Source organism: Microtus oregoni, unplaced genomic scaffold (genome assembly GCF_018167655.1).
Source record: "Microtus oregoni isolate MIOR12 unplaced genomic scaffold, Mior012 000006F_ref0000085, whole genome shotgun sequence".
Lineage (NCBI taxonomy): Eukaryota > Metazoa > Chordata > Mammalia > Rodentia > Cricetidae > Microtus > Microtus oregoni.
Genome location: NW_024543065.1, coordinates 51,058,188 through 51,128,984, shown reverse-complemented (window position 1 = coordinate 51,128,984; position 70,797 = coordinate 51,058,188). Strand labels below are relative to the sequence as shown.

Sequence of the window (70,797 nt, the reverse complement as noted above, 5' to 3'; positions counted from 1 at the left end):
GGCTTCCCTCCGCAGCTCGAGGAGGTGAAGGCCTCGGAGCGCAGCCTGAGAGCTCGGCTGAAGACGCTCAACACTGAGCTGGCCATGTACAGAAGAGGGTGAGAGGTGGAGCTGATGGCGTGTGTGTGTGGGAAGCTCGGAAATGGGGGGAGTCAGGTAACGTGATTTTGGGGGAGATGGGCGGGGCCTGGAGGTAGGTTTGGGTGTGGGGTGGAGCCTGAGGGCCTGTTGATCCCAGAGGGAGGAAACAGGGAGGTGTCTGCTGTCCTCGCTTGGCGTGGGAGACTTAGAAAGAAGACCTCAGGGTGTAGCGAGGTATTAGGATGTAAGGAAGTGGCAGGTCCTGGAAAAGGACTGGGAGAAGGTAGGGTGTATGAAGGTGTGGTGATCCCGGGTGGGAATGTTTGCAGAGATAAGATAGAAGGTGGGCCTCAGGTGCAGAGGAGGTGTGTGTGGCCCCAGGGTGGGAGTGGGCTGGCGGGTGCAAAGCTGACAGACAGCTGGACTTGGTGCTCCCAGGAGACACACTCTGCCTGCGCCAGCTCCAGCCCGGGGAGATCGAGTTTCGTCGTCCCGGGAGCGCTCCACGTCTCGCGGCCGCGCGGCCACTCGGTCCTCATCGCGGGAGAGCAGCCGTGGGGCCAGGGGTCGCGGCCGGCCAGCACGCCCCTCGCCTTCGCCCACAGGTCTGTGGCTGCCCCTCCCCCTGTGGTGAGGAGGCGGGATGGGCTACCGCCCACAGAAGCCGGTATGCGAGCCAGCCTCCTCCCCACACTGTCTAGGTGGTCGTGCGCCCCGTTTTGACCCCACAGCCTTTGTGAAAGCCAAGGAGAAGAAGCAGAGAGAGATTAGGATGAAGTAAGTCTGTGTCTGTTTCCCACCCCGGCTCTGTGCTTGGTCAGTACTTCATCTCCCACCTGTCACCAACTGACAGTTAACCCTTACCTCCCTTTAACGCCACTGTGCTCCCACTTCTCTTGGTGTTCCATCCTGTATCCTCCAGTCCTGGTACTGTTCTAACCTGTAGGATCTCTTAACTCTGGTTTGCTTGGATCTCCTCCCTTGGTCTGTCTCCCCTTGGTGTCCCTGTTCCCCCTGCACACTCAGCCCCCTCTCTTGGCCCCCTCCTGACCTCGTTCTGCTCTCTTATCCCCTCGGGTGCACTGTTTGTTTTTCCACTCTCACTTGTCCTCACATGACCTCTGGCGGGCCTTGGGTTCTTTGGCTCCCTTCCCGGCACACCTCTAGTCTCTGGATTTCTAGGCAGCAACAGCAGCGGAACCGAATGGGCAGTGGAGGAAGCGGGGACGGTCCGTCCGTCTCCTGGTCTCACCAGGCTCGGCCCGCTACTTCTGTGACTGGCCGAGGGGACGCCGCCAACCGCTCACGGAACCGCAGCTCTTCGGGTAACCTGCTGGAAGAGGCACTGCGGGCGGGCGGTAGGCGGGCCGGGTGACCCGCCAGGCCTAACGACCTCCGTCTCCCTCTAGTGGACAGTTTCCGCAGCCGCTGCTCGTCGGTTAGCTCCTGCAGCGAGCTGGAGGATTTCTCCGAGTCGGTTTCCAGGAGGTAAAACTTGTACTCTGGGGAAGGACTCTCTGGAAAGGGCGCCTGGAGGGGGGGGGGGATTGGGGTGGGGGTGGAAGCAGCCTTTTACACGGCCATTAGGTGACAGAGGCTGGAGGTCTTAAAACCGCGAAGATGGGTCAGGAGGGAGATACCAAAGATGCTCAGTGGTCCTTGATCGCCTTCTTTTCTCAGTCGTGGCTGCCGTGGCCATGGGAAACCACCCAGCCCCACACCCTGGAGCGGGTCCAAGACGGTGAGGATCATTCCTGGCTGGGAGAAGGGAAGGGCAGTATTAAGCCATAGGTGACCAACCTTCATCTATGATTGTGTTGTCCTGGGGGGGACCAGATTGTAGAGGGAACTGTAAAATGACTCTGGAAGCAGGGTGCTTGGGGCCCTGAGACTGGCGGGCAGAAATCTTAGTGGCCACAGTATGTTTCGAGATTCGGATGTAGGATGAGGCTTGGCTGGTAGAATGCCCATCTAGCACAAGGACCCAGGTTCCATATATACTGTGTGTGATGGCACTGGCGGGCCTGTAACCCGGCATTTGGGTGGAGGCAGGAGGATCCAAAGTTTAAAGCCAACCTTAGCTACAGAGTGAGTTTGGGCTATATGAGATCTTGTGTCTGAAAGAGAGAAAGGAAAAGGGTCTTTTCCTCAAATTCTGCCACTCTCTCCTCACGTGTGACCGGGGTGCTTGGCAAATCTCTCCTGCTTGTGTGTGACCGGGGTGCTTTTGGAGCCTCTCCTGCTTGTGGGTGACTGGGGATGTTTGACAAGCTTCTCTGTGCCTCAGGCTTTACCAGTTCACCCCTTGGAGGGCTCTTGTGTCAGGAGCTCTTGCTACAATGGTGACTTGCAGATCCCTGGGTTCAGAACCCCCATGGGACTTGGGGGATATGAACGGAAGGGCTTGCCTGACCCCTTTCCTGCCTCTCGTCTTCAGAAGTCTACCACCCGAGAGCGCAGCAATCACCAGAGACACCTGACCAGTTCTGGGGGCTGGGTCCCCATCAAAGGTGAGCCTGGGGTTCCATATTTATCCCTTCTTTCCCCCTCTCCATCATCCCAGAACCCTCTGGGGTGGTAATAAGGGCAGTTAATTGGCTCCTTGATGGTCCCCTACACCCATTCCAGCACACCTACCCTCCTCTGCTTTTCCAGAGTACAGCTCTGACTACCAGGGAGCTGACATGGCTGAAATAGATGCCCGCCTGAAGGCTTTGCAAGAATACATGAACAGACTGGACACGCGGTCATGACCCTGGAGAGGTGGTATCCCGATTTCCCATTCTACCTTCAGGGGGTCTGGTGTGGAGGTGGCGCCCCTCCCATGCTCCACACCTCTCGGTGCTCCTGGAGTCTCAGGTGTGTGAAGACCTGACTCCCCCTCTCTTCCAATAATGCATTCTAGGAGAAGAGGCTCTGTGTATTTTGTAAATAAATGTGGTTGTTTTCAGCCCTTAGCTTATGATTCAAGGGTAGGAAAGGAGTGGGAAGAAATGAGGATGAGCTGATAATGGGGACCTGAAAGTGTGTCTGGCCGGTCTGTGACCTGGAGGCAGGTGGGCACTAGAACTCTCCAGAGGAGTTCAAACAAAGTCGGTATGGCTGGCCATATGGCAGGGTAGCGGTGTCTTGCAGCGTGGTCCACATTGTCTGGTTCTTTTGAACTGCTGTGGGTGATCTGGGGCCTGCTTGGTGTTGATTCCTGGGCTCTTACTTGAGATCTCTAGGTTCTAAGCTGTGATGTTGCCTCTGAGCCAGGGTCTCTGGGGTCTTGATTCATTCAGCATTGGGTCATGTGACACAGGAGCATGGCTGATGCTATTTCTTTATTGGTGGGGTCACTGTGAGGACAGAGGGGCGGGGAGGGAGCAGGTGGCAGGAGGGATTCCAGAGTGGCGGCTCCACCATCTTACTCGCTTACTCGCGGTAGTTCTTCCAGTGTTGGATGACTTCATAGAGCTGGTCGCCTGGGGAGAGTGTGCTCTGCACATCTCGGTGTCCTTTGACCTCATAGTTGGATCTCAGGAAGCCCTGAGCCACCCCACATTCCAGAAGATTCAAGGCGGCACGGAGGGCCCGCTTTGGGGGTACCCGCTCTGCAAGGGGAAGGCAAGATACAGGGAGTTAGACTGGGGCATCTCTGAAGGGCAGAGAGGTAAGTAAGGGATGGTTGTGAACTGCCCTCTGCCTCAGTTTCCTCATTCCCATAGGGCTGTGGTGGGTAAAATAGTTAACTTTTGATCAACCACCATAGGGAGCCAGCCCAGCCTGGAGGAGACCATATCAAGCATCGCCTGCTGTGTTGCTGCTTGGCCCCTACCGTCTCTGCTCATAGGCCCAGGGTCCGGCCCACACAAAAAGCTGTCATCTATTAAACATATCTTTGGTGCCTCAGGAATTAACTGGTTGATTGGAGACAGTCCCTATCCCAGGCTGGCCTGGGACTCCCTGTGTAGCTGAGAAGGATCAGCTTGAACTGATTTTCTACTGCCCCTAGTGTTGGGATGAATGTGTGCGTCCCATGCGGTCAGTGCGGTACTTGAAGTTGAGCCCAGGGCCGTGTGCATGGCAGGCAGGGACTCTTTTTCTGAGACAGGATCTTATTCTATAGTCTAGGCTGACATCACACTCACGATCTTCTGTTTCCAGCTGAGGAGGGTTGGGATTATAGCCGTTTACTACTACGCTTGCGTCTTCCCACCCGTAATTTATTATTGATCAGCTACTCCCAGTGTAGGGTCCCAATGGCCCCATTATCCAAAGAGAAAAACGAGGTCATGAGCATATAGGTGGCAGAGCCTGTGATTCCCTTCTCCCCACACCACCCCCAGCCCAGGGTGCTGGCTGCTTACCCATGTAATTGCCCATGAAGGTGATGCCGATAGAAATGGGGTTCCAGGTGGGCCCTGTGTGGTCACCCTTGATGTTCCAGCCTCGGCCTTCATACACGTGACCATCCTCTCCAATGAGGAAGCTGTGGAGGAGGGGCAGAGCTTGATAAGGGTAGGGGGGCTTCCCCCAACATCCTTCAGTCATCTTCTCCAATACTCAGGCAGCTGCACCCATTTATGGTACCCCGTTTCTTGCCAAGCACAGCTGTGTAAATACTTAACACTTTTTCCTCATCTTTGTAGCAGCTGGTGAGTTGCCACCCCTGTTTTACATAGACTCAAAGAGGTAGGTAGGGCCAGCGTCTAAGGTGACACAAATCTTATTGTTTTCCACACTACAAACCCAATTGTGTGGGTAAGGTTGGAAGGTTGGAATTCATTGTTTCCCCAAGCCTCTGAATTCACCTCGTCCCCCATCAAGCCCCTGGGGTTGGCACTACTGCCTTCCCACAGCCCAAATTGATAACCAGGGAGCCACTTTGTGCCACTTACTCGCACAAAGTCACAGCCTCAGCGGCCCTGCCCCTCAGAAGTCTGCCGTTGGGCCAGTGGCATGGCTTATCCAGTACAGGCCCTTTGCCAAGCTCAGCAACCAAGTTATGTCTCTGAGACCAGTGTCAGACAGGAGCGAACTGACCGACACCTGCAGGTTGCCCTCTGACCTCCATACCGAGTTGTGCCATGTGCCCACCTCAGCTAAGTAAATAAGTGTGAATAAAAGAGTTTTCAAATTAGTTTGTTCTTGTTCCAGCCTGCCTTGGTTCTCAGGGTTCTCAGGTATCAGGATTGTGGACTCAAGGGCAGAGGCTGCTTCTGTGTCTTTGGAGGTTGACAGTTCTAGCACAGTAGATCTGTGAGCTTCACTCACTGACCAAGTCTCAATGGAGGACACCCCCAATCCCCAGGACACCTTGGAGTTGGGGCAGCCGCCTGGAGTTGGTTGGATGCTGGAGGATTCAGCCTCTGAGGTGCTGATGAAGCCCAGGATGATGGAACTAGGAGTCCCAGCCTGTCTGCCACCTAGGAAGCCAGCTCACAGCCTGCCTCGGAGGAGATGGGATCCAGAGGGGACATGGGGATCCAGGGATAGGCTCAGTCAGCCTAGTGCCTTGGCAAGGTGCCAACCTTGGTGAAGGATTCTCTTACGGAAGAGTAGGGGACACTTTGTGTGTGTGAGGCAGAGCCTGTCTCCTGCGCAGGGACAAAAGCCCTGTCTCACTTTTGGAAGACACCAGACTACCAGCAGCAGGGTAGAGGTGAGCCATCGGCTGACTCCTGCATCCCCTTTGCACTGTGATGCCCTAGCCACATTGGTAGCACCGCACTGGGGTAGAGGTGCTGTGGTTTTACAGGGATGCCTGCGAACCTCAGCCACCGTCATGATGGGCACAGTCAAGAGCTGGCTCAGTGGTTAAGGGTGCTTGCTGTGCTTATAGAAGACCCGGTTTGATTCCCAGCACCCATATGGTGGCTCACAACCTGTATTCCAACTTCCGGGGGATCCAGTATCCTTTTCTGACCTATGAGGGCTTGTGTACACACTGGTACACAGACTTACACTCAGGCACATACAGAGACACCCCCCCCCCCAAACAACCCAAACCTCCATTTACAGGCAAAGAAAGTAAAGTTCATATAATGTGATTTTGTTTTTCTGTAAGACTGTGGCCCTAGGTCAGTCTTCCCTAGTTCTCACTTCAATTCCCAGCAGCAGCTTTGATGTTGGAGCCTTAGAATGATTAAAATCTCAGGTGGAAAGTCCTAGGGACACCCCCAGGCATCTCACCCTTTGGTTTTGGCAGAACAGTCGGGTATGCTAGGAACCAGCATTTCTAGTAAATTCTGCAGGCAGTTTGACTCTTAGCGTATAGGAGTCACAGGATTCAAATGCTCCTGTTGGAAACAGACTTGGGTGTAATATAGTCTGTGACACTGAAAAGAAGCCCGTGTGACTGATGAGTGTGTCCCCCAGGGCCCGTTCGCGCAGCCCCAGCTCTCTGGTGGTCAGCCAGAGGGAGCCTACTAACACTTGGGCTAGTCTATGCCTCTCCCCCACCCAGAACCTTCTGTGGGTATTGTCTGACCTCTGTCTTCACCATGACCTTTGGGGTCCCTGCCTCAGGCCTGATCTTTGATAGAATCTTCTAGCTCTTGCCTCTGTGCTGCACCCCCATTCCCAGCTTCCCTCTGTCTCTCCTAGAGCCATATCAAAGCCACAGGAAGCCATCCCTCACCTGGGGATCTGGATTCTGTTACCCTTGCCTACCCTGCCCCCACCCCTTTTTGGAGATAGTATCTTGTTATGAAGCCTGGGCTGTCCTTCAACTCGTAGTAATCCTAGCCTCCCGAGTGCTGGGATTACAGGCATCTCCATGATTAGCACAGGCCAGCCTATTTCCTCTCTGTTAAAACGTGTGTGTGTGTGTGTGTGTGTGTGTGTGTGTGCGTGTGTGTGTGTGTCAGAGCAACCATTGGTCCATCAGTAGTCTGTTCTCTCCTACCCAGGTTAGAACTCAGGATGTTAGGCTCGCTGACAAGTACCTTTACTTGCTGAGCCATCTAGAAGTCCTTTTTCTGTGCATCTGTTTTCATCCTGAACGCATCTTTTTCTGTCTTTATGCACACAGGACTATAGTGCTATGTCCCTAGCAATGGTCCCATCTGGAACTCTGTCACATGGAAGACATTTGCTCATAGATTTGGGACCATATGTTTGCCAGTTTCCCGGCTGTTTGGTATTAGGGGCCCCAATCCCATTGGCCTTTGCAGAAAAGGAAGTTGAGCCCAGGGCAACAATTTCCCTATGTAGTCCCCTGCCCTGGGTCTTTGGCAGCAGATATGCCCACTGATGCCAGGGCTTGGTGTGAGGCTCAGTTAGCCTGGCATTGTCCTGGCAAGGTCTGGGCTTTTAGGAAACTGTTTCCTTATGAGCCTATAGGGGTGACACCTTGGTGTGTGTGTGAGGCAAAGCCTGCCTCTTCCCACAGGGAGACACAGATCCAGCATCAGGAGTTGGAACAGTGAGGTCGGCCTCCTCCCACCCACCCTGTACTCACTTGTAGGCCACGTCGCACCAGTTCAGGTTGCTCATGTGGTAATTCTGCACGTTGCGGGCCTGCTGCTCACAGGAGGCCGGGCTGCTGCAGGTGCTGCCTGCCGTGTGCGAGATCACCACATAGCGAACCGGGTGCTGCAGGCGCTGGTAGCACTCAGATGGCCGGGCCTTCCACTCGCTGCGGGGCACCACGAAATTGCAGGAGGTGCCCAGGCCCAGGAGGCTAAGGAGTGTCCAGGCAAACAACATGTTAGACATAGCGAACAGCTTCTGGGCTGTGTATGAGTCAGGCCCTGGACCGGTGGAGTTTTATCATCTGGGGCAGGGTGGTGGCATGAAGGGCTTGCTTCACACCTGGGCGGGACTTTCTGGACTTGTCATAGAGGACCTCAGTCTCAGCTTCCTCTTTGGGCAAGGGTGGGACAGCGATGTGGCCTTTGCTCAGATTGTGAGATGGGGGGCGGGGCAGAAGACAGAAACTTCCTTATTGGGAAGGGCACAGAAGACCAGGTCATCTGTCTTTGTGGTTTTCTGGGATTGCCAAGACTTGGATCTTGGCCCAGCTTTGTGTCTTCTCAGGGAGGACATTGTGTAACCTTTCAGGAAGTTGCTTAGGTGAGGGACCCAAGGCTTCGGCATAGACTTCCTTTCTGTAGGTAGAGCATAACAAAGGAACCTTTTAAAAATATATGTATATATGTATTTATGTATTTATATTTGATGGATCTTGTGTAACTTGAATTCACTCTTTAGACAAAGATAAACTTGAACTGAAATGGCATGAGTTCGCAGCCACTGTGCCTGGCTGCAGATTCCCTTGGGTCCAAGTCTGAAGATGCTCAACCCTACAGGCCAAGAGGCTAAGATGTGGAAGCTTTCAGTGGACTCGGAGACTGGATGTTGCTGCCTGAGAAACAGCAGGCAGTAGTGCCTCTTGTCCTGAGTCAGAATCAGACCCAAGCTGCCTGTGCCTGAACCCCAGCCCTCGCCAGTGCCTCAACCACTCTGTGCCTGTTTCTCCAGTATGGAGATGGTAGCAAGGTTTCTGACTCCCAGAGTTGATCAGGAATTGTATGAATGGACTGGGTTTTGACCCCTGAATGTCTGGCACATAGTGTCATCACCACTACTCCCTCAGGTTAGCTCCTGTCTGTGATGTGGTTTGCATGAGTGACCATAGCTGTTCCATTCTGGAGAGAAGGGACTCTGAATGCTGAGGGTCACAGTCACTTCAGGTCACACGGAATGCTTTCCTAGAGCTTCTGTCATGCTCGGCTCCTATTCCCATACCTCTCCATAACACATGGGGAAATCAGGGCAGACCACCTGTCTTCCTGTCTTCTTTGCTTACACTCTAAATGATTTTGGGTAGTCCTCCCATGGAGCCTTTCATTCTTCTTCAGGAAGCTTTCTTGCTTTTCTTCGATAAATCTATGTTTACTCTGCTCAAAAGTAAATGATACTTTTTGTCATGCTACAGGTGGTACTCAGGACCTGTGCATGGAAGGTAAGCACTTTACCGCTTAGCCACACCCCCAGCCCCTCACTGGGGGATTCTAGGCAGGGGCTCTACTGCTGAGCAACACCCTAGGCCCTCACTGGAGACTCTAGGCAGGGGCTCTACCACTGAGCCACACCCCAGGCCCTCACTGGAGACTCTAGGCAGGGGCTCTACCACTGAGCCACACCCCAGGCCCTCACTGGGGACTCTAGGCAGGGGCTCTACCACTGAGCCACACCCCAGCCCCTCATTGGGGGATTCTAGGCAGGGGCTCTACCACTGAGCCACGCCCCAGCCCCTCACTGGGGGATTCTAGGCAGGGGCTCTACCACTGAGCCATGCTCTGTAAACTTAATGTTAAGTTTCTAAGCTCCTGATTTCTTGAGATTCTTCTCTTTGGCATTTCTACAGGGTCCCCATGGGAACAGAGTCAGCCAAGCATGTTCAGTGTGTTCAGGTGTAGCAAGAAAGGAAGGGTTTTGTGGGTGATCGGGCACAGCCGGAGTAAGGGAAGCACATGCTGTTGGGAATGGTGAGGTATTTGGATTCACTGTAAGGGTCTGAGAAGAGACTAAAGAATAGTATTCATGTTGGGGATGACCCTCAGAAAAGGCCTGGTCAGATCTGAGATGTGGTCTCCCAGGGCCAGAGTACATGCTCGGAGACCATCGAAGAGTGTACACAGTTCAGGCGGAAAGAGGTAGTGCGAGGTGGAGGGATTAGAAAGAATGGAAGTGGCTCAGTGAGTGAGGTTATGCTAAGTGGGGAATGGAGAGATGGCTCAGTGAGGAAGAGTACATATGGCTGTCCAGAGGGCCTGAGTTCTCACGCACCCACATCAGGGTCTTGTAACCACCTGTCATTCCATTTCCAGGGAATCAGGTTTTTTAATCAGTTGCGCACACGTGCGTGCGCGCGCACACACACGCACGCACGCACGCATACACACACACACACAGAAAAGCTAGTGGGGAGAGCCATATGACTTGGTGGTAGACCATACATCATTTCAATCATCCAGTAACTGCTGAGTACTTGTGCCGTCCCTGGTGTGATGAAGAAAATCTGCTTTTTTTTTTCCTTTGGTGTTTTGAGACAGGGTTTCTCTGTAGTTTTGGAGCCTGTCCTGAAACTAGCTCTTGTAGATCAGGCTGGCCTCGAACTCACAGAGATCTGCCTGTCTCAGAAAATCTGCTTTTGTTGGGCTTGCTGGTGTATGTACTAGGGCATACTAGGGTGTGTACTTGGGAGTGTTAAGGAGGCAGCAGGATGCACAGAGCCTGGACTCAGGCGAGGGAGAGAAGAGAAGCAGAGGGAGCTGGAGCCCTGGGTCTGTGGGGACCTGCTTGGTGGAGCTGTGTACTGGCACCTGTGCCAAGCCCTGGTGAGCTGTGCCTGTTTCAGGGGCTGGCAGAGGGAAGGAAAGGGCACCAGAAAGGCCCTTCTGTTAGCCAGGACACTGACCATCTTTTGAGTAACACCTTGAGCCTAGAAATGGAGAGAATCTGAACTGAGTCTCCTGGGGTCTGGAGACAATATGGTACCAGGTTCACAGAATGCACTTTGTGAGAGACTGCTCCTCCTGCGAGGGGACCGAGGACTTGACTCCAAGTGTGTTCTGAGGAGCTTCGTGCCTGCTGTTCTCTGTTTGAGGCAGAGCATTCCTGTGGAGCATGCTCCTCTCACTGCATCAACCTAGTGGCTTTGAACTCATAGTGATCCTCCTGCCTCTGCCTCCCAAGGGCTCCTTGTTCTCTTGTTTGTTTTTGAGGCAGAATCTCAGGCAGCCTAGCCTGAATGTACCGGCTGAGGTTGACCCTGAGCTCCTGATCTTTCTGCCTCTGTCTCTGAGAGGTGGAAGGGGGAGAGAAAGAGGGAGAAGGAGGGGTGGGGAGCAGAAGCAGAAGGACATCCAGGACAGTGTCCAGTGACAGAAGGTAAGGGAAGTAGACATTTCAGGAAGGAAGTAGTCACGCCATCTATGTCACCAAGTTCCAGGGTCACCCTGATGACAAGTGGAAGGGCAGGAAGTTAAAACCAGATCAAAGTGTATTATAAATGATGCCTAGGCCAAGGGCCAGAGGGTTTGTTTAGTGACCCAAGCCTTTTGTCTGTATATATTGGTGGTCAAGGTACAAAGAGCTAATTTCCTAGGCAGCCATTCGGAAACAGTCATAGTCGAACCCCGGTCTCACTCCATGCACAACTGATAATTTGTGATGCTGGCTGCAAGTCGGGCGCGAATAAGGAGCCACCACACAGGGCTCACGACATTCAAAGAAATTTAATTAACAATCATGGTTTTTTTTTTTTTTTTTGAGAAAGGGTCTCATTATGTAGCCCTGAATAGATTGGGACTGGCTATGTAGGCAAGGCTGGTTTCATAATAACTGATCAATCAATTAAACCTTTTTTTTTTTTTAAAAGGATTCTTCCTATAGCCCTGGCTGTCCTGAAACTCCATATGTAGACAACCTACTTCAAACTCAGAGATCTGCCTGCCCCTGCCTTCCAAGTGCCTCTGCACCATGACTGTTGGTAATTAAAAAATAGTTTTTGATTTTGTGTATGTGCCTGTTTGTGTGGATTCCTGTTTGTGGGTATGGGCATGTGAGTGAGGATGTCCACCACGGTTAGAGCACTGATCACTCGAGCTGGAGTTACAGATGGTTGTGAGCCACTGACTGTAGGTGTTGGGACTGAAACCCAGAGCCTCTTCAAGAGAAGTGTATAATCTTGACATCTCTTCAGGCCACACAATAGAAAAAATTTAATTTTTGTTCTGTTTTTATGGTCCTAGGTATTGAACTAAGAGCCTTAACCATAATAACCTCAACTTCAGAACTCAGGAGGTAGAGGCAGGCAGGCAGATCTCCGAGTTTGAGGCCAGTCTGGTCTACAGAGTTAGTTCCAGTACAAAGAAACCCTGTCTTGAAAAACCAAACCAAACCAAACCAAAACTCCAAACAACAACAACAACAAAACAAACAACCCACCCACCCAAACAAAGAAAAACTAACTTAGCCCAAAGTGGTAGTGAATGTGTCTGTCTGTAATTCTAGTACATGGGAGATGGGGAGAGGAGGGTCATGGATGGAAGGGCATCCTCACCGAGTACTACACGAGACCTCCTCTCTTCCTTTTTTTTTTTAAAAAAAAAAGAAGAGAGAAAGGTACAAAAAGATACTGTTTACCTCTTTATATTTATTTAAGAATTGGTGACACCCTCATTCTCATCTGTGTTGGGGTGAAGAGACTCCAACACATTCCTAGTGAAGGAAAAATTGTTAGCAGCCTTTTGGAGAAAGCAGTGCAATGGATGACATGTATGTCCTGGCAGTGACACCTGTAACCCCAGGTCCCGACAGTGACACCTGTAACCCCAGGTCCCGACAGTGACACCTGTAACCCCAGGTCCCGACAGTGACATGATGTGGGAGTGTCATATATCAATCTGTTGATTTCGTTGGTTAAGCAATAAAGAAACTGCTTGGCCCTCATAGGTTAAAACATAGGTGGAAGGAGTAAACAGAACGGAAGGCTGGGAGAAAGAAGCTGAGTCAAGGAGTCGCCATGATTCTCCCACTCCAGGCAGACGCAGGTTAAGATCATTCCTGGTAAGCCAGCTCGTGGGCTACACAGATTAATAGAAATGGGTTAGATTGATATGTAAGAGCTAGCAAATAAGAAACTGAAACTAATGGGTCAGGCAGTGTTTAAAAGAATACAGTTTCCGTGTAGTTATTTTGGGGCATAAGCTAGAGCTAGCCATGTGGGCGGCTGGGTGCCGGGGACACAGCCCCACCGCTCATATTACAACAGTGACACCTGTAACCCCAGGTCCCAGCAGTGACACCTGTAACCCCAGGTCCCGGCAGTGACACCTGTAACCCCAGGTCCCGGCAGTGACACCTGTAACCCCAGGTCCCGACAGTGCACACCTGTAACCCCAGGTATGTGAGACTGAGTGTGGGGGATCTTGAGTTCAAGGATAACCTGGGAAAAATGGGAAGACCTGCTTCAAATAGGAAAGGAGAGAGGATTGGAGCTCAGTCTTCATGCTTGCACGGCAACCCTCCTACCAGCTGCGCTGTTTCTCCAGTTCCCATTTTTTTCTTTTCTTCTTCCCCTTTTTCCCTTCCCGTATCCCTCTACATTTCTTCCTTCTCCTGCTTCTGGGGCATGACTCAGTAGTATAGTACAGTCATGTCTAGAATCCCCTAGTGAGAGGCTGGGGTGTGGCTCAATGGCAGAGCCCCTGCCTAGACTCCCCCAGTGAGGGGCTGGGAGTGTGGCTCAGTGGTAGAGCCCCTGCCTAGACTCCCCCAGTGAGGGGCTGGGGGTGTGGCTCAGTGGTAGAGCAGCTGCCTATCATGTCCAAGGCCCTGGGTTTCATGTCCACAGTGTCAGCCTTTTGCAAAAAGCACGAGAACATTAGGTCCAGAGCCATATAAACCAAGCAATGTAGTGCAAGCCTGCAATCACAACTCCAGGGAGGCTCACAAATTCAAGGTCATCTGGCTGTGTAGGGAGTTTAAGGCTAGTCTGGGCTATAAGAGACCCTGTCTCCAACAAAAACACAATGGATTTCCTCTGCCATAAACCACAGCTCTTGCTCAGGAGTTGGCACAGGATGATGGGAGGGGAAAAGCTCATCTTGGCATCAGACTTCTTGCCTAACACCTGGGAAACTTAGATGATAATCAGTAAGTTTTCCTTCCTCTGTGGAGAGAAGGAACTCTCTCCCGGCTCCACCCCCATGCCATGCAGGTCGTTCCCAGGGTGTTTGTACTCATCACCATCAATAACTCAGGCAATCTCTGTTTAAAAGATCTTTTTAATGATGACTCATGCTACAAAGATGAAAGCTCCAGTGGGGGTTTAAATAAAATGCTGCCGATCCCCAAGTGGCTGCAGCGGGCAGTGGGCCATGAGACCATGCTGCAGGTCCCTGAAGTGGTGCCAGGCAGCAGGCTGCGGGTCCTGAGAGCATCCAGTCCCAGCAAAGTTCCCCAAGTGGCTGCAATGGACCACGAGGGGCAGTGAGTCCCAGGCAAGGTGCCGCATGGTAGGTGAGAGACCTTGAAGGGGAAGCCAGTCCCACGAGGAGAGGCAGATGGAAGGGCATGGATGGGCATGCCATGAGACCATGCTGCAGGTCTCTGAAGGTGGCTGGTCCCGGGAAGGGAGCCATGTGGCAGGTGAGAGACAGGGATAGGCACATCATGCAGAGTGAGGTTGGATATTTATTTAGTGGGTTATGGAGGGGGAAGGGAAGAAGAGGAGAGAGAGAGGAAGAGAGGAGCCACAGCAGCAGCTACCTCTTTCTCTTAAAGGGACAGGACAGATCATAAGCATTCTTAGACATGCTAAAAATTGTGCCCATTGGGAGATGGCTCAGTAGTTGTTGCAGAGGACCCAGGTTTGGTTCCCAGCACCCACAGCCATCTGTAACCCCAGTTTCAGGGCATCCAATGTTCTCAACTTGGTGGGCACCAGACATACACCTATGTGGTATCTACACTCTTGCAGGCAAAACCATCCATACACATTAATTAAAACCAACCAACCAACCAACCAACCAACCGTAGGAATTTTCAGTTGAGGAATACGGAGTCATTGGATGAACCTGCCAGCAGTTCCTAATTCACACCTACATATCTCCTGTTCAAATCCCCATTCCTCCTATCCCACCATGGGGGGCTCCTGGATACTCGGCCAGTTGTCACCCTGCTCTCTTCATACCCAGAGACCACAGAGCTTTTGGGCTTCACTGTACTCCCCCACCCCCTACTACTTCAGAAATGTGGCTTGTGCTGGAGGCTAGCTGCTGCCTGTTGTGGGGAGGCCGTTAGTTTGTTTCCTGGCCATGCAGCAACTCAGACCCCAAATAATCATATAGAAGCCATATTATTTAAATCACTGCTTGGCCCATTAGCTCTAGCTTTTTATTGGCTAACTCTTACATCTTAATTTAACCCATCTCCATTAATCTGTGCATCACCACTAGGTCGTGGCCTACCAGCAAAATTTTGGCGTGTCTGTTTCCTGTGGCTCCATGACTTCTCCCTGACTCCACCTTCTTCCTCCCAGCATTCAGTTTAGTTTTCTCCCCCTAGCTAAGTTCTGCCCTGCTATAGGTCCAAAGCAGTTTCTTTATTCATTAATGGCAATCACAGCATACAGAGGGGAATCCCACATCAGCTGTCAGAACAAGGAACTTGTCCACGCAGGGTCTTAGGGTCCTGGGTCTGACTCAGAAGCGGGGGTAAACATAGCTCCTGGTTCTTAAGATAATCTTTACCTTTTGGGGGAGACTCAGGCTTGGGCTGAGGGCAGTGTTGATGTGAATAACATCCTGTATTTTTTACTGAGCACCTACCGTGGGCTCCACCCTCCTGTTGGAGGAGCAAGGACTCCCAACAAGAGAGGTTTCTGTCTTCACAGATCCTAGTGGGTGTGAAAAGAAGTAAATAAAAAGCAGTAACTGTTTTAAGAAGAAATAAATTTCACACAATTACTCTGGTTGTTGGGAAGTTTCAGGCTTTCGTTAAGCACCATTGACTTTGACTTCTGTTTGGGTGAAGGGTGGGGATGGTGTGGGTGAGCCTTTGATGGGCTGGGTTCCCACAGTTCCCTCCTTTGTCCACCAGATGGCGCCATTACCCCATTCTCCGGGCAAAAGCAGCGGCTGAACTCGGAAGGGTTTCTGTTGAGATTCTACCCCATAACCACCCTCAGAGCACTTCGCTCCTGCTAATAGCAGTGGCAATCATAATAGGAACTACCAGCTGTGTAAACTTCCTGGGTTTTATGCTGATGTCCCAAAGTCACACATTTCAGGCTCTCCTGCTTGACTTAATCAGCTCGAGAAGCCAGGAAGAGAGAAAGGCTAACAACCACCAGAAAGGGGACCGACGCCATGGAGGGCTCCTAATACTGGTTAGGAACGCCTCTCCCAGATAGACTAATAGCAAGCTCGGGAGGGCGGGTTCTCCTTTGGGGGCGGGACAGAGTGACGGGCGTCATTTTTGACTTATGGAAACGTGACTGCCGGTAAGGTCAGACCAATCATAAGTGAGAAGGCCGGATCTGGGGCGGAGCTGAAACTTGGGCAGTTGAACGTGAGGGAAGGGCGGAGAGACCTTTAGGTGTGGACTTTTGACGACTGGAGGAGTTGTTTGGGTGGGAAGGACTGGGGTGTGTGGGTAGTGGAGCTTCCGTTTCATCCCTAGGGTTCTAGGAAGCCACAGAGGAGTACTTCGGGATGAGAGCCATTGAGTGATTTTGCCATCTGAGAAATCAGCATGGCTGTTGTTGGGAGACAGTGGAAAGCATTGAAGCTACTGATGTTTTTGGAGGACGCTCACAACCGTGGGAACTTCTGGAAGCCAGTTTGCATTCTTAAAGGAAGCCAAAATTAGTGTGACCAGCACGTGAGAAGACAGGGAAGATGCCGAAAGTGACCAAGTTTGTGATGGTCCTAGTGACCACTGGCGCTAGCCTCACCCCAGTGCTATGTCGTGCCCCCAACACACACACACACACACACACACACACACACACACACACACACACACACACACTTACCAAAGCTGCGTGCTCTGTAGCTGGAGATCCAGGCCAGAGGAACGTGCCTTTGCAGATCTCTGCACGTCTGGGTGGGGCCTGACTGGGGGAACTTCGAGAGAGTCAGGCTGCTCCTCCCAGCATAAGGACCCTGGAAACATACAAGCAGGGGCAGATATTTAATGCACCACACGTAAGTGTGATATGATTATCAGTGTAAGATTTCTGAGCCGGCTTAAAAAAAAAAAAACAAAAACAAAAACGGAAGACAGAAAGAGGCACCTGACCCTGCATAAACCGGACCCCGTTGGTTGGTGGCAACGGCACCTAGTCCCATCCACGTGGGTGGATGGGAGAACGCCTGCAGGAAAAAGAAGTCTGTGAGCCCGTATAGGAGTGGAAATGACTACAAGGCGTGTGTGTACGTGTGTGTGCGCACTCTCCATTCCAGAGTCACTTTGCCTGGCTGCAAGGGAAGCTGGGAAATGTAGTCTTTTTTTTTCCAGGAAACTATCAATCAGGGAAACTCTACGACATCAAGCCTCAGAACTTCAAGGGTCATAGATGTAAAGTGAAAAAAAAAAAAGCCACATTTGCTCACTCCTCTCCGACCTTGGGGGAAAACTGAGGTCAGCCTGACCGTCAGATATGCACAACGCTCTACGGGAACCAGAACTCACCAGTCGTTGCTCAGCCTGGTGACACAGCACAGCTCTACAGGAACCAGAACTCACGCGCCTCGCTCTGCATGGTGACACAGCTGTGCCGTAATCTTATTAAAGTACACGTCCTGTCACGCTTGCTAGCAGCCATCACAGCCATGTAAGGGATGGCTTTACCTTTACAACGCCCTCCTCACTCAGCTCAGGGTCTCTTAGACTTGTGATCACAGGAGTGTGTGCTCCCAGCCGGAACTCTGGGGCTCAGTGAAAAACGTCACAAGACATTTGTCCTGCGCTCCTTCTCTTGGGTGAAAACAACAGGACTACAATGGATGATATAACCAGAAAACAAGATTTTTATGCCAGGTGTGATGCATGCCTTTAATCCCAGCACACGGGAAGTGGAGGTGGAAGGATCAGGAGTTCAAAGCCAGCCTCTGCTACATAGTGTGTTTGAGTCTAGGGTGAGCTCTGTGAGAGTTTGTTTAAAACCAACAAAAAACAAACCAAAAAAAGTTAAACACTCCTCAAAAATAAAAATACAACCATTACACACGTCAGTTAAAGTATATCAAAATGCGTTGTAAAAAAATACTCCCAGTTCCTTAATAAATGAGCTAGTGGGCAGGGAGGAAGCCTCCAGCTTAGTTCTGACCTGAGTACCGTGTCTGGCAACCAGGGCATGTAGTCTTTTCAGCCACAGGGTCTTACCTTCTGCCTCTTTCCTTTTTCTCTTCAAGCAGATGAATTTTTTTTTAGAAGAAAAAATTTTAATCAAAGGGAACGATTGTTGTAGAAAGACAGTTTTATGATTTTTAAAAAATGTTGGCGGGTCCCCGGCTGCAGTAGGCAGGCAGCGGGCTCTGGGAGTAGCCAGTCCCAGACAGAGACAGCTGCGGGTCCCTAAAAGATCCCCGGCGGGGCATGTGGCAGCAGGCAGGAGACAGAGACATGGATAGACACAACATGTAGAGTGAGGTTGAATATTTATTCAGGGGGCTATGGAGGGGGAAGGGAGAAGGGGGGCAGAGAGAGAGAAGAGGAGAAAGAGACAGAGAAGGGGGGAAGTGGAGAGACATGCACACACCAAGAGGGGACAGAGAGATCTAAGATGGCGGGAGGAGGGCAGGGGTTGCTGGGGGTGAGCGTGGCTTGCTTTTTAAAGAGACAAAAACCATAACAGACAGGAGACTTCATACATAGTAATGTTTGGGGGGGGCGGGAAGGGAGCAGGATCTCACTGTGTAGCTCTGGCTGGCCCGGAACTCACAGAGATCCCCCTGCCTCTGCCTCCTGAGTGCTGGGATTAAAGGCGTGCACCAGCATGTCAGGCTTGAGCTTTCATTTGGAATATAGTTATTTTATAACCAATGCTTTTTACATTTTGTGATAATGAGAAAGGAACCATCAACCAAGAACAAGCCATAAAAATTAAAAACACAAGTTTAAAAAGGGAAAGGAAATAATGTTCAGAGGTCAAATGAGTTTGTCCTAAGGTAAGGGATTGTTCTAGAATGGAAATAGATTGATGAGGCAAAAATGGCAGTCTAAACTGGAACTAATTGGCTATAATTAAAGGTTACTAAAAATTCCCTGGGTCAAATTTCAGTGCCCCAAGATAAAACTGGGTGATGGAGTGACATTTACAAAAACTGCCATACAGAACAGGACTTGGTCTTTGTCTTTGTATTGAATGAGCCGTTAAAGAGCTGTAGTTTCGGTGCTGGCAAGATGTCTCAGTGGTTAGAAGCGCCACTTGCAACAGGTGCACATAGTCAAACTCTTATCTCAAGCTTTGATGAGATAGATATAGCACCCTCTTCTGGCCACCGAGGGGACTGCACTCATGTTCACATACCCCTCCCCTCACATAGAGCATTAAAAGTATAAAGATACATCTTTTAAAGTAAATCTAAAAGGCCTGAACTTTGTGTTTTAGTCAGACGTTAAGTTTATGTTTTTCCACTAGGCACTGCTCTCACGTGTCAGAGAGTCACAATTGGAAAAATTCCGTTAATGTGGTTTCTCCTGCCTGGGGCATGTCTGTCACATTGCATAATATTTATGAAATACTGCTTTTTGTGCATGTGTGTGTGTGCGTGCATGTGTGTGCGTGCCTATATGTGTGTGCGTGCCTATGTGTGTGTATGTGTGCGGTGTGTGTGTGTGCCTATGTGTGTGTGTGCATGTGTGTGTGCCTATGTGTGTGTGTGCGTGTGTGTGTGCCTATGTGTGTGTGTGTGTGTGCCTATGTGTGTGTGTATGTGTGCGTGCCTATGTGTGTGTGTGCGTGCCTATGTGTATGTGTGTGTGCATACATATGTGTGTGTGCTTATGTGTGTGTGCGTGCATGTGTGTGTATGTGTGCGTGCATGTGTGTGTGCCTATGTGTGCGTGCATACATATGTGTGGGCTGGTGCTCATGAAACTGTGTGGCAAATGAGTATGGAGAACAGAGGTCAACCTTGGCCTTCCAAGGCCTCGATTCAAAGTGCTTGGTGTTTTCAGCCACAGAGACTCTTACAACGTTCTCAAAGAACTAATTAAAAAAAAAGGAGGGGGAACATATACATTTCTATGAAAAAAATAGGAAGCAGGTGTTAATCAATTAAGTGAGTTGTATTTTCTGTCAGACAAGGCTATCTCCCTAAAGCAGGGGTTTGAACAAAATACAGGCCAGAGACAGAAGTTAAAGAACATAAAGGAAACGTTTACCTTTGGAGTTTACTGGTTTATAATCCTGGTAGTTGTGGGAGAGGAGGAGTCTCAAGACTGGAGTGGGAGGGTGGGGGAGCGAGAGAGATCGCACCCTCTGGGACAGGCAGTGTGGGGAACAGGCTGTTTATTGACAGGAATGCTTATCTGGGCTTCTTTTGATCCATGAGAGGTGGAGCCAAGTCTTCTGACCTCCTTGACTTCCTGAAGCTTACAGGAATTACTTTTAGTTAACAGTTAACTAAAGTTAACTATAAGTTAACAGTTATATTAGCATCACCACTGTTTGCCATCTGTGCTAAAATCCTCATTGTAGAAAAAGCAGCTAATGGGTGACTGTGAACAGCTGGAGTAGACTTACCGCAAAAACTATGGCTTTGGGTTAAAAGGCAAGGACATAAGGACATTCTTTGTGTGTGTGTGTGTGTGTGTGTGTGTGTGTGTGTCCTTATGTCCAGAGGGCTGGATATAGATTGGGGAGAGATATTTTTAGCATTATGAGAAGCATTTTCAAGTCTCTATTTGGAAGACATCCAAAGGAAATTTAAAACCTTGATAATAATAGCTCAGTGCTTTACCAGGGTATCAGAACTTACAGACTTACAGTTACCTGGACAGTTACCCTAGGCTCTGCTGGTAGTTTTGCTGGGCACAGAGGTCAGTCTTTGGCTGTCATATAGGACATTATTGACCTCCAGCTACCAGATCCAGAAAATCTGAGAGATTTACCTGTGGAGAAGACACCTGGGAGAAATGACCTCACTTTGAGGAGCCAGAGTCAACCCTACAGTGTCCACAGTTTGGGCAGGACCATGGCAGTAGGCAAGGCATGGTCAGCTCTTCCCAGTGGTTAGCGTGACCACAATCACGCGTATGCTCCATTTGTCTTCTTTGGAGGGCTTAGGGTCATCTCTAGGAGCTGGCATTTCTGCCAATCATTGGAAACTTTTCCATTAAACATTTTAAATGTCATATCCAGCAGAGCTCTGAAAAGTGTTGAGGGCCATCTATTAAGAATACCTGATTTAAATAAACTTTATTTGTGTTTTTAGTTATTTGTTTAAGGCTTAGCCCTGAAAATACACATAGGGAGTAATTCATGTAAAGAAATTACATTTGTAGCCAGTGTAAGCATAGTTCTGAACAGATTAGTCATTTATTAGGAGCCTATCAACCCTTATGTTATAATTTTTAAAAATGTTTTAATTTATTCTACTCTTATGCAGTACATCCCGACCCCAGCTTTCCCTCCCTCCCCCTCCCAGTTCCCCCTTAATTATTTTTTTTATAGTTATTTATTTATTATGCATACAATATTCTGTCTGTGTGTATGTCTGCAGGCCAGAAGAGGGCACCAGACCTCATTCCAGATGGTTGTGAGCCACCATGTGGTTGCCGGGAATTGAACTCAGGACCTTTGGAAGAGCAGGCAATGCTCTTAACCACTGAGCCATCTCTCCAGCCCCCCCTTAATTATTTTTTAAAGAGTCTTGAACAAGTTATTAGCTTCTATAAGACCAAGATTCAAACTTAATTTTAAATTGATTAGCATTTTCATTTTAATATTAGCCCTTAGAATCACTGAACTTGCTGCAGGGGTTTAGACTGGGTGTGCTGTTGGCCCAGCAGGATTTAACAGGGAACACGGTAGCCATTGGTGCCCCAGCTACATCCAGCAGTAAGAGCCAGTCCTCGGCTTTTGCATAGTTTGCTACAAATAACCTGTATCTGCGTATCATAGTACTGGGCTTTCATCCTATCATACAGTCCTTGTCTTAGTTAGGGTTTCTATTGCTGTGCAGAGACACCATGGTCAGGGCAACACTTATCAAGCATTTGATTGAGATGGCGGCTTACAGTTCAGAGGTTCAGTCTCTGGTCATCACGATGGGCAGATGGCAGTATGCAGGCAGACATGGTGTTGATTTCCTTTCGATCAGAAGGCATCAGGAAGTGGACTGTGACTCTGGGTGGTATCTTGAGCATATGTAAGACCTGATAGTCCACCTCCACTGTGACACACTTCCTTCAGCAGGGCCACATCTCCTAATAGTGCCACTCCCTTTGGGGATCATTTTCTTTCAAAACAGCACATCCTACTGAAAAGCTTGTAGCTGTATCATATTGCAAAAACGCACTCAGTCCAATCAGTCTCTAACAGTACCAAATTTGTCTCAAAATCTCTTCTGAGACTCATGTAATTTCTTAATTGTAATCCCCTGTAAAATTACAATAAAAAAAGCAGATCACATACTTCCAACATATAATGGCACAGGATATACATTACCATTCCAAAACATAAGGAAGGGAGCACAGTGAGGAAATACTGGACCACAACAAGACCAAATACCAGCTGGACAAACTCCAAACTCTGTATCTCCATATCTGATGTCAAAATGCTCTTCAGATCTCCAGTCCCATTCAGCTTTGTTGACTACAGCATACTTCCTTTTCTTGGGTGATTCCACTCCCTTTTAGCAGATTTCCTCAGTAGATATCCCACAACCCTGGCATCTCTAACATTTTGGGTTTCCCAAGGCAATCCAGGCTTCACCTTCACAGCATCCCACAGTGGCCTCTCTAGGTCTCCATTTGTGGACTTCCCTGACACAGGCTTGGCCTCAGTGACCAAAGTTGCCAAGTCCTGCTGTTTACTGTGGCCAGAACAATTGCATCTTCACCAGCTTTTTCTTTCTTTCTTTCCTTTCTTTCTTTCTTTCTTTCTTTCTCTTTCTTTCTTCCTCCCTCCCTCCTTTCCTTCCTTCCTTCCTTCCTTCCTTCCTTCTTTCATTTTTTTTCTTTTTGGGGTTTTTTGAGACAAGGTTTCTCTGTAGCTTTGGTGCCTGTCCTGGAACTAGATCTTCTAGACCAGGCTGGCCTTGAACTCACAGAGATCCGCCTACCTCTGCCTCCTGAGTGCTGGGATTAAAGGTGTGCACCACCACCTCCTGGCTTCATCTTCATCAGCTTTCTGTTTTCAATAGTTAGACTAGACTGGCTTCAAACTCAGAGATCCGCCAGCCTCTGCCAGTGCTGGAATTAAAGGCATGCACTACCACACCCAGTTCTAAGCTTTTCTTTAATTTCTTTTCACAAGTTGGAAATTTAACTAGTTGGGATCTTGTCTTGAAGTTACCACTTCCTTTATTCTATTTCTTAATCTGTTTATCTCCTTGAACAAAGGACTTAGTTCCATTCCATTTTTTGGTGTTTCTTTTCTCTTTAAAATTTTACATTTTGTAGTTTCCTCTGCTCAGCTTGCTCCTTTTCATTATAAATCTTCATTAGAGTTACCACTAATAACCACATGACAGGGTCTATACTGGGCTGTTTTGAGATTTCCTTGGTCAATGAAATTAATCCAAAGCTCTTCAGAGAGACTCTTTGGACAAGGGCAAAAAGCAACCACTTTCTTCACCAAAATATCACAAGAACAATCTCTAGGTCACATACTAAAGCGCTTCTCCTCTGAAGCCTCTTGAGCCAGCCCTCCCACCCCCCACAGCTTAAATCATACTCAGCACCACTGTCTCCCATGCACCTACTAGTATGCCCCATTAAGTAGCACTTAAAACATTCCAGTGCTTTTCTATTCCATAGACACAAGGTCTATATTCTTTCAAACAAAAGTCTGATCAGGTCTATTACAGCAATACCCCAATCCTTGGTACCAGCCTCTATCTTAGTGAGGGTTTCTATTGTTGTGAAGAGGCACCATGACCGTTGCTTATAAAGGAAAACATTCACTGAGGTGGCTGCTGTAGTTCACAATCCTGTAGACTCAGCTAGAGGCTGTGCACATTACCAAAGTCAGTGCCTTTGTTTGGAGGCAAGACAAACTTTAAGATGCTCTCTTTGCTCTAGAGTTCCCTGCGGGACATCATTTTTGAAATCCTCATTTCCCTCCGAATTTCTTTTTATTTTTGTTCTTTTTTTGGTACCCTGAACTCTTGTCTGTAGACCAGGCTGGCCTTTAACTCAGAGATCTACCTGTCTCTGCCTTCTGAGAGCTGGGATTGAAGATGTTAGCCACCACTGCCCTGCTTTTTGGGGGCTGTTTTGTTCTATTTTTTTTGTCATAAAATCAGGTGTCTCATAGAAGGATTATAGAGCAGATAGAATAATTTTAAATAAATGTGCTTGGGTCTAGAGAAGCAGGAGCGATAGCCGAACTTCACAACCAGCTTTCCCGTAAAGCAGAGCAGTGTAAAATGATATTTCAATAGTATCTGTATCTAAAAAAACACCCCTGAATCCTTGCTGAATTCAATTCACTAACCAGTAGGAGGGGCCAGAGAAACCCAAGAGCAGAAACAGCAGTCAAGGCAAACAACCAAAGTGATCACTGCCCCATCTTCCCCTGCGGGTGTACCTCTCCCTCCCCGCTTTGTCGGCTGTGGTTTTCCTGGGGTGAGGAGGCAGGAAGGATCCATTAGGATTCACCCTTGGGGAGTTTGTGGGGTAACCACAAGTGCTGGAGCAGATTCCAGATCCTGGCTTCCAATACCTGCTCATCCAGCTTCTCACCTTGCCCTTCTCGTCCTTGCCGTCCATCTGCCTGCCCTGGCTATGCATGTGGGTCCAAAGCCTGCACCTAGCAGCCTACCCAGGAAAGGAAAACAAAGTTTTCTCTGGGCTTCATTGGCTGCTGCTGTAGCAGGTGGAGGGGGGCAAGGCGGGGCAGAAGAGTTAAAGACACAGATAGGGCAAAAATGAAACCATAGAACACATAATGTTCAAGGGACAGAGTCAGCAAAAATCAAAACCATTAAACAGTACAGAGAACATTCATGTAGCCAAAAGAGACTGGTCAGAAACAAAGCGTGTGATGCCCACCTTCATTCATACATTTAACTTGGCTTTTCAGATATCCTCTTTGGTCCCCAGAAGCCAGAACTAGGTGGGCAGAGTCACTTTTCACTAGTGCCCTGGGCAGGAGAGAAACAGCATACAGAACAAAACACAGGTGACCAAGAATAATACACTAACACCCCCAAACGCCTTGCTATTGCTCGAGACAGGAGTTCTTATGCCTCATCAGGTACCTCTCTGTCCCTAGACAGGATCCCATCAGAAACAGTACATCTATGCCATAGAACAGGGGTTTTCAACCTGTGGTTCATGACCATCAGGAAGCATAGATTTATGAGGGTCTTAGGAACTCCTAACCATAAATTTATTTTCGTAGCTACTTCATAACTATAATTTTGCTGCTGGGTGGGCTGTCAGCTCCTAAGATTATTGGAAATATGTGTTTTTCAGTGGTCAAGACCCTCAGGTTGAGAAATGCTGACATAGAAGGAGCTGCCTTCTATGACTCACCAATGGAGCGCTCCTGGTTTCTTTTTAGTGCCACAGCTCACTACAACAATCTACCAAACCTAAAGTATGCATTGGAGTCTTGGAAGATCTTCAAGGTGTGCACCTTCCAAGGCAGGATTTGGGTCCTCGAGTCCTGGAGTTGAAGGTCTGGCTTCGGAATGTGGGTTGGGGGTCTTGATCTCACTGGGATCTCCAATAGTTTATCCTGCTGAACAAGAGTAGAGACAATTAGTCAAATTCTTTGGTCAAGGGGCTGGAGAGATGGCTCAGAGGTTAAGAGCATTGCCTGCTCTTCCAAAGGTCCTGAGTTCAATTTGCAGCAACCACATGGTGGCTCACAACCATCTGTATTGGGGTCTGGTGCCTTATTCTGGCCTGCAGGCATACACACAGACAGAATATTGTATACATAATAAATAAATATTAAAAAAAATTCTTTGGTCAAATTAAGAGAGCTGTATTTTCTATCAGACAGGGCTCTCTCTCTAAAGCAGAGGTTTGAAAAAAAAGCATCAAACACTGGAGGAGGTGGGCTGTATATGAGCCCCAAACTGCAAGACTAGGCTTTTTTCAAGGGTTGAGGGATTTCCAGAGAAATTTTGATTACCTGGGAACTTGACTGAGCATTTAGAAATGATTTGGCAGAATATTTTATTCATACCAGGTCTGAGTCAAATCTATAGGGTGGGGAGCATGTCAAATTCAAGGAACAGGTTAAAGCACAGTCAACAGGTATTTAGGGTATCCAATAAGATTAGAATTAAATAATAGTCACGTTTTTGAGACAGCATGGAAGTTATTACAAGCAACTCCTCCAAAGATTGCATTTCTTCTTCTGACTGTGAAGTAGGATTTGGTCAGGCCCCTCCAAGGCCCATGAAACCTTAATTCCTCACAAGTGTGACCTAGTTTTTTCTATCCTGTCATTAATAATTCCTCTGCTTTTAAAAAGAGTATTTGAAGTAGTACAGGCTGAGGGGGATAACTGAATGGGTAAAGGTGCTTGTGGCTCAGGCCATGATTTGAGTGGGATTCCCAGGTCCCCCATAAAGTTTGGTGAAAAGAACAGGTTCTACCAAGTTATCCTCTTGCCTCTGCATGTGCATCTTGGCATGTGCTCCCTCTCACACCACATACACAGATACACCACAAACATATACACATACACTACACACACCACACATACCACAAACACACATACACCACACACATACTGCATATACGTATACATATACCACACACACATGTCATACACCTACATTCACATATACACACCATAGACACACCAAACACACACATGACAAACCACACACACAAACTGCATATACACACACAACACACGCATATATACCACAACATACATCCTCACACAATACATCACACATATATATGGTGTGGGAGAATTGTCTGTATTCTGTCAATCATGTTTTAAATAAATGCTGATTGGCCAGGCAGAAAATATAGGAGGGAAACCAGACAGGAAGTAAAAATGATGCAATGAGAACAGGAGAATTCTGGGAAGGAGGAAGTTGATTCCCACTCCTGCCCAGACCACCGAAGCAGCAGGATGTGACCTGCCCTACTGAAAAAAGGTACTGAGCCACATGGCTAACATAGATCAGAAAAATGGGTTAATCAAGATGTGAGAGTCAGCCAGTGAGAGGCTAGAGCTAATGGCCAATCAGCTTATAATTTATGGAGACCTATATGTGTGATTTTCTTTGGGGCTAAACAGTTTTGGGGTACCAGGCAGGACAGAAACCCCAACAAGCAGGCCCCGTTCATGTTACATATATACACATATATACACCACACTGACACACCACACGGACACACAACACACCACACACACAAACTGCATACACACACATATATACCACACATCCACACATTGCACATACCCATACAGTGCACATACACATACACACAAACACACACATATATACTATACACACAAACATACACATACACCACATACACACAAAACATGTTTCACATACACATATACACACACAAAGACACAGCAATATTAGAGCCCAAGGGACTGATGAGAACTCCCTGACAGTAAAGATTTAGAATATTGCTTGTTATCCTAGGGCTATCTTTAGTGGACCTCTGAGTCTGACCTGCTATCCTTTTGACAAATGGGTGAAGCCTTTGAAATGTATCAAGGGATCAGTAGCTTCTACCAACTAGAATGTCATGAGATACTTGCCTCTCCTTGCTGGACCCCATCTACCTGATGTTTCCACTAATGTATTTGAAAAATATCTTGACTGAAGATTTCATCAGGTGATAAATGCATTGGAACATGGTTTTTGGGGAGACAGATCTGTGTTCCTAGGCCTTAGTCAGTCCTATCTGACTGCAGAATAACCATGTTCTTTCTCTTTATTGTGAGAGAGGGTTGTTTGGTTTTTGATCGACACTGCCCTTTTTCTGCTTGGCCTGGCTCCTCAGTAGTCTCCAGGATGTAACGGATGCAAGAAAAGGCTTACCCACTTCCCTCCTAATTCAGCAGCAAAGGAGAGAAGAAAAAATAGTTCTGTCTCTAGTGAAAAGCAAGAGGAGAAAGCCCAACATGGGCTCCTTACCTGGCAGTTTTCTGTCCTTGGTGTTCTAGCTTCAGTAGTCCTTAGCCAGCACCACCACCAACACAATGGGGAGTGCAGATACAGCTGAGGCAGAAGCCGGGCTAGCAGTATCACTGGTTATTGTGTGACCTATGGATCCTTCCCGCCCCTGCCTCCTTCCCCCTGAGGCGGATTGTTGCCTCATTTTCTTACTAGGGGCAGCAGGGACCTTCATATCATAGTGCCTCAGGTAGCAGGTGAACTCTGATTCCTGTCCAGGAAGAATCCAAATAGACGCCCAGGTCTGGTAGGTCCCATCCCCACTGGGCAAGATGGTCCTAGGCCCAAAGATCTGCTGCTGTACCGGCTTCCCATCCTGAAGCCAGGTCAGGGTGTCCACAGGAGGACATAGATTAAAAGCCCGGCAAGTCAGGGTGATCCTGCCCACTGGATATGTCCTGTTGGTCACCTTCACTTCTGGGGAGCCTAGGGGAAAATGAGGAAGAGCTGGTGAGTGGTGAGATGAGTCAGGGACCCCCAAAGGAGCAGGCCTGAGCCAGAGAACTCTGTGGGACCAGTCCTAAGCCACGGGCCTCCTCAAGGGCCAGGCCCATGTCAGGGACATCTACAGAAACAGGCCTGAGCCAGTGACCTCCACTGGGGCAGGCCTGAGCCAGCTACCACAGCCAGAGCAAGTCTGAGGCAGCAACCTCCCCTGGAGCAGGCCTGAACCAGCAACCTCTGCCAGAGCAGACCCAAGGAAACAACTTCAGTGGAACCAGCCCCAAGCAAACAACCTCTATGGGAGCAGGCCTGAACAACCCCTTGTACTGTAGAGTGACCCCAGGGTGCTCTGAGTGACCTCCAGGAACACCGTGTGACCTCCAGGGTTACTGAAACCATGGCCCTGACTGCACCATGAGGAGCAACCATCTGAGCCTTGGATCCACTGGCACCTGGAAGATTGATCACCAGAGACACAGACATCACCAACTACACCAATCAGAGGAAAAGGTGGGTAGACAAGGTAAGAACACACTCAACACCACAAAGAACAACAACACCAGTAAAAACTAGTGGCCCTATAACAGCAAGACTTGAACACCCAAATATAGATGAAGCAGAAAAAAATGACCTAAAAAATAACTTTAGGAGAATGTTTGAGGCCCTTAAAGAGGAAATGAAAAATTCTCTCAAAGAAATGGAAGAAAAGACAAAGAAAAAATTGGAAGAAATCAATAAATCCATTAAGGAAAACAAAAAAGCAATCAAAAAGATAAAAGAAATGATTAAAGACTTGAAAACCGAAACAGAGACAATAAAGAAAACACAAACAGAGGGAATTATAGAAACGTAAATTATGAGAAAACAATCAGGCACCACAAACACAAGCATGAACTGCAGAACACAAGAGATGGAAAAGACAATCTCAAACACTGAAGATGCAATAGAGGAAATAGACTCATTGGTCAATGAAAGCATTACATCTAACAAAAGCTTAACACAAAATATCCAGGAAATATAGGACATTATGAAAATAGCAAACCTAAGATTAATAGGTATAGAGGAAGGAGAAGAACTCCAGCTCAAAGGCACAGAAAACATATTCAATAAAATCATAGAAGAAAACTTTCCCATCTAAAGAAAGATATGTATATGAAGATACAAGAAGCTTACAGAACAACCAATAGACTGGATCCAAAAAAAGACCCCTTGCCACACAATAATTAAAACCCTAAACATACAGAATACAGCTGCAAAAGAAAAAAGTCAAGTAACATATAAAGGCAGACTTATAGGAATTACACCTGACTTCTCAATGGAAACAATGAAAGCCAGAAAGTCCTGGTGAAGGGTTATGCAGACATTAAGAAACCACAGATGCCAGCCCAGACTACTATACCCAACAAAACTTTCAATCACCATAGACAGACAAAACAAGATATTCCCTGAAAGAACCAGATTTAACCAATACCTAGCCACAAGCCCAGCCCAACACAAAGTTCTAGAATGAAAACTCCAACCCAAGGAAAATGGATGGATGGCTACATCCATAAAAACACAGACAATAGATGATCTCACAGCAGCAAATCCCAAAGAAGGGGAAAACACATACAATAACATGACCAACAACAAAACCTAAAATAACAGGATCTAGCAATCAGTGGCCATTAATATCCCTTAATATAAATGAACTCAACTCACCTATAAAAAGACACAGGCTAACAGATTGGATACAAAAACAGAATCCATCCTTCTGCTGTATTCAAGAAACACACCTTAACCTCAAAGACAGACATCACCTCAGAGTAAAGGGTCTGGAAAAAAATTTTCCAATCAAATGGACCTAAGAAACAAGCTGGTGTAGATATCCTACTATCTAACAAAATAGGCTTCAAACTAAAATCAATCAAAAGAGACAAAGAAGGACATTTCTTATTAGTCACAGAAAAAAATCCATCAAAAGGAAATCTTAATACTGAACATTGATGCCCCAAATACAAGGACACCCTCATATGTAAAAGAAAAAATTCTAAAGCTTAAATCACACATTAAACTCCACACACTAATAGAGACTTCAATATCCCACTCTTACCGCTGGACAGGTCTGTCAGATATAAACTTAACAGAGAAATAAGGGAACTAACAGATGTGATGACCCAAATGGACTTAACAGACATCTATAGAACATTCCATCCATACATAAAAGAATATACCTTCTTCTCAGCACCTCATGGAATCTTCTCAAAAATTGACCACAGACAAGGTAACAAAACAAACCTCCACAGATACAAAAAAATTGGAATAACCTCATGTATCTTATTGGATCACCATGGTTTAAAATTAGAATTCAACAGCAAAACTAATTCCAGAAAGCCCATAAATGCATGGAAATTAAACAATGCTCACCTGGGTCAAGAAAGAAATAAAGGAAGAAATTAAAGACTTCCTAAAATTTAACAAAAACGATCTCACAGCATACCCAAATTTATGGGACACAATGAAAGCAGTATTAAGAGGAAAGTTCATAGCACTAAATGCCTACATAAAGAAGTTGGAAAAAAAATCTCACACTAGTGAGTTAACTGGACATTTGAAAGCACTAGAACAAAAAGAAGCAAACTCACCCAGGAGGACTAGACAGCAGGAAATAATGGAATTGAGAGCTGAAATCAACAAAATAGAAATGAAGAAAACAATACAAAGAATCAATGAGACAGAGTTGGTTCTTTGAGAAAATCAACAAAATAGGCAAACATTTATCCAAACTAACCAAAAGGCAGAGAGAGAATATCCAAATTAATAAAATCAGAAATGAAAAGGGGGATATAACCATAGACACCAGGGAAATCCAGAGATTCATTAGGTCATATTTCAAAAACCTGTACTCCATAAAATTGGAAATCTTAAAGGAAATGGACACCTTTCTGGATAAATATCACTTACCAAAATTAAATCAAGACCAGATAAGCAAATTTAAACAGACCTATAACTGCTAAAGAAATAGAAACAGTCATAAAAAGTCTCCCAATCAAGAAAAGCCAAGGACCAGATGGTTTCAGCACAGAATTCTACAATATTTTCAAAGAAAAATTAATACCAATACTCCTCAAATTGTTCCACACAATAGAAGCAGAAGGAATATTGCCAAACTCTCTTTATGAGGCTACAATTACCTTGATACCCAAACCACAGAAAGACATTACTAAGAAAGAGAATTACAGACTAATTTCATTCATAAACATTGATGCAAAAAAACATTCAATAAAACCCTGGCAAACAGAATCCAAGAACACATCAGAAAAATTATCCACCATGATCAAGTTGGCTTTATCCCATAGATGCAGGAATGGTTCAACACAAAAAAATCTGTCAATGCAATCCACCATATAAAAAACTGAAAAATAACAACCACATGATCATTTCATTAGTTGCTGAAAAAGCCTTTGACAAAATATAACATCCCTTCATGATAAAGGTCTTAGAGAGAGCAGACATACAAGGAACATACCTAAACATAATAAAGGTAATATACAGCAAGTCAACAGTCAACATCAAACTAAATGGAGAGAAACTGAAAGCGATCCCACTGAAATCAGGAACAAGACAAGGTTGTCTACTCTCTCCATATCTAGTCAATATAGTTCTTGAGGTTCTAGCTAGAGCAATAAGACAACAAAAGGAGATCAAGGGGATACAAATCAGAAAAGAAGTCAAACTCTCACTGTTTGCTGATGATGTGATAGTTTATATAAGTGACCCCAAAAATTCTACCAAGGAACTTCAACAACTCATAAATACTTTCAGTAACGTAGCAGGATACAAGATTAACTCAAAAAAAATCAGTAGCCCTCTTTTGCATAGATGATAAATGGGATGAGGAAGAAAACAGAGAAACATCACCCACAATAGCCACTAAGAGCATAAAATATGTCAGAGTAATTCTGACCAACAAGCAGAAGACATGTATGACAAGAACTTTAAATATTTGAAGAAAGAAACTGGGGGCTGGAGAGATGGCTCAGAGGTTAAGAGCAAAGACTGCTCAATTCCCAGCTCACAACCATCTGTAATGAGATCTCGCCCTCTTCTGGCGAGTAGGCATATATGCAGACAGAACACTGTATACATAATAAATAAAAATTTTTAAAAGAAAAAAAAAGAGAGACCTTAACTCATTAAAAAAAAAAAGAAAGAAACTGAAGACATCAGAAAATGGAAAGATCTCCCATGCTCTTTGGTAGGTAGAATTAACATAGTAAAAATGGAAATCTTACCATAAGCAATCTACAGATTCAATGCAATGCCCATCAAAATCCCAGCAAATATCTTCACAGGCCTCCAAAGAACGGTACTCAATTTCACATGGAAAAGCAAGAAAACCCAGGATAGTTGAAACAACCCTGTACAATAAAGGAATTTCTGGAAGCATCACAATCTGTGACTTCAAACTCTATTACAGAGCTACTGTACTGAAAATGCCTGGTATTGGCATAAAAACAGACAGGAGAAACAATGGAACTGAATTGAAGATCCAGATATCAATCCACACACCTATGAACATCTGATTTCTGACAAAGAAACAAAAAAAAATAAAATGGAAAAAAGAAAGCACATATAACAAGTGGTGCTGGCAAAACTGGATATCAACATATAGAAGAATAAAAATAGACCCATATCTATCACCATGCACAAAACTCAAGTCCAAATGGATCAAAGACCTCAACATAAAACTAACCACACTGAACATCATAGAAGAGAAAATGTGAAGTACACTTGAACACATTGGCACAGGAGACCACTTCCTAAATATAGCCACAGAAGAACAGACACTGAGAGAAATAGTTATAAGTGGGACCTCCTGAAACTGAGAAGCTTCTGTAAAGCAAAGGACATGGTCATCAAGACAAAACAACAGCCTACAGAATGGGAAAAGATCTTCACCAACCCCACATCGGACTGAGGGCTGATGTCCAAAATATATTAAGAACGGATGAAATTGGTCGTCAAAAACAAAACAAAAAACAAACAAACAAATAAAAAACCCCCAAACCCCCCCAAAACAAAATATCCAATAAAAAATGGGGTACAGGTCTAAACAGAGAACTCTCAACAGAGGAATCTAAAATGATGGAAAGACACTAAAGGAAATGCTCAACATCCTTAGCCATCAGAAAAATGCAAATCAAAACAACTCTGAGATTCCATCTTACACCTGTAAGAATGTCCAAGATCAAAAACACTGATGAGGGCTGGAGAGATGGCTCAGTGGTTAAGAGCATTGCCTGCTCTTCCAAAGGTCCTGAGTTCAATTCCCAGCAACCACATGGTGGCTCACAACCATCTGTAATGAGGTCTGGTGCCCTCTTCTGGCCTGCAGGCATACACACAGGCAGAATATTGTATACATAATAAATAAATATTAAAAAAAACACTGATGACAACTTATGCTGCAGAGGTTGTGGGATAAAGGGAACACTCATCCATTGCTGGTGGGAGTGTAAACTGGTACAGTCCCTTTGGATATCAGTATGGTGATATCTCAGAAAATTAGGAAACAACCTACTTCAAAACCTAGCAATACCACTTTGGGTATATGTCCAAAGGATGCTCAATCATACGACAAGGACATATGCTCAACTATGTTCATAGCAGCATTGTTTGTCATAGCCAGAACATGGAAACCTAAATGCCCCTTGACTGAAGAATGGGTAAGGAAAATATGGTACATTTACACAATGGAGTACACACAGAAGAAAAAAAAAAAGCAATGACATCTTGAAATTTGCAGGCAAATGGATGGATCTAGAAAACATCATATTGAATGAGTTAATCCAGATCCAGAAAGACAAATATTATATATACTCACTTATAAGTGGCTTTTAGGCATAAAGCAAAGAAAAACCAGCCTACAATTCACAATCCCAGAGAAGCTAGACAATAATTAGAACCCTAAGAGAGACATACATAGTTCTAAACTACATGGGAAGTAAAAAAAAGACAACATCTCCTGAGTAAATTGGGAGCATGGGGCCATGGGAGATAGTAGAAGGGGAGGGGAGAGAGAGGGAGGGGAGCTGAGAAAAATATATAGCTTAATAAAAACAATAAAAAAACTTAAAGAAAAAAGAAAGCCAGCCTGGGTTATGTAGTGAAGCCTTGTCTCAAGAAAAAGAAAATTAAACCCTTTCAAACAAAAGCAGAACACCGGGCAATGGACCCTGGTCTCGGGTCTGTAGTTCAGCTCCACAGTTGGATCCTTCTGACCAAACAAGCATAACTCCATCTTACCACCTAAGCCCAATTGTTCTTATCTAGCTTTCTTATCTGGTTCTGGTGTGAGATCCAGGCAATATCTGGGAACCCCATCCTTTCCAATAGGGACCCAGAAGTGACCCTGGAGTAGACCCTACACCCAAACTTACAGGCACCACCTTAGACTGTGCCACAATTCTACACACCAATGAGAACACAGACTCCCAGAAGAACCATGGGAAGGATCCTCTTGGCTACAGGAATGTCCCCTGGGTGCTGGAAACTAACCCTGGTGACAGTCAGTACCTTTATCCATCTGACAGTTCCTCATGGAAGCCAGGTATCCTTGGAGCTGAGCAGGACATATGTCATCCAAGAAAGTCTTAACTTCATCAGCTCTGGGTGCATGTGTCTCCCAGAAGGTCTTGGTCTTCTGAGTGAAAGGTATAGCCATTGTCCATGTGAGCGTCTTCTGGTCAAAGGTGAGGAAATCCTGTCCATCGTAGCCAATGCGCCAGAAGCCTCCAGTGCTCCGATTTCCCTGAAGCTCACAGCCCAAGGTTTCCTGGAGGATGTGAAGGCCTGGCCCGCCCCAGGCAGGGACCTGTCACTGTGCTGTCCTTTGACCTAAGCTCCCCTGATACTTCAGTCTAAAAGAGACTATCCAGTGCTCTGGCCCATGGAAGCATTTTGCATTACTCCATTAAGTTCCGCCCTGCCCTGCCCAGAATCAGGTCTCGGGGTTATAGATGGAACTGTGTACTTCTGGCTCTGCACACTCACCCTTGTTCTGACCCTGCCCTGCCCAGAATCAGGCCTCAGGGGTCATAGATGGAACCCGTGTAACTCTGGCTCAGCACACTCACCCTTTTTCTGGCCCTGCTGGTTCATGACTTCAGCCAGCATCCTCCTGAGTTGCTCCTCCTTCTTCCGAAAGTCCTCAGTCTCTCGTGTCCAGGTTTCAGCTCCTGCATGTCCCTTGATCCTGGGCCCCCAGGCCTCTGCTCTTCTGCTGTCCCCATTGTAGCGCAGGAAGAGCTCATCATCAATGTATATCAGGATTGGGAATGGGGGCTGCCAAGCATCTTCTGGAGACAAGACTGTGAGTTGATAGCACAGTGTATGGGTTTCTGAGGGACGGAGACAGGGGTGACACAGGTCACAACATAGGCTGGAGGTTTCTACAGTCGGCTCTGCCTTGAGGGGTTGAACTCAGACTGTGTTTTGCTGCTGTGTGAGTGTGAGGAACCAGAGAAAAGGAGGGAGGTGCTAGGCCCCTCGCCAAAGGGGTTGAGACTGAACGTGGAGAGTGGAAATAAACATGGGTTCTAATCAGGCCCTTTGAGACAGAGTGTTTCAAACAATTACTGAGATGTTTGTTAGGCCCAGAGGTGCAAAAATATTCAGAGAAACAACTACAACTGATTCCTAAACAATGAACCATGTTGATAATTTTAAACTTACAGAAACTAATAGAAACAGAGCCAGTGCTAAAGGTGTTGGACCCTAGCGTCCAATTACTGAGGAGGAGGAGTCGCCCCAAGAGACCATCTCTCATATCACAGCTGATGTAAAAGCATGAGGATTTTTATTAATTCTGCCATGCCAGGGTCTTCCAGCAGTCAGGAGGCTAGAAGCCCCTGAATGTCTGGTACAGGCTATTTTGAAAGGGAAAAACCACAGAAGGAAGGGGTGTCTGGGGGCTGTTCTTTAACTATTATGATTGGCTTATTCAAAAAGGCTATTACCAATAATTGGCTGGAGAGTGGTTGCCAGATCAGATGAGGTAAAGGCAAACTTCTGAGGGTCACTTTGCCAGGGACTAAGTCAAAACATCAGTAACTGAGTCAACACCTAAGGGTTATTTTGTCCCTATTCATGGAGATGGAAAGTTCCCAACATCTTAGTATGGGCATGCATAGCTCTTATGTCCTTGGTTCCCAGGGGAGAAGGGGAAGTACTGAGAGTTGTCAGAAATGGCTTCAGAATTGTCTTAAAGTTCTACATTTCCCCCTCTTATTTGGTCAAATATCCCAATTCTGGGATATTAGTAAATTAAGGGGACTAATTGGATCAGTACATGGAAATTAGCAGTATCATCAGAGATACAAGGGGTTAAACCAATGTTACTGGCCCATCATAGATCAATAATGGGCACTAGGTACCAGTTTCCTGTCGTCTTGGGATTTGGGAGAGTTAGGTTACACAGGTACTGAGGGGTTGGAGTCCCTAAACATGCTTTTATGTTAAGGCTAACTTTTTCTGTTGCCCTTATCTACAGTACGTATGAGAGGTAATATTGTTGAAAGTGCCAGACGAGGCTTTTCCCTCATAATAGGGAGATCCTGCTGTCAGGCATAACCAGCAAGATTGTGTCAAGCTGGGCTCAGTACTATTTAGCAAGGAAAAGGCTCCCTGCACAAGGTTGAATAGTCCTTGGCTGGTGGTGGGAGGTGCCGGCAGAGAAGCGGGGAGAGTAGCTTAGTCCAGCTGGCAGCAGCAGGCCCTGGTCAGATAGAACTTGGTTCTCTACCTTAGCATAATGGTGAAGGTGGCACCTAAATCTTGCTGCTGTATCCTGTTTGGGAAATACCATCGCATGCCCCAAGTCCTTCCCAGGACTGACACCCATGGAGACAGTCCAGCTGCTTGCCCCTGGGAGACAAGTGTGGGAGATGTCACAGGTCCCTGTGCTCCACATGGAGCATTGCTTTGGAAGTATAATTTTTACAAACAGTTATCCAGTTCCAGGAAGAACTAGGTTTTCAATAAGCATCCCTAGTAGTTTTACATTTTCAGGCACCACAGTATACAAATCTAGCTTTCCCAAGTGGCATCTGTGTTCTGGAACCCCGCACCCGAATATTTCCTACAGGGGAAAATCTTCTGCCAGCCTCCAGGGGCAGCTGTGGGGGATATGCATCTCGGATATCCCAGGAGGCTAGTCCTGCTACTAGTTGACAGAAATCAGGGACTGTTTTGGAGTTGGTCTATACCACCTCTCCGGTTTGTGAGGAAACCTGCCAAGTCAGTTTTTGGGTTACAAAAGCGTTGGAGTAACAAAGCAAGGGCTTGAGGAGGCGTGGATTGCGGCGCAAACAGGTGTGAGCTGGCGGTTGCTGCTCTGGCTATGGAGATTTTGCTGTGCTTTTCTCACGTCCCTCCAGATATATCCCAGGAGTCACAATTCTGGAACGGATGGGAGATTTCCGGGTGCCCGGGCTGGTTTAGATGGATAGATAACAGTCTGGGAAGGACAGCATTAGGATTATATACTGTTTTACATAGGATCCTGAAAGGGGGTTTCAGACCCAGAACAGGACAAAGGAAAAGGGGGGGGGGCTGCCCAGTCATTACCCGCTGGTCTTTTTTTTTTTTTTTTTTTTTGACCTGTCCTGAACTCTGAGGTCAGTAATTTTTCCCAATCTTGTTCACATCCTGACTTATCTGGGCAACAAGGCAGTTTTACCAACAATCCCGATTACCTTGGGCAGGCCAAACCTCAGAAAGATTTCTTCTTTATTTTCTTTACCACCAATTGAGCTATTTCTTGTTTGGTGGGAAAAACTTCTGTCCAACTGGAGAAGGTGTCTATAAAAACTAGGAGATATTTATTACCATATTTTCAGGGTTTTATCTCAGTGAAGTCTTTCCAATGTGTACCAGGTCAGTCTCCCCTATTCTTATGCCCTCCGAGGCATTCTGACGCCCTGCATTTACCTTGGTGCAGGGGATGCAAGTCGATATTACCTGCTATATGAGGGAGTTAAGGCCTGGAATATAAAAAAAATCTGTCTTTTTCGTTAGAGATTTAATCTTTTTTTTCCTTCCCTAAATGAGTTCATTGATGCATTTGGGCGACCAGCTCAGAGGCATCCTTATTGGGTAACATGATTTTGTTCTGATACTTTCAAGCTTTTTGTTGTTCATGAAAGTCTGCATTAAGTTTCTGGATAGTCTCTAGATCCTGGGCAGAGTATTGGGAATAATCCTCTGACTCTGGGGAATCTGGTATCTCTACCAGAGACAATATTCTCGAGCCCAGTGCAGCATGCTTGACTACCTTATCGCCATACGATTTTCTTCAATAGCGCCAAGATTTCAGTCTTGTTTTTAATCTCCTTTCCCGCAGACGTTAACAATCCCTGCCTCTTATGTATCTCCCCGTGCATGTGGGCAAACGCATAACGGCTATCCATGTAGATGTTTACTTTTTGTCTTTTTGATAGCTCTAGTGCCTTGCTCAGGGCTATTAATTCTGCATTTGGGCTGAGGTCCCTGGCAGCAGTGCTGTTGCCCATATGATGTCTTGTCCATCTCCACCGCTGCCCCCGCTTTGCGCTCACCTTCTTTGAGGAAACTGCTGCCATCTGTAAGTCTGCTCAGCTCGGACCACCATAACAGGCTCTGTTTGGGCAGATTTGCTTGAAGCTGCGGTCTGAGAGCTGGGAGCAGTTGTTCTCTGTGACACTTGCAAGCAGCTTGGGAAGGCTGTTTGGAATTGGACTCCGGCACCTACAGGACCCCTCCTCACTTCAGTCAGTCCCTGCCTTCGGGGGCGGGCTACTGTAAGCAGAGTTCCTGGGCTTGGGCTGTGTCCAAGGCAGCTTCCTCAGCGAGGTGGGCATGGCGAAGGCTGAGAGCAGCCTACTTTTCCCTGCAACACTCGGGAACAGCAGGGAGTGAAAACAAAAAGGCTAATCTGGTGTGGGTCTCTGTCTCTATCTCTATCCATCACCAGATGAAGGTTCTATGATGATATGCAAGATATTCGTCAGTATTGCTCTAAGATAGGGTCATTTCAGGTTCCCTATCCTCAGCTGCCCAAGGAACTAACTGGGAACCTCATCTTGGGCACCTGGGAGCCCCTCTAGGGTCAAGTCTCTTGCCCACCCTAAAGTGGCTCCCTTAACTAAGAATTGTGGTTCCGTGCTCCCCTATCCACCCTTCCTTTATCCCAATCCTCCTGTTTCCCCAAGTCCTCCCTCCTTCCCTTCTACCTTTTCTCTCCCCATCTCCCCTTACCCCCATCCCACCCCACCCCCAAGATCCCAATTTTCTCCCCGGCAATTTGGTCTACTTCCCTTAGCCAAGAGGATAACAATATGTTTTTCCTTGGGTTCACCTTCTTACTTAGCTTCTTTAGGTTCACCTATTGTAGACTCCGTGACCCTTATTTATGGTGAGAAACCAATTATGAGCGAGTACATCCCATGTTCCTCTTTTTGGGTCTGGGACACCTCACTCAGGATAGTGTTTTCTATTTCCATCCATTTGCATGCAAAATTCGAGAAGTCATTGTTTTTTACCGCAGCGTAGTACTCTAGCGTGTATATATTCCATACTTTCTTCATCCATTCTTCCATTGAAGGGCATCTAGGTTGTTTCCAGGTTCTGGCTATTACAAATATTACTGCTATGAACATAGTTGAACAAATGCTTTTGTCATATGATAGAGCTGAGCTCCCAAGGTCCCAATGAGGAGCAGAAGGAGGGAGAACATGAGCAAAGAAGTCGGGACCACGAGGGGTGCACCCACCCACTGAGACAGTGGAGCTGATCTACTGGGAGCTCACCAAGGCCAGCTGGACTGTGACCGAAAAAGCATGGGATAAAACCGGACTCTCTGAACATGGTGAACAATGAGGACTGATGAGACGCAAAGGACAATGGCACGGGGTTTTGATCCTACTTAATGTGCTGGCTTTGTGGGAGCCTAGCCAGTTTGGATGTTCACCTTCCTAGATATGGACGGAGGGGGAAGGACCTAGGACTTACCACAGGGCAGGGAACCTGGACTGCTCTGTGGACTGGAGAGGGAGGGGGAGAGTAGTGGGGGGAGGGGGAGAAGGGTGGGAGGAGGGGGAGAAGGGTGGGAGGAGGGGGAGGGAAATGGGAGGCTGGGAGGAGGTGGAAACTTGTTTTTTGTTTATGTTTTTTTTCTCCTTTTCTCAATAAAAAAAAGACAAAAAAAAAGGCTAATCTGGGCCTTTGTCTTTGTCAGTAAATCTCTTTCTAATAAAGGCTTGAGACACTCAAAGTCACTGGTCCTTTTCCTCAGCCTTACAGTTCACAGTTTGTAAAGTGGTTCACTGATAATGGTTATTTTAACATATAGTGCTCAGCCCTTGTGTCCACAATCAAATGTTTTAGACACAACGAGGGGGAACCCCTCCCCTCTTTCCCCGTACACCCAGCCTGGGTGCACAGCGTAAGCAAGGGAGGGTGTCAGGCTGCTGTGCTCCAGCATGGTCACCGTGGCCGCTGCATAGGCCTTTCAGGTGGGCAGAGCAACGCTTCAGTAGTAGGCTGTGCTCGGTGCCGATCTCCACCCCTCTCTTTCTCAGCAGCTGCTTTAGGAAGGGTCTCTTTCTGCGGCTGCAGAGCCGCTCCTCTTTATGGTTTGTTTTCTTGTCGCTGGGCCCAGGTGGTGGTTGCACAAGTCTGCATTTGGCCAGGTCAGGGGCTGAGGCGCGCAGTCTTTGAAGCTGCTGTCTTCTTTCGCCTCCCTATCAGACTAATTTTTTCTCTTCTTTTTCTACTACCACTGATGCCAAAATTCTTTACAGATTTCTTTCTTGCTTATGATCCCTCTGGTTCTCTTTCTTTTGCTTCCTGCCTCCCTCACTTTCTTTTCACTTTCTCTGCCTCCTGCTTCTGAAACACTTACTCCCTTCATTTAAATCTAACCACTGTAACTTTCCCCTTATCTCTGGTGCTGACTGCTCTATGAGGGGCATAGCTCCCGCTGCCTGCTGCCTATAGAGGCTGGGTCAAAGGGAGTAAAACGCCTGTAAATCTTAAGAAACACAACTGTTGGTCTAACTGGCCCCTGAAGAACCTCTCTTACCATGGCCAAATGAGTGGGATGCCTTACAACCAACCCCCTGAGATAGAGAGACTGGTGGTGTTTGACTGTCAGCCACCCCCTACCTGCTGCCATATTGAGATTCCAAGTGGGCTGGTGGGTAGTCAGAACAGATTCTACAGTCCAGGCATAGCCTGAGGGTCTGAGTGAACGGGGAATGTTTGGGAGATCCCTCCCCTTTTTCTTCTCCCTCCTCCACACCCATTCCTGAGGAGCCCCGCTGGTTGGGCCCTAGCCCTGAAAACTTCAGCACTCAGTGTCTGGGGAGGGAGAAGTCTGTCATTCTGGAGGAGCTTGGCTGGGTATCAGGAAGAATCAGAGGTGCCTGGATTCTGGGCTTTGTTGTTGCTGTACAGGAAAGAGAAGACAAAAGGCTTGGAGGAGGGGCAGCTGCCTTGCTGCCATCTCCAATTTCACAATCAGGAGAGCTGATGATGGCCTTGCTGCCGTTACCAGGTTCTGAGTTCCTACAGGTGGGACAAATGGCTTGACCCACGGTGGGGGTCTCTGGATAAACTCTCCCAGGTAATGATGTAGGGAACCTGGTCTGGGTGGCCATGAGGGCAGGTTTGGAAGGTTTTTTCCTTGACCTGTAAGATAGTATCCAAGTTAAATGTCCCGTCCCGTGGCCAGCCCACCTCAAAAGTGGGCCATTGTGAGGAACATAACACCTGCCAGCATTTCTTTTGGATTTCCACAGATTGATTACGAGCTCGATCTTTAACCTCCTTCCAATGATCTAAAGAAGGGTCAAAGGGGTAGTTAATTGTTGTCCCATTTTATCAAAGACAAACTGATACACAAGAACAAAAATACAAAGAGACAGACACAAATTCAAAACCAGAAGTTGGCGCTCTCACCACCACTCTGGTGCAGAACTGAAAATACACAAGAGCAAAAAGACAGACATAGACTTAAAATCAGAAGCCATGCGGCAACAGATCCAAAATACAGATGGAGGATCACGCCTCCCACAAATGCCCATGAAACGTCTTTCAGGGCTCAGGGCCAGAGGTCTGGGACACATCTGCCCCTCTCTTGGTCCTGTTTCAATACAGACCCTGTGCAGGTACAATTTTCAAATTACTGATTCACAATTACACAGAAACAGAAACACAATACACAAACAGACAGACATAAAAATGAGCTCATTCATATCTCCAACTGGATCTAGAGTGGGTCTGGGAGAGACTCATTTTCCTAGTCAGAGAACCAAATGTTGGACCCTAGAGTCCAATCACCAAGGAGGAGGAGTCGCCCCAAGAGACCATCTCTCATATCACAGCTGATGTAAAAGCATGAGGATTTTATTAATTCTGCCATGACAGGGTCTTCCAGCAGTCGGGAGGCTAGAAGCCCCTGAATGTCTGGTACAGGCTATTTTGAAAGGGAAAAACCACAGGAGGAAGGGGTGTCTGGGGGTTGTTCTTTAATTATTATGATTGGCTTATTCAAAAAGGCTATTACCAATAATTGAGTGGAGAGTGGTTGCCAGATCAGGTGAGGTCAAGGGAAACTTCTGAGGGTCACTTTGCCCCTTCCCAGGGACTAAGTCAAAACATCAGTAACTGAGTCAACACCTAAGGGTTCTCACGCCCCTATTCAGGGAGATGGAAAGTTCCCAACATCTTAGTATGTGCATGCATGGCTGTTATGTCCTTGGTTCCCAGGGGAGGAGGTGAAGTACTGAGAGTTGTCAGAAATGGCTTCAGAATTGTCTTAAAAGTTCTACAAAGGGGGATAATAAAATCCCTGTCAGTTATTTTGTAAGCTGGAATACAGTAATGTATTGCTTGGGTTGTGGGGGAAATGTGGCATGCACCTTTCATCCCAGCACTTGGGAGGCAGAGGTAGAGGATCTCAGAGTTCAAGGCCAGCCTGGTCTACAACGTGAGTTCCAGGACAGCCAGGGCTACACAGAGAAACCTTGTCTCAAAACCTCCAATCACAAAAAAGAAAAAAGAAGAGAGAAAGAGAGAGAGAGAGAGAGAGAGAGAGAGAGAGAACTTTCTGTTGAACATATTTCTGCAGGTCTTGGAAGGGTAGGTAGAATGGACCCCAAAGCTGCTGGATGGCACTTTAGAGCCCTCTGGCTGCAAATGTCCCCAAGGCCATCTCAGCTGCCTGGAGTCAGCTGACTGTAGAGAGCGCCCTCTGCTGGAGCATTTGAGTTCTATGGAATGGCGCCTGGGGCTAAGCTGCTGGAGCCAGAGCTAGGGCTTGGCTGCCCTAGAGCTTAGTTTTTTTTTTCCTGTTTATTTCTCCTCAAAGCAGGAATAACTCAATATAGATTGATCAGTGGTCCCTTCATATGGGGGAAATTTAAAGTAGGAACTAACTATTGCAAGTAGGACATAGCACCTGAGCTGGTGTTGATTAAATTTCCTGAGGTATTTCAGTGTGTAGATGACATTCTCTCCTGCTCATTTAGTCAATACTTAAACGGATGTTTAACTTTCATAGTAATTAAACTAAAAGAGAAAAATTTGAAATTTTGGGCCATATCAATTGGGTACTTTTTTTTTTTTTTTTTTTTTTTTTTTTTTTTTTTTTAAATAACCCAACCAAGTCAGGGTTTCTCTGTGTAGTCTTGGCTGTCCTGGAACTCACTCTGTAGAATAGGCTGGCCTCGAACTCAGAGACTGCCTGCTTCTATCTCCCTAGTGCTAGGGTTTCAGGTGTGTGCCACCACACCTGGCTGGGTATACTCTTATCTGCCTGTCACTGTTGAGGATGTGATTCTGCTCTTTAAATTGCTTTCTGGAGACTCTCCCTTAAATTCTATAAAAAAAAAAAAAACACCCGAAGCAGAGCAGGTTATGAGATGTTCACAAAACACTGCTAAAGCTGTAGCTCATAGAATTAACCCCTTACTCCTTGTTTCAATCACGTTTCCCTCCATTCTCCTTATCACCTGCTGGAACAGGTAATGGTATTCTAGAACAACAAAGTCATGATATTCTAGAACTTTATGGAGGTCATAATTCTACACAATACTCCACAACTCCTTATCTACAAGAAATTATAGACTTAATAATAATGAGAAGGACATATTTTAATTTATGGACAAAGAACCTTCAGAAATGATTTGTATCATTAAATAATATGCAGGTTGATTATTTGTTCCATGAATTTAAAAAAAAAATAAGATGGAGGACATGACTGCTCCTAGATGGTGGAGAAGATATTGAGGATGTGAAGGAGGGCATAGCCAGAGGCAGGGACATCTGGGAGAGGCTAGAGTGGACAGGACCCTGAGACAGGCCATGTGAGGAGAGGGTGGAGGGGAGCAGGGAGAACCAGGAGACCAAGAGGCCAAAAGGGTACAAAAAAAGGTACTAAAAAGGGCCACATAGCCAAAGTGACTGGATTATATAGGGAAGGGCAGTTTGGGGAAGGGTAGCCCAGCCCTTGGGTTGGAGAACTTTAGGGTTGAGGATGGATATGCCAGCCATATTCTGTAACAGGTAGGGACTAAGATGTTGGGAAGACTTGGTAGCCAGGTCCACTTTGATATGATACATGGGCATGGGACAGGAGAATATTGGGGTTCCACTGAACCCCTCCACCTCCCATGTAGGGATCCCACAAAACAAAATCAGACTATAACTCACCAGGAGACCTGCTTTTCTCAATGTGAAAGTTCACTTCTACAGTCTACTAACTGAAGGCAGCCCCAAAGTCTTGGAGAATCTTAAAGCATGTGCCTCCTGAGGCAAACCCCCAGCACCCCCGGAGTCCTAGAGTGAAGGTCTGGGTTTAGAATTCAATTGGGTGGTCTGAATCTCACTGGGGCCTCCAGAAAATGGGACACATGGCTGAGGTGCCCACAGTGTCCTGTTGGTCTTGTCTTTGGTTTCATTTTTTACTGTCCTCTTTCTGCCTTTTGTACTTTCTGTGTTAATTAGTTTATCTTGGACTTTAGGTGACTGAACTGATGGACAGTGTGGGTAATAAGACTAACAAGCCCAATGGCCCTCTAACCAGTGTTCTAAAGAATTTTGATAAACTTTACCCCACTATAGTTAAGGATTATGATTATCCTATCACCAAGAATTGCCTCTGAACATTCAGTAAAACTGAGTCCCATGCTCGGGGTTGGCTGGCCCTGCCAGGGCACTTTTGATTCTCAGTAGCCTGGTTTCTTTGTTAGGGTTTACTATTGCGGTGAAGAGACACCATGGCCATGGCAAGTCTTATAAAGAAAACATTTAATTGAGGGGGCTCTCTCACAATTCAGAAGTTCAGTCTATCATGGTGGGGATCATGGCTGCATGAAGGCAGGCATGGTGCTGGAGAAATAGGCCACTGTCCTACATCTTGCAGGCAACAGGAAGTTGATTGACATACTGGGTGGTGTCCTGAGTATATAAAACCTCAAAAGCCCACCCCCACAGTGACACACTTCCTCCAACAAGTCCATACCCACTCCAACAAAGCCACACCTTCTAATAGTGCCACTCTCTATGAGATTATCAGATTATGGGATTATGGGGGCCAATTACATTCAAACGACCACACCTGGGCAAGTGGTTAATGTCATCCTTTGTAAGCCTGCCACCCAGGTCAGACTGGATACATCTTACCTTGGGCTGGAACAATTTGAATGAAGGCCAGTATGGTCCAAAATGGTCCAAGGTGGCTAAGCACAGTTATCACCAGATGGACATTTTCAGGGCCTGTAGCAGAGACAACAAACTCCCTCTGAAGACAATTCTGCAGGACTCACAGGAGGAAGAATTCCTTCTCCTACAAAAAACCACCTTCACCTTCTTTTCCCTTTCTCACCGCTACCTCCACCTTAGCCACCTAGTCCCCACCACCAAGGCCTCACTTTGCCCCTGTCTGCACCTACCCCTCCCCCACCATCTAGTTTTTCCCTACCTCTGCCTATCTTCTCTCCTGCAGCCGTTCCCTGCCACCTCAGCTCTTTCTCTTCCCCGCACCCACCAGGGAGTCCCATATTGCCCTCCTGACTTCTCTGATTCTGGTTCTGGGGTGGCACCTCCTTCAGTCCTTGCTCTCCTATGGCCATTCCTGACAATCATTGTCTGTATGTCCCTTTCTCCACCACAGATCTCTACAACTGGAAGAACCAGAACCAGCCCCTCTTTCAGCACTAGCCCTGATTTGTTAATTTCTCTAATCTATCTTTTCCAATTATCTCCCCACGTGGAATGACCGTCAGCAGATTCTCCATACTGTCTTCATCACCGAAAAAAGGGAAGTGCTTCTCCAGAAAACAACTGAAGCACTTCCTAGGTTTGTTGGAATGGCCAAACCCCTGTACTCTGCTATGGCTGGGGGCAACATCCCTTTGACGGGACTGAGGAATATGAATGGGTCTTTAAGAACTTAATAGAGGTCCTGGGCCAGATCCCCACATCACTTTCCTTGATATCTCCAAGCCCTTTATGTTTATGAAAGAATGGGCATTGCCAAAGGAATCTTGATTCAGACCCTGGGTCCCTGGCAAAGGCCGATAGCTTACATCTCAAAGAGACCGAATTATGTAGTCTCCGGATGACCCCGCCCCCCGGTGCTTAAGAGTCCTCACAGCCACAGCTGTGATTCTTGTAAAAGAAGCAGACACGTTCACATTGGCCCAGGTTCTAACTGTAATAGCTCCACATGCTGTGGCAGTCCTGCTGAGAGATGCCACCAAATGCTCGATGTCTAACGCCCACCTGACCCAGGACCAAGCCTTTCTTCTACATAAGAATATACTGACTTTTTAAAATAAATACTTGGCCATTAATCCCACCACCCTACTGCTAGATGAGGACCCCGAAAAGCCCATCCATGACTGCCTGGAGATGCTGGACATCAACCAGGGCAGGTGACCTGACCTGACAGCTATTCCTTTCACTATCAGAGATGCAGATCTCTTTATGGATGGCAACAGCTTCGATCAAGAAGGAGCCAGGTATGTGGGGGCAGTGGTGGTTCCAGACCAGAAGGGGATCATTTGGACACCAGCCTTGCCTAGGGGCCCATCTCACCAGGGAGTAGAAATAATTGTTCTGACACAGGCTTTAAGATGGGCTGAAGAAAAAAGGGATCACCTACACAGACAGCCAATATGCTTTTGCCATGGGTCACGTTCATGGACAGATCTATAAACAGAGGGAAAGACTATTAAAAATAAATATGGGGGCTGGAGAGATGGCTCAGTGGTTAAGAGCACCGACTGCTTTTCCAGAGGTCCTGAGTTCAGTTCCCAGCAACCACATGGTGGCTCATAGTCATCTATAATAAGATTTGGTGCCCTCTTTTGGCATGCAGGCATATATGAGAGGAATGTTGTATACATAATAAATAAATCTTTAAAAAACAAAACGAAAAATAAATATGAAGTTGTCTAGTTGCTAGTGGCCATCCGGCTACCAACTGAACTGGCCGTTATTCGCTGTCCAGGACACCAAAAAGACAAAAGCTCCCAAACTCAAGGTAACAACCATGCAGATCAAATTGCCAAAGAGGCTGCTCTTGGGGAACCCAAACCCCAGGCTGTTCTGGAACTATCTGCTGTTCATAAGCCCCCACTCTGACTCCACAAAGATGCTCCTGAACACGATCCAGCATAGATCAAGTCATGTTCTGACTTGGGGGCTCAGGAGAGCCACAATGTACGGTAGTGCATCTTGCCAAGAAGAATCTGCATGAATAAGGAATCGGGCTCAAACTGCCCTTATCACCTGAGAGCTCAGAATTCATCTGCCCTCATGTCTGGCTAGCCGGACACCGAGAAAAACTTCAGAGCATTTCACACCATTGCCTGACCTGTGCCCAGATAAAGGCAAAGAAGGACATGCTTCCCTCAGGTCAACAGAATCAGCACAGTGTCTGGTGAATTTTGGGAAATGGATTTCACTGAAGTCAAGTCAGGACTGTACAGCTACAAATATCTGCTGGTCTTTGTCAATACTGTCACAGCCTGGGTAGAGGCCTTTCCATCCTGAATAGAAATGACCCAAGTGGTAGCTAAGAAATTAATAATGAAAATTATTCCAAGATTTGATCTGCCCATATTTCTGGGGTCCAACAATGGCCCGACCTTCATGGCCAAGTTATCTCGATGCTCTCTAAGGCTCTTGATGTAAATTGGAAACTTTGCTGTATGTATCATCCCCAGAGGATGTATACAGGAAAAATAGAGAGGATGAATAATTGCACTTTAAAGGAGATTTTAACTAAATATCCTCTTGAAATGGGTGGTAACTGGGTGGGCCTCTTGCCTTAATCCTTCCTCAGAGTCTGATGTATCCCCCATGAGAGAAAAGTTCACTCCATATGAAATAGTCTATGGGCGTCTACCTCCCATGGTCCTTCGGGTACATGTTGGACTGTTATCCGATTGCCCCACTCCAATTTCTGAGTCTTTAAAAGAATTGCAGTTAACTTTGGACTTGATTCTCCCTCAGGTCCAGGCTGCTCAAACTGATGGGTGCTGCCCACCTGATTCCAGTCTGGAGATGTTGATTTAGTCAGTGACTTCAAAACTGACTGGCTTGAACCTAGATGGGAGGGACCTTACATTGTGACTCTCCAGACTCCTACTGCTGTTAAAGTCACGGGTATTTCTACCTGGGTTCATCACTCACACCTCAAGAAGGCACCTGAGGAACCCACAGAAGAGGAGCCTGACCCCCAAAGGTGGAAAGTGACTGAAAAAGACACAAACATCACACTTTCTCACCAGGCAGTGGTGGTAGATGCCTTTAATCCCAGCACTCGGGAGGCAGAGGCAGAGGCCAGCCTGGTCTACAAGAGCTAGTTCCAGGACAGCCAGGATTGTTTCAGAGAAACCCTGTCTCGAAAAATAAAACAAAACAAACAAAATCCGACTTTCTAAGATTTGACTGTCTAACATAATTTTGTGTTCTTGATGTTGAAGTTTGCATCATAATTGTCCTATGGCTAACAGTTTTGTTGTTTTATTTTCAACTTATACAAAATGCATCTTGACAGTGGAAATAAGAAATTATAGGAAATCCTATTATTGTCTTGCTGTGCAAAAGATTGTCTTTACTACCAGGGCCCATCGTTTGAACAAAAAGGGGAACAAATAGCTTGTTGCCAGAAGGATAGAGGACACTTGGGATGGACTGTTCTAATAGACCAATCCCAACATAACAACACAGACTGCAGCATAGTCAAATAGTCTTTAAAGTGTTCTGATAATGGAAATTAGGTGTGCTAAAATTAGAAGGGGAAAGGAATGTTCATTAATCACTCTAGTTGAATTTAACATACCCAGGGTTATCCTGTCTGTAACTAACACTGTGGAATATAATCTCTGGGTCTGTTTAGCACTAAAAAGCCAACTGTGTCAGAGGAAGTACCTCTTTTCCTGGGCTCATTCTTTCCCCTGCTCTGGGCTCTTAAAAAGAAATTTGTATGGGATAGGGGTTTCGGCTAACCTTCCCATTGATAATGTCTTTTTCCTCCACTGTCTGTGTGTTTTTTTTTTTTTTTTTTTTTTTCAAGACAGGGTTTCTCTGTGGTTTTGGAACCTGTCCTGGAACTAGCTCTTGTAGACCAGGCTGGTTTCGAACTCACAGAGATCCACCTGCTTCTGCCTCCCGAGTGCTGGGATTAAAGGCATGTGCCACCACCGCCCAGCTCACTGTCTGTGTTTTGATTGCACAAATATTCCTTCTTATTGTAATCCCACTCTCCCACCACCCAGACAGGGTTTCTCTGTAGCTTTGGATCCTGTCCTGGAACTAGCTCTTGTAGACCAGGCTGGCCGTAACTCACAGAGATCTGCCTGCCTTTGTCTCCCAAGTGCTGGGATTAAAGGCAGGTGCCACCACTGCCCACCTGGCTGACCTTGATTTATTTTTGAGAATATCCTTACCTTCCATGACCCTCCTTGATCCCTCCATAATCACATGGTCAGTGGTCACATGATGTTTTTAAAAATGTTTTATATTTTCTTTTTTTTTAAAATTTTTTTAAATATTTATTTATTATGTGTACAATGTTCTGTGTCTATGCCTGCAGGCCAGAAGAGGGCACCAGACCTCATTACAGATGGTTGTGAGCCACCATGTGGTTGCTGGGAATTGAACTCAGGACCTTTGGAAGAGCAGGCAATGCTCTTAACCACTGAGGCATCTCTCCAGCCCCTGTTTTATATTTTCTTATTGCTCCATTGTCTCCCTTCTGTGAAAATGATTTTGCTTCTTAGAAGGGGCCTAAGAGATGGAGTCAAGGCTGTTCTCTTTAATCCAATTTAGGAGGCAGATGCTGGTCCCCTCTTGAGTACAGTTCAATAAAAATCGTTTGATTCAAACTTGGCTCATATTGTGGTAGTGGTCTTATTCTTGCTGTTGGGGTTAACACTATCATCCGAGCCTTCCTTTTTGTTGATAATAAATGATAAGGGTCGATATAATTGTTCTGTGACTATTTCCTGCTGATATTGGGGCATCCTTTCATGTCCTAAGAAAGTTGGCATCTGTCCAAGGGTGGGAAAAGAGAGAGGAAAGAAGGTGTTTCACTTGCTGCCCAGGCTCTGTGTGATCTGGGGCTAGGGAAGTGCAGACTACATTGGAGCAATTTGCAAGGCTGGACCACCTGGAGCTAGGCACTTTGCCCTTTGGGATGCAGATGCCATGGGCCTGGTGGGTTTCTGGAGCTGTTTGCAGTGTTCTGAAATCTTCTGGGGCAGATAGACTAGCCACAGAAGGGAAAGTTAAGGAGTTTATCAGAACATCTTTATCTTGGGTGCACACTTGAAACTTCCAGGCCCTCAATCCTGGTAGTTGTGGGAGGGGAGTCCCAAGACCAGGGAAAAGGGATCCCACCCTCAGGAATAGGCAGTAGGTAGGGAAACTTAGGTTGTTGGTTGACAGGAGTACTTATCTGGAGTCCAGTTGACCCATGAAAGGTGGATGCAAGCCTGAAGGTTCCAAGAATTTTTAAGTTTACAAAAACATAAAAGTTTTAGGTATGTTAGCATTACCATTGATTACAATCTGTACTGAAATCTACATTGTAGAAAAAGCAGTAGACTCATGCCTTTTGAGTCGTAGGAAAAAACTGGGGTCCCAGAAATGATTTGGGGTTAAAAACATCTATGGGTTTATCTCCTTTCAGAGTCTGGTAGGAAAGTAAACTGTCTGTCTTTCTCAACAGGAGACTCTAGGAAACTGAGACCTGAGGCCTGCTTTAAATGAACTATCAAAACAGCTACAGCCTCAAGGAAGGAGCTGGTTTGCTTGATGCTGTTAAACTGACAAAGCTACAGTTAGTCAATATCATCAGAGATCTGAGAAGGATAAATTGTAGCAGGAGGTATAATCCAAATGGCCTACGTGTCATTTAAAGTGACAGAGACTTACTCCCATGGTCTTGAAGGCTTCACTGGGGGGCAGTGGTCAGTCTTTGGCTGTCACACAGAATAGTGTTTTATCTCCAGCTGTGGCAGAGCAACATCAGCTTTAACTGCCAGACTTAGGTCTAAGGATTTTTTTTTTTTTTTTTTTTTTTTTTTTTTTTGTAGAGGAGTGCTGTGGGACAATGCTCTGTACCCTGACACTTATATTTTAAATAAATGCTGATTGGCCAGTGACCAGGCAGGAAGTAGAGGTGGGGTAAAGAGAATTCTGGGAAGAGGGAAGCTTAGACCACAGTCGTGACCCAGCCACAGAAGAAGCAAGATGTGACTGCCTCACCAAATAAGGTACTAAGCCACATTGCTAACATAGACAAGAATAATAGGCTAATATAAGTTATAAGAGTTAATAAGAGTTAATAAGCCGAGCTACTAGGTTAATCAGTTTATAACTAATATAGACCTCTGTGTGATTTCTTTGGGGCTAAACAGCTGTGGGACCTCAGACAACAGAGGAGGAGCTTGGGGAAACTGACCTAACTTTGATGAGTCAGAGTAGAGCAGTCAGTCCAACAGTGTCTAGTTGTGCAGGGCCTGGGCAGCAGGTGAGGCATGGGACAGTTTTTCCCAGTGGTTATCATGACTACAATCCAGGTGACGTTGTCTGTGCCCTATTTGTCTCCTTTGGAGTATAGGACCCAGCTGTGACAAGCTCAATCGAGACCCAAGTCCCGGTAGTTTACCCTAAGGCAATACCTCGGTCCAAGAAAGATCACAAACTAAGACTACCCAGGCACCATCAAGGAACAGACCATTCAAAGGTAGTTCCTAACATTCCAGCCATTGTGGATAGGATCACCTGCCAGCACACACCCATCACTTTTCACCAGGACACCCCTAGATAAATGTCAGCCAATCAGGGGTCCTCAACCTTAGAAATCTTAACCCCTGCTATTAAATAAACTCCACTCCAACTGAACTTGGGGCTCTCTAATCAAGGCAATATGTTGTATACATAGAGAGTCTGAGATCAAGCTTAAAGAAAAATAAAGGCTTTGCTTTGACATACAGGACTTGGTCTCCTAGTTGTTTTTTTTTTTTTTTTTTTTTTTTTTTTTTTTTTTTTTTTTTTTTTTTTTTTTGTGAATCCATGATCTTGGCATAACAAGGATACCTTAGGGTTGTCACTAGGAGTTTCTAATCCTGTCTGTCATGGGACAATTTTTACTAAATATTTTAAATGACATATTCAGCAGATCCCTGAAGAGTTTGAGGACCATTATCTATTACTTGAATGAAACAAACTTTGTTTTTAGTTACTTGCTTTAGGCTTAACCTTGAAAATACATACTAACACATATTTAGGGGTTCTAAAGAAAGCTTGTCACTAAATGAATTACATACCAGTTTACAAATTTAAAGTTTAGGATTTTTACAGCTTTATCCCTGTTAAGGGTATTTTTGATAATACATTTTACTGACTTTTTACAAAGATTAACTAAAGCTGTACAAATAGGAGTAACAGACCCAGATGCTAGACAAGTACTTCTTGAATCTCTAGCTTTTGAAAATGCAAACTTAGAATGCAAAAAGATACTTGGGCCTTTAAAGATTAGATCAGCACCTATGGATGAATGGATTCTGCGTATAATGAATGTTGAGACATTTGACTATCATGTTGAATCTTGGGTAGGAGAAGCAATTTCCAAAGGAATGAGGAGACTTCCAAATGTTTTAATTGTGGTAGAATAGGACATCTGAAAAGGGATTGTAGACAAGGAATTCCTAGGAATAATATCTCCTCTGGGAATGGCAAGAATAGGAGACCTTGGCCTTCAGGTATATATAGAAGGTGTGGCAAAGGCCTACATTGGACCAATGAATGCAGGTCAAGAACAGACAGACAAGGCAACCCAATACCATCGGAGAACTCCTTGAGGGGCCTGTAGCCAAAAGTGGCCCAGTCATTCCCAGTAACTATGGAGAACATGTCACACCAGGGCAATTAAAAAATCCAGAGCTTTCTGTAAAAGACCATACTGTTTTAGGTGATGGCATGAACGTGGAGGATAAGTCAAAAGTCACAATAGGAAATAAGAAATGTATATTCTGGCAGACTTCTATAAATGATCAAAGACCAAAGCTGAGGGTGAGTATAAATGGCATCGTGATTTTTGGCTTGATAGACACAGGTGCAGATGTGAGTATCATTACTCCAGAATCCTGGCATCCAAATTGGCCTCTTCAGGAGGCAGATGTTCAATTACTAGGAATTGGAACCATATCTCAAGTTAAACAAAGCACTAGATGAGTTGACTCTATTGTGCCAGAGGTCAAAGAGGGAAGCTGAGGCCATATGTAGCTGATATTGCAATAAATGTATGGAGCTGTGACCTGTTACAGCAATGGAACACCCAGATTAACATTCTTGCAGTACCACAAACTCATAATTCTGGGAAGGATATAATAAGGTACTATGCACAAAGGTCACCAGCCATTTAGGCTGTATAAGAACATAAAACAACTAACAACCCTTTAGAGGTATCAACAGCCCTATCTTTAAAATGGTTAACTTAGAAGCCAATATGGGTTAAGCAGTGGCCTCTAGCTGAAGATAAGTTGCAGGCTTTAGAACAGCTACTACAAGAACAACTAGATGCTCACCATATTGAAGAATCAACCAGCTGTTGGAATTCTCCTGTGGTTGTTGTAAAAAAAGAAATCTGGTAAGTGGAAAATGGTGACAGATCTAAGAGCTGTCAATAAGGTAATTCAACCTATGGGTCCTCTACAACCTGGAATTCCTCTGCCTTCCCTATTACCAAAAGAATGGCCTCTTATAGTTATTGATTTGAAAGATTGTTTCTTTACTATACATTTACAAGAAAAGGATAGAGAAAAATTTGCCTTCATAGTGCCTACTTATAGTAATTCTCAGCCTACTAGGAGATATCAATGGACTATCCTCCCACAGGGAATGCTCAATAGCCCCACATTGTGTCAATACTTTGTACGTCAGTCATTGAAAATAATACATAAACAATTCCCTAGTGTATAATTTACCATTACATGGATGACATTTTGTTATCTGATTCAAACATGGATACTTTAGAAAGAATGTTTGAAGTAAAGAAAGTTTTGCCAAAATGGGGGTTACAAATTGCTCCTGAAAAAATGCAAAGAGGAGATTCTGTAAATTACCTAGGTTATAAAATAGGTTTGCAGAAAATTAGGACACAAGAGGCACAAATTAGGAGAGACCAGTTGAGGACTCTTAATGACTTTCAAAGATTGTTAGGAGACATTTCCAGTCTATGACCAGCTGTTGGGATAACAGCTGATCTAATAATTCATTTAAATAAAACCTTAGATGGTGATAAAGACTTGAATAGGCCCAGAGAATTAACAGCTAAAGCAGAAAAGTAATTGACAATTATTGAGGAAAAATTACAGGAGGCACATGTGGATAGGGTGAATTCAAATCTTAACTGTATTCTAGTCATATTGCCTTCCAGAATTTCTCCTACAGGAATTTTAATGCAGAGGGATGATATTATCTTGGAATGTATCTTTTTACCACATAAACCAAGTAAAAAATTAAAAACTTATGTGAAAAAAGTCTCTGAATTAATTATAAAAGGTAAATTGAGGCTTCATCCATTAGCAGGTATAGACCAAGCAGAGATTATAGTGCCTTTTACTAGTGATGAAATAAAAAAGTTATGGGAAGACAATCAACCCTGGCAAAGAGCTTGTGCTAATTTTTTTGGGACAAATTAATAGCAACTATCACAAAAGCAATAGACTTAACCTTATAAAGGGAACTTCTTGGATTCTTCCTAGAATTGTACGTGATGCTCCAATAACTGGAGCCCGTACATTTTATACTGATGCAAATAAATCAGAAAAGGTAGGTTACAAATCAGAAGAATTAAGTAAGGTAGAACAAAGCCCTTATAATTCTGTCCAGAAGGCAGAATTATATGCCATTCTCATGGTGCTAAGGGATTTTAAAAGACCTCTTAATACAGTTACCTATTCACAATATGCAGAAAGAGTTATCTTGCATATGGAAACCTCTGAGTTTATACCAGATGATATAGAATTGACTTCATTGTTTATCCAGGTGCAAGACATAATCAGGAACAGGCTTTTCCTATATACATAACACACAACTGATCCCATATGGGTCTGCCAGGTTCTCTAGCACAAGGTAATCAGAAATTGATCAATTATTGATTGGAAGTTGATGGAGGAAGGTCATTGGTTAAGTAATAAAGAAACTGCTTGGCCTCATAGGTTAAAACATAGGTGGGTGGAGTAAACAGAACAGAATGCTGGGAGGAAGAGGAAGTGAGCTCAGACTCGACAGCTCTGCTCTCTGGAGCAGAGACGCCATGCTCCCCTCTCCCGGGCAGATGCACACGATGAAGTAAGCCGCCAGGTCAGACATGCTGAATCTTTCCCAGTAAGACCGGAGCTACACAGTTTATTAGAGATGGGTTGATTGGGATATCAGAATTAGCCTGTAAGGGCTAGAGCTAATGGGCCAAGCAGTGTTTAAAAGAATACAATTTGTGTGTTGTTATTTCGGGGCATAAGCTAGCTAGGCGGCCAGGGTGCTGGGGACGCAGCCCCGCCGCTCATATTACAACAGAATGGTGCCCAACGTGGGGCAACAATTTTTCGGGTCTACTCTGCTTGCCAGAGGCAAGCAAGTGCTCTCATCTAAGAGAGGCTTCCTGACTGCAAACCTTGCAGCTCTTTTAAGAGGTCCTGCCACGAAACACTTAAATGGTCTTGACGAAAAGCTGAACACATGCTTTTCGGTTTTCAGCCTTAGCAGGAAAAAAGCTGCGCCATTTAAAAATGCCAGCTTTCTGAGCTGTCCTGCCAGGGCAAACTCTGACTCTTTTACACAGGCAGTTCGTGCGGTTTGCAAGCACAAGCTGCTGAAGCTCGCTTGCTGGCAGGGACATTGAAACACTGCAGACTTGTGGCACTAAACGTGGCTCTGGCTGGTACCTCAGCCACAAGGTTGGAATGGCAGAAAGCTAAGGAATGGGCTACATCTAGCCGACAAAGCCATGGCTTTAGTCCTACTGAGATTGCTTGGTAAATTAAAGGCTCATGTGGTCAGAAAAAAGAGAGATATACAGTAAAGAGAGATTCAAAGACAAAGAAAATTTCTAAATGGTTTACACTGTGTTAAAAATATGTGCAGGCTAAAAGTTGAAGTTCTTAAAGTAAAAAACAAAAAAAAAAGGAAGAGAGTTGTTGTGTGTGGTAGTACACACCTTTAATCCCAACACTTGGGAGGCAGAGGGAGATTGACCTCTGTCACTTCAAGGTGTGGTAGCACATGCCTTTAATCCCAGTGCCTAGAAGGCAGAGACAAACAGATCTCTGTGAGTTCAAGGTGTAGGAGCTTATGCCTTTAATCCCAATGCCTGGGAGGCAGAGACAGGCGGATCTCTGAGAGTTCTAGGACAGCCTGGTCTACAGAGTTATTCCAGGTCAAAGATATACGCTCAAAAAGCAAAAAGTTAAAAGTAAAAATAAATGAAATAGAGGTTAAAACAAAGCTGTACAAAGATGGAAAATACACAGAGAATTTTTATACTGTATGCTATTATACTCTGTTTGAATTGTTTGAATGCTGAAGAAGGAGCAACAGCTGTTAAAAGATATTTGTTTATAAATGCTGCTGAACTAATCCAATATAGATATTTTGAAAATGCCTTGACTTTGAAATTTGGATCTAAGGACATGATGCTTTGGAAAGGAGTTTCTTATTTTGTTTTCACAGAGGATGAGACCCTGTTCATTTCTTCTATTCCAATATGGTATCATGGATCACACCCTCCTGAAGGGTTGCTGTGAACATCTTCAGAAAATTGCTTCGCGCAACTGCCAACTGAGATGAAACTAGCACACAGGTTAAACCATGAAAGACCTAATTAACGACGCCCCCATTCAGCAGGAAGCAGTTTGGAGAGAAAAAACTGTGCCCATGTTCCCAAATATGGTTTATAAATGTTCTTTTACATTTAAAGGGGGATATGATATAGATATGAGTAATTTGTATTAGTATAGATTTTGCTTTATTGATAGAGATTTAAGGTCAATTTTGTTATATGTATATGCATATTTCTGCTATTGATTAAGATATTGTGATTGTGTAGTTCATTAAAAAATGTAATGTATAATTAAGAAATATAGGTTAATAGATAATCATAATAGTGAAGTTTGTAGTCATGTTAGTTAAGATTTTCTAGATGTACATAGATATATTTTAGATAGGCATTCTTCATATCTTTCAAAGATTATAGAATATGGCATTTTAAATATTTTAATAACTTAGGGTTTTTCATGACAATGAGACACTCTGCTCCTGGCAGCACCAATCTACTTCAAGAAGAAGATGGGCACTGAAGAGGGTCCTTATGGAGTTTGATAGCCATTTGGGCAAGAAAACTGCTCTTGCCTGGACTATTGCATAAACTGGACACAGAGAACCCGCAGAGAGAGGACTACTGAACTTGCCTAAAGGTGAGATGATCTTTCGGGGTTCCTGATTCATGAAAGAGTCTGCAAGACATTCTTCAGGACAAGCAGATAGTGACTGCCTTTGAAAGTTCCTGCTTCATGGAAATGTCTGCTGGAAACTATGGGCTTGTAGGCTGAAGATGGATGCCCCAGCGGTACAGAGGAACTTTGGGTGACTGTCCAGGCAGCGAGATGTCTCTGTCATTTCTAGAGTTTTGGATTTCTTGTTTACTTACGTAATATTATATTTTTCTGGAGTCTTTGATAAACTTGAAGAATAGCTAGTTATAGTTTTCCATTGTTATGATAAAAGATAAGGTAGATATAATATTGTAACTGTAATTCTTGCTTAATAACTGTTTTGTTATATGTAATTTTGCTATGTTAAAGTTAAAGCCTTTCCTTTTTGTTTAAACAGAAAAAGGGGAAATGATGGAGGAAGGTCATTGGTTAAGTAATAAAGAAACTGCTTGGCCTCATAGGTTAAAACATAGGTGGGTGGAGTAAACAGAACAGAATGCTGGGAGGAAGAGGAAGTGAGCTCAGACTCGACAGCTCTGCTCTCTGGAGCAGAGACGCCATGCTCCCCTCTCCCGGGCAGATGCACACGATGAAGTAAGCCGCCAGGTCAGACATGCTGAATCTTTCCCAGTAAGACCGGAGCTACACAGTTTATTAGAGATGGGTTGATTGGGATATCAGAATTAGCCTGTAAGGGCTAGAGCTAATGGGCCAAGCAGAATGGGCCAAGCAGTGTTTAAAAGAATACAATTTGTGTGTTGTTATTTCGGGGCATAAGCTAGCTAGGCGGCCAGGGTGCTGGGAACACAGCCCCGCCACTCCTATTACTACAGGAAGTGTGTTGCAATTTTATAAAAAAATATCACATCAATAGCAAAGGTTTAAAGAAAGAGTTTTCTATTAAATGGCAACAAGCTAAGGAAATTATAAAGAGGTGTCCTATTTGTTCTTTCTATAATCAAACACTGCTACTTACAGGGACTAGCCCAAAGGATACTCAATGGAATGATATCTGGCAGATAAATGTGTTCCACTTTGCAGAATTTGGAAAATTAAAATATGTACAGCACACCATTGACACTTATTCAGGTTTTCAGTGGGCAACTGCTTTAAGCGCTTAGAGAAGGACGATTCTGTAATCACACATTTATTAGTAGTCATGGCCATTATGGGTATTCCTGCACAAATAAAGACAGATAATGGTCCAGCATATGTGTTTAGGAAAATGAAAGTTTTTCATTATAATATTAAGCTTGTTATAGGTATACTACACCATCCTATAGGTCAAGCAGTTATAGAAAGATCGAATCAAACTATAAAGAATATGTTAAACAAATAGGGGTGTAAAATGCCCCCAGAAATAGATTACATAATGCTTTATTAACCTTGAATTTTCTTAACGCTAATGAGAGAGGGACAACAGCATCAGAGAGACATTGGATAATAGAAAAGTCTTCTGAAATAAATCAACTGGTTTATTTCAAGGATGTGCTGACCTCATAATGGAAGCCAAGAGATATGCTACATTGGGGAAGGGGTTTGCTCTTGTTTCCACAGGAGAAGAAAAATTATGGACACCATCAAAATTAATAAAGATTTGGTTTGAAAAGGAGAAACCTTTTGAAAAGAGAAATGACAACTCATCCACATTGATGATAATCATACAGGTGGGTAAGGAGAACATATAGGGTGGGAGCAGGGTTCTGTTCTTGTCTTTGCAGAAAAATACTTATCTTCAAAAATTCAAGAGACTCTGGATGTTTGAATGATGATAGATGGAAACATAACTACCCAATAAATATCATCAAGAAAATCGAACATGGGGCTGGAGAGATGGCTCAGTGGTTAAGAGTACTGACTGCTCTTCCAGAGGACCCGGGTTCAATTCCCAGCACCCACGTGGCAGCTCACAACTGTCTGAAGATCCAGTTGCAGGGGATCTGACACCTTCACACCAATAAACCATAAAAAATATTAAAAAAAAAGAAAATCGAACATGATTCGTAAGTACATATGATAGACTATATATATTTAAATATATGTATGTATGTATATGTATATATATATATATATATGAACATATAGAGCTGGTTTTGGAGTTGGACAACAGCTATAAATCCAATAATCCTTCTTTAAATCCAAGCATGTTGTTTAAAGAAAAACCCAGAGTTTTTGTCCAATGTCAAGAGCTGTCTGGTATGGGACAGAAAGAAAAAAGAATTAAAAAAAATTTACTTTTCTTCATATTTATTTTTGTTTTTATCATACCTTTCATTGAATATGTATATATCTGTATAAATAATATTTAAGTTTTTCACAATGAACATGAATTTTCATGCAGTAATCTTTGAAGTTTCCAGGAAGAAGATGGGGCCCCACAATAACTCCACCTGGTTGATATGATGCCATGATGCCGATATCACTACTACAAGACCTCTTTTGGGTACCAGTGGGCTCAAGATGGTTCCAACTTGGTTAGCTGAAATGGTGCACATTTTTGCAACGTTCTGGCCAGACCTCTACCAAATACTCAGAGACTATTTGCAATTATACCAGACGTGAATCTTGGAACTTAAACATCATTTTACTCAGGATCCCATAGAAAGAACATCGCCCCCATGACAGCTGGAAGTAATTCTAGAAGATGACGTCCCCCTCTCCCAACAAAATTTGTCCTCAGGGTTAGGGACATCATTTAGGAGTTGATTATAACTGGTATAGGGTTGGGGGCAGAATTTTATAGGCTCAGGGATTTCTTAAAAATAAAAGGGAAAATTGGACTGGATAACAGATTAGTGTGAGCTTACACTATTAATAATAGTGAGTAACAGAATGAATACGTATGAGTTATTATTTATAGGTAATTACATTGGTATAGATTCTTGTATATTGATACAAAGTTAAAGTATATTGAATATTGTATGCACGCATGCTTCTACTCTACCTCTGCTTAAAACATTTTTTATATATTGATATATTATATTGCAATGTACATTTCTACCTCTGATCAAGATACTTATACATTATTTACATTTGGAGGTCATTGTCCTCATTTATTGCACAGTTACTTATTGTCTTAGTCTTTAAGTTATATAGGTATTAAGAATTATCGATCAACAGTCATTTATATTTGTCATACTTATAGTTAGACTAATCAGGTTCTTTACATACATAGAAATTATATTCTGCATAAATAGATAATCTTCAACCACTTCAAAGAGCTGTAGAAAATGGCATTTAAATAACTTAGGGTTCTGTTGAAGTGAGACACAATTGCTCCTGGCAGCACCGATCTATTCCTGAGAGAATGTTGAGTACTGAAGCCACTCCACTTGGAGCTTGTTTTCTTCTTGGCAAAATTGGCCTTTGTGCAAAGAAATGCCAAGGTCTCAACCACTGACAAGATACATAGTATCTGAAAATGGATAAGCAGGACTGTGAACTCTTGCCAAGACAGGGTGAGACTGTTTTGAAAAATTTCCTGCCTTTGAAAATGGTCTGTCAGTTCTTCTAGGCCTTAGCCAAAGGTTGCTTCAAGGTTGCAAATGAGATTTTGGGTGATTGCCCAGGTAGCCAGCTGTCTCTGTCATTTGTTGCACATTTTGGAAGTTGCTTGATTGCACTTTCTGCTTACTCAAGTAATATTATTTCTCTTCTCAGATTTTCGATGAGGTTGAAGACTAGATAATTGTAGTTACTTTCCTCTCATAACTTGGCCAAGTTATTTATTATATATGACTTAAACTAGTTAGAATAGGATATTTGTTCTTATTGTATATAATTTTGTATTAGGCTTAAAACTCTCTTATTTAAACAAAAGTGGGAGGTGCTGTAGAAAATCTTACAGCTTGTGGTTACTCACCTACTGGGGCGTGGCCTTTTATACTATAAATGCGCATGCAGAGCCTGCATCTGCCCCTTTTTCCTTTCTTCCCTGACTGCTCTTTCGGATTGCTGGATTGCTGGATTCAATCTCTGTTCTCCATTCAAGCAGAGAATTCTGATTTGTGAGTTTACCCCTAAATAAATAACAATCTATTTCTCAATTCTAAGCTAGTGTGGCATTTATTTTAAGTGTCCATTCCACAGGGCACTGTCAAAAATGAGTAACTAGTTGATACAGAGATGGCCCAGTGGGTAAAAGGGCTTGCTCTGCAAACACTAGGAGCTGAATGCCATTCTCCAGCACCCACATAAAAAGCAGAACCTGTCTGACTGTACACACCTGTCACTCCAGTTTGGAAGAGCAGAGGCAGGCAGTCCTGAAAACTCACGGGCCAGACTGCTGAAACCATGAGTCTCAGGATCAGTGAGAGATCCTGTCTCAGGACGATAGAGGAAGATCCCTGCTGTTCTGTCCTGCGCAATATCCTGAGCACTCATGTGCTAACACACACACACACACACACACACACACACACACACACACACACACACAATTTCTCATTAAGAAAATTAATTCTTCTAGCTAGGCATAGTGGCACACACCTTTAATGCCAGCATTGGGAGGTAGAGGCTGGCAGATCTCTATGCGTTCAAGGTCAGCCTGGTCTACATAGCGAGTTCCAGGATGGCCTTAGATACATTCTGTGACTGAGACAACTGAGACTGTCTCAAACAGCAGAGAACACCACCACCACCACCACCAACAACAACAAAAACAATTCTTCCAAACGTTAAAAGAACAATCTTCTATAGCTATCCAGGGAATCGGGGAATGGAGGGGAGGTTCTCAGCTGGATGACTTGCATGCACTTGCCTTTTGACTCTACCTCCGCCTCCTCCCGGCCAACGTCTGGCAGACCCTTCCCTTCTGCACACCCTCCCCCACACCACTTTCCAGTAGCTTTGGCTCCCTTTTACCTTCTTCCCTTCCACTCCAGCTGCTAGTTTCGTCACAAGCTCACCCCTAAGGATTTAGTGTGTGTGTCTTGAGGGCAGGGGGCACTAAAATCCCTCCCCCATCTCTGGTCACTGTGCCAGACACTCCCTGTACCCTTCCCCGGCGGCAGACTCTCCACTTCCTCCCCAGAAGGCCACCCACCAAGCTTGAGGCTAACGAGAGCAATGGAGACTTTCTTCCTTCAATGTAGTACTCAGTGCACCCAATACTCATGTGCTCGCCAGCTGACAGTGACGCCTCTCCAGTCTGTGACCACACTGCTTAGGTCATGTTTCACAAAAAACGGCTCAGTGATCTTCAGTTAGTAAAACCTCCCTTCCGCCGGTACCAGTAGCTTCATTTTCCTCCCACTTTTCCCGTTTTTCTTCTCTAGTTCTTCCCAAGTGTTAGGCTCTCAGACGCACTCCAAATCCCCCTCCCCCCCCCCACACCCTTACAGGGACAGTCTCCGCCCTGCCCAAAACTCACCCCAGGGGCAGGATCGCCCTGGATCCCCGAGGAGCAGCAGGAAGACACACAGGAAGACTGTGAATCTGCTTTTGCTGGGATTTCCCGAACTGGCGTCCATTGTTTATCTCCAGCAGGTCGTCCATTTAACTCCACCCATTAGCCCCGCCCACCAGCTTGCTACAGTGCAGCCCAAGTTTTGGGTTGCTGTCTTTCCACCACGTATTCCCCCTTTTTATTTTTTAAGGTCTGATGAGCGATTCATGTCTGTATGTCTTAAGAGATCCCGATATCCCTACAAATGCGCCCTAATATTGTCAAATGAGCCATCAACATAAGTAGTTTGAGCATGATGCTGAACACACGTTGAAGGATGTTAAAAGGATTGAATCCTTGTACTTCCTGTAATAAATCTTTGGTTAGGGCAAAAGAGGAAGTGAATGCAAGATGAGGAGAGCCCAGTTACTGAACTAATTGCCCGAGTGTTAATAAAGATAAACTAACATTCTCTTGATGCCGTATTCCCTGTAAGTAATCTTAGTTAATCCCACTTCCATTCAGATTCAGTCTAGTTTACAGGAGTAACACAGACATATAGAAAGCCAGCAGGACACTGTAGAGTTAACTGGTGTTATGCTGCTTGTATGCGTCCCCAGGTGCAAGACCACAGCTTCTAAAGCATTTCATGAAACTTGCAGGTTTGTGTCTATACATCCTTGTGTTGCCGAAGACACAGAGTATTTATTACTCTGTTTAACAAAATGGGCTGTTTGTACTTGTTGGGTCGGGAACTTCCAGGTAGCACTCCCAGTACACAAGCAGTGAGTCCAATATGAAAGAATAACCAGGTCATAATTGTTCGGCTTCTCCAAAAGTCCCACAGGCACTCGTACTGTTCAGGGCTGTGGCTAACAGGCCAAGATTTGGCTGAATATTCCCCTCTGGAGACGCTATAACACAGCAGTTCTCAACATGTGGCGCAGGACCCTTTCGGGGTCAAACGACACTTTCACAGGGGTCACCTAAGACTGTCGGAAATATCAGATATTTACAGGGGCGAACTTCCAGTTAAGAAGTAGTGAAAATGACTTTATGGTTGGGGGTCACCATGACATGAGGAGCTGCATTAAAGCATTAGGAAGGTGGAGGACCACGGCTATCATCCAGACCAGGTAGGCACCTGCAGGACAAGTCCATCAGCACCTCAAGCTGTCCACTAAGTGTTCTTTAGAGCCCTGGAGCACACTATTCAAGGGGAGATTCCATTCTGAAATGCCGGCAGCAGATTCTCACTGCACACTGGAAAATATCCATCCACTGGGGTAACTTTGAGTGATTAGACACTGAAAAGCTCAAGTGATGAATGAACTCACGATTTCTGAGAAATTGTACAGTGGATCCCTCCCAGACTCCAAAGTCATAGTCCCTATGGGCCATGCAGATCAGAGGACGCATCGATACTGACTCACCAACGACAAATACAAAAGGTGGGTGATATCCCAGTATAGTTACAGAGGGCAGTGCACAAGAGAAACATCCAGAACATAGTTACCTCAGTCTGGAAAAGCCAGATACTTTAAAATACACCTTGATTTGGCATACATTATTCAGTTTTTTGTAATGTTAATCTTAGAAACGTCAATGTCATATATATTATTTTTTAAAAATTTTTAAAAGTTTTTTCACAATTTTTATGTACTTTAAGTAACTTACTCAGATCTTTATAACTTATAAAAAACTTTAAAAGTTTTTAGTTATCCATTTTGTAAACATATTTTAATCTTTACATATTAATTTACTTATTAATAATAATTTAATTATCTTTTATATATGCTTTTTATTTATTAAAATATTATTATCTCATATTTATATTTTACTATTTAGTACCATATCTTTTTGTAGTCATATAGGTAGATTTCACCTTTTTAATTTTAAGGTAGAAAAACAGTAGTTATTAATTTAGAAGATAGGGCAGAAGCCCTATGTTGGACCTTAAAAAAAATCCCACTTGGTTATTAGCTTGTAATTAAAGAGAGAGTAAAGGTAAAAATGTCTTTAAAAACCTTTAAATGTTTGTGTATATTTATGTATGTATATGTATAAATAATATTTAAAGGCACAGACATAAGTTATTCTTACCCAAAGCAACGGCCCTATGGAAATCGTGTACCTAAACGGAGTAGGAGCCATCACCTCCTGAGACTTTAAGACCCAGCCGAGCGACCTCAGCAACTCTTCAGTGGCAGCAGCTGTAATTGTCCCGTGATTTCCTGTTGAAATCTGCCAATCTCAAAACGTTAGCTCTCTTTGTTCTATGTTACTGTTGTGTTATCAGGTAAAAACTGTATGGAAACTGAGGGAAAAAAAAGTTAAAATAATAACAAACATATTCTTAGCTCTGGGAAGTTGAACCCGTGGGTAGTCGAGAGAGAACCGGTTAGAGAACGAAAACTAGATGGCAGGAGAAACTTAATTTTCCAAGTCTCTCTAAGGAAGGTCACCAGCTCGGTTTTAACTTTAACTCTGTGTATCTTGGTCTCTTTTGTTCTCCTTTTTCCTGTTACAGAGCCAGGGAGCCTGTCTGGTCTAGGAAATGGGTTAAGTAAGCACAGATCGAGAAAAACCATGTTTGAACCTGGTGTGGGAGCCAAACTCACACTCGGGAGTCACAGTCTCAGCAGGAACCCAATCAGATAAGACGGTCCAGAAACAGCAGCGGTTCGTTTTTCACTTATTGGCCCGTTAGCCCAGTTGGTATCTAAACTGAACACAGCGCCTTAGACGGCTCCCTCATCCTGATCTGAGCTGGTAAAACCTGCTGTGTGGAGACTGTGAAATTGTCTGGGGTAGTGCGGGGCTGTAGAGCCGGGCGGGACGCTGTGCCTGGAGCCTGTTGCCGCCATGTTTCACTGCCCCCCTCTTTCTCCTCCGCTGTCAATCCCCTGCAGCAGTACAGGAAAACCCGGGAAAAAACGAGCAGTCCCCCTCTCTTCCCAAATACTTTAGCTGGGGTCTCAGGTCCCTCCGGCTTTCACAAATGAAGTTGAGAAAGCTTTAAGAGGTGCCGCGCCAGCGCGGGCTGGAACCAAGAGTCTCGGCGGAGGGTGTCCAAGTTGAACGAATACACAGAGCACGAGCTTGATTGAGGTGGAACAGCTTCTCTTTATTGTCTGCTGGGCTGGTTTTATAACATGGCACCAAATGAGGAGGGGGCTGCGAAGGGACTGTAACCTGACCCTGGCAGGGATCAAGGACCGGTCATCACGCACTTAAAATTCCTACCTTCCCCGCTCCAGGAGCAGAGGGAATTTATTATGTTTTCCTTGCAGATAAGCACCTCAGGCAGGGATATCAACTCGGGGCTGCAGTTCCCACAAGAGGGAACTTCATAATCCTTTGTGTGATGAAGAAGGAGGGACTCTTGGCTCAGCCATTTCAGTAGGAGCTATTTCAGGGTATTTTAAAACTGTATCATTAAAACCAGAGAAGCTTCCTCCTCCCTCCTTTGGGTGCGGACCATCGGAAATTTTCTAGGAACTCCTAACCACAAATTTATTTTTGTTGCTGCTTCAGAACTGTAATTTTGCTACTGGAACGGGGCACGGAGAATGAGGAGCACAAAGCGAAGTAATTCAATTATTCAATTACACTGCTTCCTTGTTCTCAGAACTTTTATCTTTTTTTAAAATTTTTTTTTAATTTTTAAATCTTTAGTCCTGGTGTTTGTTTTGGAGTAGAACTATCAGATTTACAGATTCACAGGGGTGTTGATCTACAACCAATCCCTTTCATGCGCTGTGGGTCTGAGCAGTTTCCTTTCAAGTTCCACAGTGCAAACCTAGCAATATGAAACTGCTATTTTTAAAAATTTATCTACTTTATTTTTTAAATTTAAGATTATTGTATTTCCTTACAGGAGGAACATTTCAATAAACTTTACATGTATCAATCAACCCCTTTTCAAATCGGGCCCACATCGAAACTAGCATCGTGAAGTTTTATTAAGATGTGGATTTTGGGGCTGGTGAGATGGCTCAGTGGTTAAGAGCACTGACTGCCCCTCCAGAGGACCCGGCTTCAATTCCCAGGACCCACATGGCAGCTCACAGCTGTCTGTAGCTCCAGTTCAAGAGAATCTGACATCGTTATACCAATGGCATGAAATAAAGTTGTTGGTTTTTTTTTAAATGTGGATTTTGAGCTATCAATACAGATGCCAAGTTATTACACAAACATCCACAAGAATTTTTCCCATTAATTTTTTTTTTAGAATTTTTCACAAACTTTCCTGCATAATTCAACACACAGCAGAGAAATGGTATATCTTTTTTCTTTCCTTGAGCATACGATGGGAAACACAAGTATATATATGTATATATATGTATTATATGTAATTTTCAACTAACAAGACAGTTTACATCTATAAGTGAGAAATTGTCTAACGGAAATAACCAGGATTTACTTGGCATTAGCCACTTTTATGACCAAGTGTTATTCTGATCAATAAAGCTCACTGCCCCTCACCTTCTGGCATATACTTAAATATGTATATTTAACATAATGGTCAGCTCTTGGCAATGCTCCCACCTAGTGCTCCACAGCTAACACAGAACATTGTTAAAAGAGCAAACATTTGCACAAACAAAACCCCAACCTTCTTAGAAGCACAGACACGAAATGAAATTTATCAGGCCACTTCTTTCCAGCCTTTAGGAAACCACCCAGACTGAATTTGCCAATGAATTTTACCTGTACCCAAAAGGTACACTTATATCCAACAGAGGGGCTGAAAATCAGACTTAGTGTTTAGTTTAGGGGTGTGCTGGAAAATTCAACCACCATTTGAAAATAATTTTAGGAAAACAGACCACCAAAAGCAGATTTACTGAATTTATTTTAAAAATCATAAAATGTTTCTTCTGAAAGAATCATTACCTTCTGCTCAGCAGTCTGAACATGCCAGGGACAGGTGGCTGTCACTTCCTGAAAAGTTTTTACGTCCTGATAAGCCTCTCCACCGACGCAATAATCCAAATAAGACCAAGTCAAACCGAATTAGAAAAAGCCCAGGTTTAATGGATGCCAGTGCTCCCCTTCCAGGGCCCCCAGGGATGGAGACAGGAAGGAAGACTGGGAAAACCAGAGTTCATTCTCTGGGGGGGCAGTTTAAACAGCCTATGGGAGTGTTTTTGACTCTTTCTGGGGAGGGGTCACCATTTGGCAGGCTTTCTCCGAGGTGGAGTCTGGACTGAGGCAACTCCCAGAGGAGGAGGCCTGCAATGGAACTTTCCACCCAAACATCCCAGACTCCCAGACAAGTGGATGCTAGGGGCTGGGTGAAGCGTTCAACCAAACACTTCCCTCGCTGCCCCCTCCCCCACCCCATGTTATAAAGCATGATCATAAAGCAAGGTGTTTACAATAATTACATGGGGGATTTTTTTTATGTTTTATAATATTTATATTTATTTATTTATTTTTTTTATTGAGAAAAAATTTCCGCCTCCTCCCAGCCTCCCACTCCTCCCCCCTCCCCCCACTCCTCACCCTCCCCCCACTCCTCACCCTCCCCCCACTCTCCTCCCCCCTCCCCCCATTCCTCTCCCCCTCCCTCTCCAGTCTGAAGAGCAGTCAGGGTTCCCTGCCCTGTGGAAAGTCTAAAGTCCTCCCCCCTCCATCCTGGTCTAGGAAGGAGAACATCCAAACTGGCTAGGCTCCCACAAAGCCAGGACATGAAGTAGGATCAAAACCCAGTGCCATTGTCCTTGGCTTCTCAGCAGCCCTCATTGTCCGCCATGTTCAGAGAGTCCGGTTTTATCCCATGCTTTTTCAGTCACAGTCCAGCTGGCCTTGGGATTTTTTTTAAATCACCAACAATGAGCAAAAAATAAAATTCATTCACTCTGCTGATGTCTCAAAATGTCAGCGTTAGTTTTTGCATGCCCCCCAACTCTGTTTGTTTGTAAGGAACTGAAACATTACATCTGGTGAACAGCAACAATTTCAGTACACCTCAGATGCAGAATATTCATGAGGCAGAGGAACAGAAGAGTATTCAAAACAAAACAAGCAGACGGTTCAAGACTCCTTCAGTTCTTCACTAGTCTTAGAAAAACTTTCCAGAATACTGCTTCACACTGCTCCACAGCAAACACTGTGTGTTCTGTATCTGGTCCTGTGTTCTTGTAATGGTAATGATCTGGATCTTCAGATTCTTTAAGAGGCTCATCAGCTTTGGTCAATGCTCTGAATGATGACAGATTTGTTTAATCTGACAACCACTTTTGCCAATAATAGGTTCAGCCAAATATTTGGGACTAGTTACTTGTGTAGAAATAATAGGTCTGCCAAGATCACCGATGAGCCTAGGAATCATGATATCCAGAACCACACCTTGTGGTTCACAAGCCATTTGCTGTTCTGATGGGCTTCATGTGTCAATTACACAGTTCCAAATTTCATCAGCACTGAATCCAACCTTGCCATCATATCAGTCTCTCGGTCTTTCTCTTCTGTTGTAAGCCATTAGATCTCCCATTCTGAGTGACTGTGGTAGAGGAGGAGGAAGATTCTGAGCTCTGCTGCCACTGAAGCCACCAGGACCAGGAGGAGGTGGAGGAGATCCTCAATGAGGGCTCATACCATCATAATCTCTTTTAGAAGGAGGCATGGGACACTCACCTGAGCAGGAGGTGTTCTGCTGATATCTCCCTTCCCCACAGGGGAAATCTCACAGGACATCCAGGGCGGTCATCAAACCTCATTATAAAACCACCATAAGCATAGGTGTCATCATAAACATTGGGATCATAAGGTTGTGCATGTCCTTTGATGGGACACTCAGATATAAGGTCAAGGATCATCTTGAAGCACTCTCCAGCCCTATTAGGTGTTCCTCCAATAAGAGCAACAGCGTCCATGGAATGAGGATAGCATTCCCTGAAAAGCTTGGTTGTTGCCTGAGTGTTTTCTCAAAGTGCTTTGGTTTTAGCACCTTCAACACCAATAATTTCTCCTGCTATACTCTGATGAATCAACA

The 70,797-nt window shown here is 45.0% G+C and overlaps 3 protein-coding genes and 1 pseudogene across 7 annotated transcripts in view; 1 reads left to right on the top strand and 3 right to left on the bottom strand.

The window, feature by feature from the left end:
- Nucleotides 1-3,029, top strand: part of Ccdc61 (coiled-coil domain containing 61) — an 18,676-nt gene extending 15,647 nt beyond the window's left edge. For 2 of the 3 annotated variants that reach the window (XM_041653243.1, XM_041653244.1), the window contains exons 7-14: nt 16-98; nt 520-686; nt 783-858; nt 1,264-1,406; nt 1,491-1,569; nt 1,762-1,822; nt 2,519-2,591; nt 2,737-3,029. In XM_041653243.1, coding sequence (XP_041509177.1) covers nt 16-98; nt 520-686; nt 783-858; nt 1,264-1,406; nt 1,491-1,569; nt 1,762-1,822; nt 2,519-2,591; nt 2,737-2,834 — 780 coding nt within the window. In that variant the 3' untranslated portion in view covers nt 2,835-3,029. The remainder of the gene's footprint in view (nt 1-15; nt 99-519; nt 687-782; nt 859-1,263; nt 1,407-1,490; nt 1,570-1,761; nt 1,823-2,518; nt 2,592-2,736) is intronic. The other variant, XM_041653245.1, reaches the window with a different exon arrangement.
- A 361-nt stretch (nt 3,030-3,390) lies between these two features.
- Nucleotides 3,391-7,852, bottom strand: Pglyrp1 (peptidoglycan recognition protein 1). The gene is made up of 3 exons (XM_041653246.1): nt 7,529-7,852; nt 4,434-4,555; nt 3,391-3,677 (listed from the first exon to the last, which is right to left on the bottom strand). Exons 1-3 carry the CDS (start codon nt 7,783-7,785, stop codon nt 3,499-3,501), a joined length of 558 nt encoding a protein of 185 aa, XP_041509180.1. The 5' UTR covers nt 7,786-7,852; the 3' UTR covers nt 3,391-3,498.
- A 15,108-nt stretch (nt 7,853-22,960) lies between these two features.
- On the bottom strand, nt 22,961-63,909 carry LOC121450145 (MHC class I-like protein MILL2). 3 transcript variants are annotated; one of them, XM_041654929.1, is made up of 6 exons: nt 63,780-63,909; nt 46,080-46,172; nt 35,492-35,755; nt 34,932-35,207; nt 27,891-28,355; nt 22,961-25,504 (listed from the first exon to the last, which is right to left on the bottom strand). In XM_041654929.1, the coding sequence occupies exons 1-5, from the start codon at nt 63,877-63,879 to the stop codon at nt 27,922-27,924; spliced, it is 1,167 nt and encodes a 388-aa protein (XP_041510863.1). In that variant the 5' UTR covers nt 63,880-63,909; the 3' UTR covers nt 22,961-25,504; nt 27,891-27,921. The 3 variants fall into 3 exon arrangements, with proteins under 3 accessions (XP_041510863.1, XP_041510862.1, XP_041510864.1); XM_041654928.1 differs by having other exon boundaries at nt 22,961-25,501; XM_041654930.1 differs by lacking the exon at nt 46,080-46,172 and having other exon boundaries at nt 22,961-25,501; nt 63,780-63,895.
- A 5,955-nt stretch (nt 63,910-69,864) lies between these two features.
- The window catches only part of LOC121450082, a 1,846-nt pseudogene continuing 913 nt past the window's right edge, over nt 69,865-70,797 (bottom strand).

Excerpts from the sequence above, each read along its gene's own strand:
- Pglyrp1 (XM_041653246.1), bottom strand. The coding sequence starts at position 7,785 with ATGTCTAACATGTTGTTTGCCTGGACACTCCTTAGCCTCCTGGGCCTG. Across the intron at positions 4,556-7,528 it reads TGGTGCGACGTGGCCTACAA|CTTCCTCATTGGAGAGGATG; the intron begins GTGAGTACAGGG and ends CCTCCTCCACAG. Across the intron at positions 3,678-4,433 it reads CTTCATGGGCAATTACATGG|AGCGGGTACCCCCAAAGCGG; the intron begins GTAAGCAGCCAG and ends TTCCCCTTGCAG.
- LOC121450145 (XM_041654929.1), bottom strand. The coding sequence starts at position 63,879 with ATGGACGCCAGTTCGGGAAATCCCAGCAAAAGCAGATTCACAGTCTTC. Across the intron at positions 46,173-63,779 it reads AGGGCGATCCTGCCCCTGGG|GCCCTGAAAATGTCCATCTG; the intron begins GTGAGTTTTGGG and ends TCTCTGCTACAG. Across the intron at positions 35,756-46,079 it reads TCAAATTGTTCCAGCCCAAG|AAACCCATACACTGTGCTAT; the intron begins GTAAGATGTATC and ends TCCGTCCCTCAG.